Below are 68,358 nucleotides of genomic sequence, written 5' to 3' on the forward strand. Positions count from 1 at the left end.
TTATTCATCTCCCATGTATATAATATATTTTATACCATCTATTGCATTTTGCCTATGCCGCTCTGTCATTGCTCATCCATATACTTATATGTATATATTCTTATTCCATTCCTTTACTTAGATTTGTGTGTATTAGGTAGTTATTGTGGAATTGTTAGATGACATGATAGATATTGCTGCATTGTCGGAACGTACAAGCATTTCGCTACACTCGCAATAACATCTGCTAACCATGTGTATGTGACCAATAACATTTGATTTAAGGCGAAGGTTCACAGGACAACGATCATAAGCACACAACCAAGACAACACAGGACTGGCTTCGAGACAAGTCTCTGAATGTCCTTGAGTAGGCCAGCCAGAGCCCGGTCGAACATCTATAGAGAGACCTGAAAATAGCTGTGCAGCGACACTCCCCATCCAACCTGACAGAGATTGAGAGGATCTGCAGAGAAGAATGGGAGAAACTCCCCAAACACATGTGTGCCAAGCTTGTAGCGTCATACCCAAGAAGACTCAAGGCTGTAATTGCTGCCAAGGTGCTTCAACACAGTATTGAGTAAAGGGTCTGAATACTTATTTAAATGTGAAATCAGTTTTCTAATTTTTATAAATTGTGTGTAGATTGAAGAGGGGAAAAACCGATGTATTCCATTTTAGAATAAGGCTGTAATGTAACAAAATATGGAAAAAGTCAAGGGGTCTGAATACTTTCTGAATGCAATGCATGCAGTCACGCAAACAAACACACACACACACACACACACACACACACACACACACACACAGACCAATTTAGATTTTCTTTTTACTAATTGGTCTTTCGACCAATCAGATCAGCTCTGAAAAAAATCTGATGTGAAAAGATCTCATGTGATTGGTCAAAAGACCAATTAGTGGAGAAAAAAAAACAAAAACATTTGGCTGCCTGTGTAAATGCAGACATTCATGCTACACACACATCACAACTGTTGCTAACAGACTCTTGATTGCTAAATACTGCACAATTTAAACACTTTAAACAATCCCCCCTTCCCAAAACACGTGTAAATATTGGACTATAAATTATGCCTTAATGTATTATTCTTATGCTAAGATGTTTATTCTCCTGAGCCATTTACTTTATGTTTGTATTCTTAGTTTGTATTATTTCTTATTGTTGTATTGTCAAGAAGGAATCTGCAAGTATGCATTTCGTTTGGACGGTGCATACCATGTGTCCTGTACATACGACTAATAAAACTTGAAACATGTCCGCGCAGACTACAAAATGTGTGTGTTTGTCATGAGGCTCCTAAACTGTGTCCATCCATACACACATAATAGTCTTGTGTAGCTTCCTATAAAAGCTCCTTTACTATACAACTAACTGTACGAGTTAGGCTTGATAAACTTGAAATATAAACCTGAACATCATTGCCCTCTTCAGGGCACCAAAAGGCAACAAACCTCGTAAATACTCCTTTACTGTATGATACACTCTGGTATGAATTTGAGGTTACTTAAAATGCCCTTAAAATGCCCTCTTCACCTAGGAAACAAAGACCTGAAATTGTTTTATTTAGGCCTATTTCCAACGTCTGCCAAACACAACTCCTGATGAAAAAGGAACGATAAGAGAAAGCAAGGGAAAGAGAGAAAAACAGATGGAAAAAGAGAGAATAGAGAATTGGTAACAATCCTTGCATGGAGTTCTTAATGTGGTTGTCTCATTTCAATTCTGGAAAATGTACTGATCTCCTTAATCGCACCATTCATAAATCAATGACATAGTTCACACGGTCAGATTACTAAATAGGTAAATCAATGTGCAGTAATCCAGTACTCTCAGAAATAAATGCAACATAGAGATGTTTATTGAAACATCAACAGCCATTACTTGCTTAAAAAAAGAAATGTGGATGGAATACTGTGTAACAATCCGTAGTGCACTACTATTCAGTGATTTTAATTTTTTTAATTGACCAAAAACAAAATATATACCAGAAACTGGACCTAGACGCATTGCTGTGTAGAGTTTATCTTTATTTGCTCTGGAATATATCAATAGGTGCTATCCAATAGCTCTAGAGATGGATTGTTGAGCAAGTTACATTCCATTTTCTTTTAATGCTTTTCATTGTCAGCAAAGACCCCTGCAAGCACTTTCATGTCCCAATCCGGACAAGTCATTAATATCACTTGTAAATAGTGAACCTGTAGTATGGCCAAATAGTATTTTTGGACAAACCAAACATGTAGAAAGTACTCATATTGTATATCGTCACTTTAACTGGGGGGATGGGTGCTATATGGATTCATAACTTATTGACACATTGACCTGCAACAGCTTTTCAAAACAAAGTATTGGTTGGAAAAGAGTGTGGAAAGCAGTCATCAAGGCAAACTATGGCTACTTTGAAGAATCTCAAATATAAAATATATTTTGGTTACTACATGATTTCATAGGTCTTATTTCATAGTTTTGATGTCTTCACTCTTATTCTACATTGTAGAAAATCAAAATAAAGAAAAACCCTGGAATGTGGTGTCCAAACTTTTGACAGATACTATAGAAAGTCTGGCATTCTCTGATTTTATGTAGCATCAAAAGATACCATGTTTGTATGCGACTTTATTAAGATATTTTTTTTTGACTGTTTGCAAACTGACATGTGGAACAGGCCAGATATATATATATATATCTACACACATACATACATACATGCACTAATATATATATATACACACATGTATGTATGTATGTATGTATGTATATATATATATATATACATATATATATATACATACATTATATATATATATATATATATATATATATACATACATTATATATATATATATATATATATATATATATACACACACATCCTTGCCCACAAGGATCGTCACACCACCTTCCTGTTCAAGTGAGCACAGCACAACAAGGTGAGTCCAAAAATGTATTGTATGCTGCTGCATAAATGATGTAATATGCCAGGGAGATATGTATACTGTAGCTAAGAAAGTAATACTAAGTGTATGTTGTGTAGTAAGCTGTTAGTAGCCCATGTGCCTCGCCCTAATAATTTGGTCCCTTTCCCCCTCATAACTTAGCCTACTGTTCTGACTTGGTGGTGCACATGTAGCCTGTTTTAGAGAAATGTAATCATCAAATGTTGTAAGAGCTTTCATTGTCTGCTTAAATGTCTCCTATACTTATCCTACGGTTCTGACTTGGAGTACAGGGAGAATACTGTAAGAAAGGCCCATGTTCTGAATTCTGATGCTGTACATTTCAAAAGTGCTGAACAGATAGTTATATTGACTAAATCCGTCCTAGCTCGCTCATTAATGTCAATTGAAATTACGGATGGCCTCTTATCAGCTCGTCGACTTCTTATGCCATAGTTAGTACATCTCAATTGTCAGTAGAAAGCACATTTGTTTAAGCAAGTCAGCCATATCAGCTATGTTTTTCTGCTTTGCTGCCAGACAAGGCTCTGCTGATAACCAGGTGAAGCAATGGTAAGGATTCACTCCATGGTGCTGAAAAGAAAGCTCTGCACTCAGGACAGCTTTATGTAGGTCCTAACAGTTTGTGGGCACCATTTGTCACCGTTATAGTGCAATTAATGTATTGTTTAGTGTAGTGGCTTTGCTGGTATGCATCTAAAAACATTTTTCAGAGTTTGCCCCACCAAGATGTACCTGCAAAAATCGCCACTGATCATCACGCACAGTCTTGCTTTTATCCACAATAAGTCAGTTTGATGGAATCTGTCGCCAATTGGATGGAAACCTAGCTTGTGTCCGAAATGGCACCATATTCCCTTTATTGTGCACTACTTATTACCAGTGCACTAGGTCATATGGTGCTATTTCAGATGCAGACATTTAACTGCATGAATAGATATTGTCCATGTGATAGAAACACTTTGAAGTCATCCTGAACTAATGAATATCACTGGCCAAAACAATTCTGGTGATTGAAGACCAAGGTCAACCCAATTGACCCATACAAGAAGGAGGTGGCCATCATAGCTATGGCAGTCTTGAGGAGAGTGATCTGGAGCGTAAGAACGCCTTAAGTCACTCACGGCAACTCCACAGTCCTATCTCCGGAACTTTCTGTTCTGTACATTCAACGGCCTTGACTCTGGCCTTGGTGTTTGAAGTCAGTAAACAAGAAAGGTAAAAAAGATTCAGATTTCTTGCTATGAAACCATAGTCTCTGCTCACAAAAACAATCACTTTGCGTTATTCATCTGGCCAGGTCTTGCAAGCCCCTTGAAGACGTGAATCTTCCCAGCCCCGGTTAGCTCAAAGTTGTAGTCTATTGTGACGTAGGTAGGCTCTCCCAAATTCCTGTCTGTAACAGAAAGAGGATGTGGACTAAGATAAAGCAAGGATATGTAGCAAGAATGAGTGACAGAACCAAAATAACCTGATGGAGAAAAAAGCTGACACCGATGGAGAGGAACAGGATAGTCCTGCAATATTTGAATGGTTGGGTTTGGGCAGTTGTGATTTTTCAGTTTTTCATGTATATGTTTAACAATAGTTGATATTTGAGTGTCAAAGTCAAACAAAGACATCTTACAGATGATTGAGGAGCGGAGAGTACAACACTGCATGCAGTGTTTAGATTGCTTAGTGTTTGGGATGTATCCTTTTGTCTTACCTGCCCTGTGGGGAGGACGTTGGGCAGTGTGACAGCACCCAGTAGAAGACCGTTGACCTGACGGAGGACTGAGGGAGCTACAGGTGTACAGGCCACGTGCCATTTCCACACCCCAAAGGACACCTGCTGAGAACAGAGGGAAATCGTCAATTGCATACTCCTCGCCTCCTTCTCAAAATAAATTGGAGGAGAAGGACCTCTGGATTTCTCATCCAATGGGTATTGAGAAGGAGGCGAGGACACGGGGAGTATGCAATTAAAAATGCAATTTAACCTGTTGGGGCTAGGGGGCAGTATTTGCACGGCCGGATAAAAAACGTACCCGATTTAAACTGGTTACTACTCTTGCCCAGAAACGAGAATATGCATATAATTACTAGATTTGGATAGAAAACACTCTAAAGTTTCTAAAACTGTTTTGTGTCTGTGAGTATAACAGAACTCATATGGCAGGCTAAAACCTGAGAAGATTCCATACAGGAAGTGCCCTGTCTGACAATTTGTTATCCTTCTGTTGCATCTCTATCGAAAATACAGCATCTCTGCTGTAACGTGACATTTTCTAATGCTTCCATTGGCTCTCAGAAGGCGCCAGAAAGTGGAATGACGTGTCTCCTGTCTCTGGGCGAAGAACAGCAGGGGAATTTGTGAGTGGTCAGGCTGGGAACAGTGATACTGGAGATGCGCGTTCATGAGAATTCTCAATTTTTTTCTTTCAGCCTTTGAATGAATACAACGTCGCCCGGTTAGAATATTATCGCTATTTTACAAGAAAAATAGCATAAAAATTGATTTTAAACAGCGTTTGACATGTTTCGAAGTACGGTTATGGAATATTTTGATTTTTTTTGTCACGAAATGCGCTCGCGCGTCACCCTTCGGATAGTGACTTGAACGCACGAACAAAAAATGGAGCTATTTGGATATAACTATGGATTATTTGGAACCAAAACAACATTTGTTGTTGAAGTAGAAGTCCTGGGAGTGCATTCTGACGAAGAACAGCAAAGGTAATCCAATTTTTCTTATAGTAAATCTGAGTTTGGTGAGGGCCAAACTTGGTGGGTGTCAAATTAGCTAGCCGTGACGGCCGGGCTATGTACTCAGAATATTGCAAAATGTGCTTTCGCCGAAAAGCTAATTTAAAATCTGACACCGCGATTGCATAAAGGAGTTCTGTATCTATAATTCTTAAAATAATTGTTATGTATTTTGTGAACGTTAATCATGAGTAATTTAGTAAATTCACCGGAAGTTTGCGGTGGGTATGCTAGTTCTGAACATCACATACTAATGTAAAAAGCTGGTTTTTGATATAAATATGAACTTGATTGAACAAAACATGCATGTATTGTATAACATAATGTCCTAGGAGTGTCATCTGATGAAGATCATCAAAGGTTAGTGCTGCATTTAGCTGTGGTTTTGGTTTTTGTGACATATATGCTTGCTTTGAAAATGGCTGTGTGATTATTTTTGCCAGGGTACTCTCCTGACATAATCTAATGTTTTGCTTTTGCTGTAAAGCCTTTTTGAAATCGGACAATGTGGTTAGATTAACGAGTCTTGTCTTTAAAATTGTGTAAAATAGTCATATGTTTGAGAAATTGAAGTTATAGCATTTTTGAGGTATTTGTATTTCGCGCCACGCGATTCCACTGGCTGTTGACTAGGTGCAAGCGTCCCACCTAGCCCAGGGAAGTTAATAGATTACCCTCACCTTAGAGTTTTGTTATCCCTCCATCCAGCCATCCATTCGAAGAGTTATTTATCCATGATGGGGAGATGCCGAACTTTATTACTGTTCTCGGCTAGATAGATGACAGTTGTCCACACAGAACAGTGACAGACTAACATGTCAGAGGCGGCTGGTGGGAGAAGTTATAGGAGGACGGGCTCATTGTAATGGCTGGAATGGAATAAATCAATTCCATTCCAGCCATTACAATGAGCCAGTTCTATGGCTCCTCCCACCAGCTTCCTCTTTAACATGTGTATGGGTAATGGGCATAGACCTATATATACTTACCAAATCCCACACAGGGACAGGCAGGGGTTTGAGAGAGCAGAACTGGGCCTCCCCTGCCTGATACCTTCTCATTCAGACTGCCCCACCAGACTGGCATTGGCAGCGTAGAGCACGAGCTGGTGCCACCTCACAGTGCGTCACACCCACCGCCACTACTACTGAATGGAGAACCTGCATCGAGAGGACAAGGGAGTGACATAGTGGAATTAGTATATTCTAAAAGGTAAAAATATTACAGATTTGAATCCTATGCTTATCATACACAGACATTAATAAAAACTGATTTGAAACGAGCAGGACGGCAGAACACGGCACTTATCAATGACATCAGCGCTAGAGTGAGGCTACATTCTTCTCTAAAAGTTTGCATTATTTCTTACCTGGTAGGGGGTGAAGCCGTGCAGGGGTCTGACGGAGCCTGGTTCAGGGGACTGCAGCTGGCTGAAGTAGCCCAGCAGAGGAGACAGAGGGGCGAACTCAGAGAAGTAGGGCAAGAAAAGGCTTATACATCAGCTTAATGAACAAGTGATTCTGGCAAGTGCAGAGTGGGTTTGTCTTTTCTCCAAATAAAATGACAAGTATCTTCCTTCAGCAGAAAAATGTATATCCATATCCATGGCAACCAAGAAAGCGGTTGTCTTGTTGGGACTTACATTTCGCCCGGGCGCCCCACTCCTTCAAACTCTGAGTGAATACTGAATAGAGTGTAACTCCACTGGAGAGGATGGGATCCAGAGTTGTCGTCCCCCAGGGCTGACAGGGCAGGAGGGTGTGTCTGCCAGCATGTGATGACCTCAGGAACTCAGGGGCTGCACCACGTGAGAGACAGAGCAGAGGCAAATGATGTCCACCAGCAACTGAAAGCCAAAACCTGAAGAGGCAGACACATGTCAACAGGTCAGTATGAAGAATTCAACAACAAAAAAGTATTAATTACCATGAATTATTACTATGTATTATTTATTTGTTGACATGTGTGCTTACTTTCCCCCCCTTTTGAGGATTGGGTGAAACATGAACATGGTAGCTTGGGACAAATGTAGCTGTTTTTTCCCCATGTTGCCAAGAATACTGCGTTACTGACCTTTGACCCAGCCCATTGTGTTGATGACTATGGGCATCTCTCTGTTATATAAGCGCCACAGAGACTTGAGACTCCAGATAGCGGTTCAGGTCCGTTTCACAGGACAACTGGCCATAGAATCAAATCAAACTTTATTTGTCATGCGCCGAATACAACAAGTGTAGAGCTTACCGTGAAATGCTTACTTACAAGCCCTTAACCAACAGTGCAGTTCAAGAGTTAAGAAAATATTTACCTCCTGGTTGGCAGGAAGTTTGGCTCCAGTGATGTACTAGGCCGTACGCACTACCCTCTGTAGCGCCTTACGGTTTGATGCCGAGCAGATTCCATACCAGGTGGTGATGCAACCGGTCAGGATGCTCTCGATGGTGCAGCTGTAGAACCTTTTGAGGATCTGGGGACCCATGCCAAATCTTTTCAGTCTCCTGAGGGGGAAAAGGTTTTGTCGTGCCTTCTACACGACTGTCTTGGTATGTTTGGACCATGATAGTTCGTTGGTGATGAGGACACGAAGGAAATTGAAACTCTCGACCCGCTCCACTACAGCCCATGTTAATGGGGGCCTATTCGGCCCGCCTTTTCCTGTAGTCAACGATCAGCTCCTTTGTCTTGCTCACATTGAGGGAGAGGTTGTTGTCCTGGCACCACACTGCCAGTTCTCTGACCTCCTCCCTATTGGCTGGCTCATCGTTGTCGGTGATCAGGCCTACCACTGTTGTGTCGTCAGCAAACTTAATGATGGTGTTGGAATCGTGTTTGGCCATGCAGTCGTGGGTGAACAGGGAGTAAGGGAGGGGACTAAGTACACACCCCTGAAGGGCCCCAGTGTTAAGGATCAGCGTTGCAGACGTGTTGTTGCCTACCCTTACCACCTGGGGGCGGCCCGTCAGGAAGTCCAGGATCCAGTTGCAGAGGGAGGTGTTTAGTCCCAGAGTCCATAGTTTAGTGATGAGCTTTGAGGGCACAATGGTGTTGAACGCTGAGCTGTAGTCAATGAACAGCAATCTCACATCGGTGTTCCTTTTGTCCAGATGGGAAAGGGCAGTGTGGAGTGCGATTGAGATTGCATCATCTGTGGATCTGTTGGGGCGGTATGCGAATTGGAGTGGGTTTAGGGTGTCCAGGAGGGTGCTGTTGATGTGAGCCATGACCAGCCTTTCAAAGCACTTCATGGCTACCGACCTGAGTGCTACGGGGCGGTAATCATTTAGACAGGTTACCTTCGCTTCCTTGGGCACAGGAACTATGGTGGTCTGCTTGAAACATGTAGGTATTACAGACTTGGTCAGGGAGAGGTTGAAAATGTCAGTGAAGATACTTGACAGTTGGTCCGCGCATGCTTTGAGTACACATCCTGGTAATCCATCTGGCCCAGCGGCTTTGTGAATCTTGACCTGTTTAAAGCTTTTGTTCATATATCGGCTACCGAGAGCGTTATCACACAGTCATCCAGTACAGCTGGTGCTCTCGTGCATGCTTCAGTGTTTTTTGCCTCGAAGCGAGAATAAAAAGGCATTTAGCTCGTCTGGTAGGCTCACTTCACTGGGTAGCTCGTGTCTGGGTTTCCCTTTGTAGTACGTAATAGTTTTCAAGCCCTGCAACATCCGACGAGCGTCAGAGCCAGTGTAGTACGATTCAATCTTAACCTGTATTGACGCTTTGCTTGTTTGATGGTTCGTCGGAGTGCATAGCGGGATTTCTTATAAGCGTCCGGATTAGTCTCCCGCTGGTTGAAAGCGGCAACTCTAGCCTTTAGCTCGATGCGGACATTGCCTGTAATCCATGGCTTCTGGTTGGGATATGTACGTACGGTCACTGTGGGGACAACGTCGTCAATGCACTTACTGATGAAGCCGATGACTGAGGTGGTGTACTCCTCAATGCCATTGGATGAATACAGGAACATATTCCAGTCTGTGCTAGCAAAACAGTCCTGTAGCGTACCATCCATGTCATCTGACCACTTCCATATTAAGCGAGTCACTGGTACTTCCTGCTTTAGTTTTTGCTTGTAAGCAGGAATCAGGAGGATAGAATTATGGTCAGATTTTCCAAATAGAGGGCGGGGGAGAGCTTTGTATGCATCTCTGTGTGTGGAGTAAAGGTGGTCTAAGATTTCTTTCCCTCTGGTTGCACTGGTAAAAATGTGGTAAAACTGATTTAAGTTTGCCTGCATTAACGTCCCTAGCCACTAGGAGCGCCGCTTCTAGGTGAGCATTTTCTTCTTTGTTTATGGCCTTATAGAGTTGGTTGAGAGCGGTCTTAGTGCCAGCTTCGTTCTGTGGTGGTAAAGAGACGGCTACAAATAATATAGAGAACTCTCTTGGTAGATAGTGTGGTCTACAACTTATCATAAGGTACTCTACCTCAGGCGAGCAAGACTTCTTTAACATTAGACATCGCGCACCAGCTGTTATTTCCAAATAGACACACACCCCCAACCCTCGTCTTACCAGACGTAGCTTCTCTGTTCTGCCGGTGCATGGAAAATACCGCCAAGTCTATATTATCATCGTTCAGCCACGTCTCGGTAAAACATAAGATATTACAGTTTTTAATGTCCTGTTGGTAGTGTTGGATTCGAGGTAAACTTTGAACATTGTTATACGCATAAGCATAGTATATAAAGGAGTGGAAGGGACTGGTTTTTATGTCAGAAGTTGATGGTTCTCTGTAGAAAGACAGAGTGGCTGTGGAATGTGCTGGGTGGACGGGAGGGAGTCACGGGAGTGCGATAGGTGATACTGGTGGAGAGCTTTGGATTAGACCTCAGGGGGGGTTGAGGTCAGGTCAGGTCATTTTAAGGGAGACAGAACGGTTTATTACTTTATCACTTCCGTCTTCCTGTCGAATCATAAGATGTAAGGATTGGAGAGGAAGAGTGCGTAAAGTGGAGTATATATACACTTGTAATGGTGGAACCATGTCTTTGTCTGAATACAGCTGTCGACCCTTTGAGAAGAATTAAACTTGGTTAAGCTTCTCTAGTGTCTGAGTTATTTACTCTGAAAAATTAGAATAGTAGGATAATCTTAATCGTAGGTCATCAATTTTATTTTCCAATGATTGCACGTTAGCAAGAAGAATGGATGGCAGTGGGAGTTTACTCGCTCGCCTACGGATTCTCAGAAGGCTGCCCGATCCGCGGCCCCTTTTCCTGTGTCTTTTCCTCAAGAAAATTAAAATTACGGGGATCTGGGCCTGTTCCAGTGAAAGCAGTATATCCTTCTCGTTGGACTCGTTAAAGGAAAAAGTTTCTTCCAGTCCACCATGAGTAATCGTGGTTCTGATGTCCAGAAGTTATTTCCGGTTATAAGAGACAGTAGCAGCAACATTATGTACAAAATAAGTTTAAAAAGTAGTTACACAAAAAAAAATAGCACAATTGGTTGGGAGAATGTAAAACATCAGCCATGTTTTTCGGCACCATCTTCTTAGAAGATCATGTGCTCTGGGGCCCATTGGTGTGTGAAGGGGGGACCTAGAAACCACAAGACAGACAGACAGACAGACAGACAGACAGACAGACAGACAGACAGACAGACAGACAGACAGACAGACAGACAGACAGACAAGGGTTCATCAGGGTTAGTTAAGACCCCAAACATTTATAGGACTGATGAAAATATTGCCGAAATGCAGGTAGTTCAAGTGTACTTGCCATTTGAGTAATGAATGCATTGGAAATTGTATTTACTGCACTAAAATGTATTGCACATGTGATTGTGATGGAAGGCAGTACATACCCAGCAGTGGCTCTCTGACAGTAGACAGGGAGAGACAACCTGAGGGAGTGAACTCTGTCTGGCCCAGGTCACACTCCAGGTGTTCTATACTTGCAGTGCTGCGCGCTCGCGCACACACACACACACACACACACACACACACACACACACACACACACACACACACACACACACACACACACACACACACACACACACACACACACACACACACACACACACACACACACACACACACGGTTATTGCTATGGGCATTGTATCACTGCAGAACCTTTCAACCAAACAAACAAATTAACAAACACTACTCACTGGTTTAGTAAGGTACTGATGAGGTGACGGTTGAAGGTGGACTTTCCAACATTCTTAGCACCACATACTAGAATAACTGGAAAGCCATCCAGCTCCTCTGTAGATGGAAAATAACAACAATCAATAGGTCATCTAGTTAAAACATCTCAGTATCCCTCACGTGGAATAAAACGTTGTGGCGAAATCTTGTACGGAGCCTTCACCGTGCACTGCCACTTTAAGAGTGCATCAGCAGTCAGGACGGAGGAACTAAAGATAGCTCTTCCGGCTCTGTGTGGGGGCTCTCAGTTGGCGCGACAGTTTTGAAGGTGTGTGCAACTCCTTGCGAAAGTCGTATTTGTTTTCAGTATTTGTTTTCAGTGTGCTTAGTTTGTAAAGTGTTGAAGTCAATCGCCGGTGTTACTGCTCATGATCGTGTTTGTCATGTTTTGGGATCGCTCCTGTCATTGATCGCATGGATAAGTAACAACTAGGGTTGCAAAGGGTTGGAAACTTTCCGGTAAATTTGCAGATTTTTTATGGACATTTTCCATGGGAAGATAAGCCCTGGAATTTTGGGAATTTTGCTTAAAAAAAAGTTAGCTTATAACAGTGAACCTTTTTTGTGGGATACACAAGGCAATTCTAGGTCTTGTGGCATATTATTTTGGTTAAACTATCCCCAATTCAATGGAATTGCAACCCTCTGCATGCACAACGCATTCTTCAGTCACATGTGCAGTGCACTCTTCCATTACACGTACAGCTGATTCTCAAGATCTTGCACACTAATGAGATGCTATTGAGCCCACACTACTACACTGTTTGAGCCAAGGACTACATGCTTTCTGGTAGGTTTTGATTACAATACTGGGTGGGGTAAATATGTTATATGACATACCATGATTTTTTGTTAACAAGTAAATAGTAGCCTACAGCAAAGTGTGCTAAATCATTTCTAACTTGTTAACAATTTCTGCTAGTTAGTTTTTGCTACTATGTGGGTTTTAGCTTGTTTGAGCCTGCTAACTGAGTGTTAATTCACCTATTTCCATACATATTTCATTTTAAAACATTTATCTTACAAAGGAGTTGTTTAATGTAACTGCTTAACTATATCTCTGTACATGGAATTGTATTTGGTTTTTTTTACTCATTTTTTCCCTAATCTTTACTGGAAAATGCCCATGAGCACTATCTGATGTGTGGAGACATTTCACTGCAGCTAATGTTGAAGGAAAAGCTGTGTACATTTGCAAATACTATGCCAAATCATATGTGAAGAACGCCACAAAGATGCAGAACCATCTGGCCAAGTGCATAAAGTTTCCTCAGCGCTCACAGCAAGCAACCTCTGACAAAAGTCCCTCTACTTCTATTCCAGGTGAAAATGATGAATCAGACACCTTATTGATAGCAACATATCATGGTCCTCCTGGAATCAGAAGTAGTTTTTTTTAGTCAATAGAGGAACGTAGTCAGAAATGCTGATGAATGTGTTGCTCGAGCTGTGTATGCAGCTGGTTCACCTCTGAAGCTCACAGGCAATGTGTATTGGAAGAGATTTCTGAATGTTCTTTGCCCAGCATACACCCCTCCAACCAGACATGCTTTTTCTTCTCATTTGCTAGATGCAGAGTTCAAGTGAAGGTCAAGCAAATCATAGAGAAAGCAGACTGTATTGCAATCATCTCTGATGGGTGGTCGAATGTTCGTGGGCAAGGAATAATTAACTACATCATCTCCAGCCCTCAACCAGTACTCTCAAAAATCTTTATCTTTACCCCTCTCTAACAATACAGCTACAATGAAACATGCTTGTCTATAGAAAAGGACTGAAGGGGACCTGTGTGTCATGTTAAGATAGCAGGGCTGTGTGCGTGTTTACCTGCACAAGCGTTAACCACGCTGCTGAGAGCCTCCCTGCAGGTCTGTGACATCAACATGCCTCCGGCTGTTTTCCTCAGTGAGGTCATGCAAAAAAACAATGTCACCTTTATTTAACCAGGTAGGCCAGTTGAGGACAAGTTCTCATTTACAACCGCGACCTGGCCAAGATAAAGCAAAGCAGTGTGACAAAAACAACACAGAGTTACACATAAACAAACTTAGTCAATAACACAATATATATATATATTTTAAATCTATGTCCAGTGTGTGCAAATGTAGAAGAGTAGGGAGGTAAGGCAATAAATGGGCCATAGAAGCGAAATAATTACAATTTAGCATTAACACTAGAGTGATAAATTTGCAAGTAGAGATACTAGGGTGCAAAAGAGCAAGAGGGTAAATAATAATATGGGGATGAGGTAGTTGGGTGTGCTATTTACAGATTGGCTGTGTACAGGTATAGTGATCGGTAAGCTGCTGTGACAGCTGATGCTTAAAGTTAGAGAGGGAGATATAGGACTCGAGCTTCAGTGATTTTTGCAATTCGTTCCAGTCATTAGCAGCAGAGAACTGGCAATATACCTGCTGGAGCGCGTGCTACGGGTGGGTGTTGCTATGGTGACCAGCGAGCTCAGATAAGGCAGGGCTTTACCTAGCAAAGACTTATAGACGACCTGGAGCCAGTGGGTTTGGTGACGAATATGTAGTGAGGGCCAGCCAACGAGAGCATACAGGTCGCAGTGGTGGGTAGTATATGGGGCTTTGGTGACAAAACGGATGGCACTGTGATAGACTACATACAGTTTGCTGAGAAGAGTGTTGGAGGCTATTTTGTAAATGATGCCAGAGAGCAGTGTGTCCAGCAAGTCTGAACTGTCTCAGATGTCTGTCTATCAATCAAATGTATTGATAAAGCCATTTTGACATCAGCAGTTGTCACAGTAACTATACAAAGAAGAGGCCTGTACAATAAAAGTATATATGAAAAGGCTGTAGAGATAGATGTGACTGTCAGTGTCCAAACAGCTGAGTCCAAACAGCTCGTTGAGGTCTGGGAAACTAGTGAGGAACCGCGTCAGAGGAGTATCCAAGGGCACCAGCAGGATCACACTGGAGTCTGAATCTACTTCACTAAACATTTACATTACATTTACGTCATTTAGCAGACGCTCTTATCCAGAGCGACTTACAAATTGGTGCATTCACCTTATATCAGCCTCTTACGTGTCTCTAAACAGAACACAAAATATAAAGAGTAGCATTTGAACTCTAAACAAAACAATTTACTGCTTCAAAGGTGATCTAACTAGGCCTAGAACTGTAAACAATCACTAAAAGAAGTCAGCCGAGTAAAGTATTATGCAAATAATTTCAAGGGTGGATGGTGTCATTCAAATTCTCTCCTTACCTGAGAGGTACTTGCGGACGATGGCTTTGGCCACTAGACGGCCTGCTTTCTTGGTCTTGTTGGGGTTAGGGGAGTCCCCCAGTGTTGTGATGGTGAGGGGGCAATGTGAGGAGGGGGACAACCGCGGGTAGGACTGCTGACCCTCCTCAATGGTGAAACCATACACCTCCTGCCAACTGTACAAACATGATAGAAGGCACTTCCCCCTAAAACACAGGGTCTGCAGGAGAAAGACATCAAGATGATTTATAGAACTTTAATCCCACAGCATGGCCAAATTAATAATACCATATATAACAAACACAACACTGATGGTAATAGTGGGGGGGATCAGAGCAAGTAGCTTATAAGTGCCTTCTATCATGTTTGTACAGTTGGCAGGAGGTGTATGGTTTCACCATTGAGGAGGGTAAATTACGTAAATGTAATGTAAATGTTTAGTGAAGTAGATTCAGAGTGTAGTTGCCACTGAAAAGTCAAAAGTGTAGCCTAAAAGCCTGCACATGTACCTGATTCTGTTGCATGACCAGCACTGTACGATTATGGACGTGGTCTTGCTCTGCACAGTGAACGAAAGCCGCTCCTCTATCCAGCCAGGTGCTGCTTTGGCTGAGACAGAACTCTCCTGGCCCTCCATACTCTCTCCACCACCATTCTGATGTAGAACAGACTTGGCAAAGGAGCTCCAGTCTTGGGACTCATCTGACTTACTGCCCTGCTCTGATCCACCTGCTCCCCTGTTGGTAAGGGGGTGAGTGGGGGTCCTCCCTTTGTCTGCCAGAACCTTGACCTGTGAAGCACACAGCCTTGGCCTTCTTCTTTAGTCTCTCCAGGTTATGCTGGTCCTTTCTAAGGTTAGATGCCTGGTGCTGTAGCTTGGCCATGGCAGTGCTTGGACTTAGGTTTGAAGAGTCTGAGTTGGGGGATTCTGTTGGGCTTGAACCACTTGTCCTTACAGTGTTGCCTCATGGACATCTGCTTGGCCTCGATTGAGCTTTGTGCACTTTTATGGTTCCTTATGGCTTTCCTTTTGAAGTATGATGAATATGGGGAACTCTGAAGAGAAGAGTACAAAATGAACACAGCAAGTTATGCAATGAGCCAGCATATAGCTAGCTATTTGTACACACTACTAGGCTACATAGTTAGCAAGCTAACATTGATTGTTGTTAGCTGACGTTTGCTAGTTAACGTTACTGTAAATAAAACGTGAGTAGGATAAGTTAACTTAGCGCACTAGCTACTGTCAGTAACATAAATTGGGTTTCTTAGTTAAGTTGAATGAACACAGATGCTGCCCAATACTGCAGTTGAATAAATCTCTGGCTAGCTAGCCAACTAACGTCACGGGTATCTGAGGCAGCTAGATGTTAGCTTAGCTACCTAGCCAGCAAATGTTATTGTGATGGATATCTTTTTTTAAATGTAACCTTTGTTTAACTAGTCAGTAAGAACAAATGCTTATTTACAATGACGGCCTTGTTCATGGGAAGAATGACTGATTTTTAACCTTGTCAGCTCGGGGATTCAATCCAGCAACCTTTCAGTCACTGGTTGCTGGCCCAACGCTCTAGGCTACCCGCCGCCCCAAATCAGTACTAGGCTACCATATGTATATGTATATATATATATTATTATTATTATGAACACAAATACAAAAAACGGAAATATACAAACAATAGTAAACCTAACAGACAGTGGTATTACATATTGTAGCGACCCGCACAGACAGTTGTGGGTTAGGTGTTAGGCTATTAGTGGGTTGTGTCGTACTTACCAGTGTTCGCGGGGTCATGCCAATCAACCTGCTATCTGCCAATCACGGGAATGCCTGGAATGTTCAGATACCGGGCAGCCTGGTGGTTGGCGGAGTGGCGTGAAGGGGGGTTGGGCAGGGGGATGGAGCATTGGAAGTTAAGACCGGGTTTTAGCCATCGTTCTCTCTCTTACGTCTGGGCTTCACAAGAGAAGGTCATGGTTCGTTTGTAGGGTACCTTTCATTTATTTGGCGTGGGCTACGGCCAAACAGTAGCCTGTGTTAAGTTGTGTTAATAAACCGTTCATTCGTTAACTCCATCCTCTGTCTGGACAATTGTTCCTTCATGATCTAGTCAGGTCATTACACTGGTGTCAGAAGTAAAAACGTGTATAAAAGTTAGCCAGCTAGCTGACTTCGGTGGCTAGCTAACATTGGTGAGAACGGGGTTGAAAATGCTTCAAGGGAATCCAAAAGTGAAGGTGGAGGTAGGGGACGATTATGGCCAAGGAGGTGCGTGTGCATGGACGTCGGAGGATCTGGATGAGGAGATCGCCAGGGCGTCGGATCCCAGAGGCCGCTTGAGGGAGGGCGTTAGAGTGATGGCGGCTGAAGCGGGCATGAGTGCTTCGTCTAACGTGTTTCGCGCGGATTCTGGTGGGCGGACCGAAGGGGTGACGTCGACGCGGCGGGACGAGGAATCTGGGGCTCAGGATGTAAACAAACATGGCGGCGCCCAGCCCCCGGCTGCGTCCGTATCCGTTAAGACCCCAAAGTATTCCGGTAAGGCGGATTGGGAAGCTTTTCATGCTCAGTTTGAACTGTTAGCTCATTTTAGGGGGTGGTCGAATGAAGATAGGGCACTGCAGTTGGCTTTATGCCTGACGGATGATGCTCTGGCCTGTTTGATATTGATTAGCCCCGAGGACAGACGCGATTATGGTGCCTTAGTGGGAGCACTGAGGAGGCGCTATGGACAGTGTGTACAGCCCGGGCTGCTGCGCTCCGAACTGAGTAATAGACGCAGGCAACCTGGAGAGCCTCTACGGGTGCTAGCTAATGACATTGAGAGCCTCTCTCGGCGGGCATATGCTCACATGCCCCCCTACGTGCAGAGCGAGCTAGCACGGGACCAGTTCATACAGGCGCTTTCTCCTACGGAGCTGCGCATACAGACCCAGCTGGCTCATCCTGAGTCATTGCAGATAGCCTTGGAGATGGCTTTGGAGAGGGAGCTGGTGTGGGCTGGGGCTTCAGCTGGGTCTTTGGTGGGGGCGCAGGGAGGCAGACCCTATGGGAGAGCTGGGGGGCAGAGCAGCCCAGAGCCGGAAAAGCCTGCATGCGTGGCTGATATGACAGAACTCATTAGTGCTGTGTCGCTACAGGTGGAACGAAACACACGCCGTGGTCCCCGGGTCTGCTGGGGTTGTGGCCAGACAGGCCATCTGCGCCGAGATTGCCCCAAGTCCCCCGGAGCTCAGGGAAACGGCTCGGGGTCCGCATTGACCGGGTAGTGCGGACCCCTGGCTTTCTATCCCAACCACCACCATCTTCTTCAGGAGGAGCCCACCGGCCCAGACAGGGAAGCAAGGCTCTACTTCCCCCAGAAGCAGACGTGGGCAAGAGGACGGAGCCTGTTGTCGTGGTGGGCCGGACCTGTGTTGGGGACTTTTGTCATGTCCCTGTCACTGTGGAGGGGGTGCCCTGCTCTGCCCTGGTGGACACTGGGTCCACAGTAACCCTGGTGAGGCCAGATATTGTACCAGGTTGGATTCAGTGTGAGCCCACAACTGTGCAGCTCCGCACAGTTACAGGTGAGCTGGCACCCATGAAAGGGAAGGGAATAATGACTCTTGACAGTAGGGGGCAGGACTGTGCGTCATCCCGTGTGGGTGGCGGCTGTGCAGGACCCTTGTATCCTGGGGTTGGACTTTCTTAGGAGCACTGGCTGCCAGTTAGACCTAAATGGGGGCACACTGAGCTTCCAGGGAGGGCCTGCAGTCATCATGGCCCCCCCTAATATCACATACACTCAACCCAACAAACCCTTTACTCCAACAGTTAAAGCAGCAGAGACTCATGGCTGCCCCCCCTCCCCAACATCTGTGTGTGACTTTTCCCCAGCCCCCCTGTCACCTACGGCTGTGTGTTACATTCCCCCAGCTACCCCCACGACACAGCCCTCCCTGAGCCCGGGCCGCACCCCCCCAGCCCAGCTACCCCAGATGGGAGAGGAGAGGACACTGTCTGCAGTGAGGGAGATATGGGGGAGGAACTGTGTTGGTCTTGACCCTGAGCAGCAGGAATGGTTGTGGCAGTTGCTGTTTGAATTCAGAGAGAGCTTTGCGCTGAGTGAGGAAGAGGTGGGTCAGACTCATCTGGTGCAGCATGAGATCGACACAGGTGATGCTCGACCCATCAAGATGCGTCCCCGCCGTATCCCGCTGGCACGCCAGGAGGCGGCAGACAAGGCTGTGTTGGAGATGCAGCGGGCAGACTTCATCGAGCCCTCAGACAGCCCCTGGGCGGCGCCGGTTGTCATGGTTCCTAAGAAGGGGGGCAAGCTGAGGTTCTGTGCGGACTACAGGCGGCTGAATGAGGTAACCAGGAAGGACTCATACCCCATACCACGTATCGATGAGTCGCTGGACCTGGTTAGGGGGTCCTCCTGGTTCTCCTCACTAGACCTCCGCAGTGGCTACTGGCAGGTGCCCCTCTCCCCAGAGGCCAGAGCCAAAACTGCGTTCTCCACTAACAGAGGACACTGGCAGTTCAAGGTCCTGTGCTTCGGCCTGTGCAACGCTCCAGCTACTTTTGAGCGTTTGATGGACAGGGTGCTGGATGGCATCCCCCGACAGCAGTGTCTGGTATACCTCGATGACATCCTGGCCCATGGCAGCTCCTTCCAGTCAGCTCTGGTGGCGCTACGGAGTGTGCTGGAGCGGGTGGCTGCCGCAGGTCTGAAGCTCCACCCCGAGAAGTGCCACTTCATGAGGAGAGAGGTGTCCTTCCTGGGCCACCGAGTGGGGAAGGAGGGGATCAGCACCATGGAGGACAAGGTGGGGGCTGTCCGAGACTGGCCCACCCCCACCGACCAGCGTCAGCTGAAGAGCTTCCTGGGCCTGGCCTCGTACTACAGGAGGTTTGTACGGGGCTTCTCAAGCGTCGCTGCTCCCCTGAACCGCCTGCTGCCGAAGGACAAGGCCTTCACTTGGACAGGGGAGTGTGAGGAGGCCTTCAACACCCTCAAATGTGCACTGATCGAGGCCCCTGTGCTCGCCCCCCCTGACCTCACCTTGCCCTTTATCTTGGACACAGACGCGAGCAATGTGGGCATGGGTGGGGTGCTGGCCCAGGTGGGGCCAGAGGGGGAGAGAGTGGTGGCGTACTTCAGCAGAACATTTAACAAACATGAGCGCCGCTACTGTGTCACCCGGCGGGAGCTCTTGGCTGTTGTGGCTTCCATCAAACACTTCAAGTACTACCTGGGTGGCCTGCCATTTACTGTGAGGACTGACCACTCTGCTCTCCAGTGGCTCATGTCGTTCAGAGAACCAGAGGGGCAGGTGGCACGCTGGTTGGAGGAGCTTCAGCCGTATGACTTCACAGTGGTGCACAGGGCAGGGGCACGCCACTCCAACGCCGACGCCATGTCCCGTCGGCCCTGTACTGCAGATGGCTGCCGCCACTGTGAACAGAGAGAGGGACGGGAGAGAGCGCTGAGTGCAGAGGAGGGGGTCTGTGCCACAGTGTGTCGGGTGAGCGGCCCTGTCTGCTGTGAGCTGCAGACTGTCGACGTGGCTGAATGGGGGCAGCAGCAGGGACGGGACACAGACCTACAGCCAGTGCTACAGTGGGTAGAGGCACAGGTGAGGCCACCATGGGAAGAGGTGACAGCGCTCTCACTCGCGACCAAAGGGTTGTGGTCAAAGTTTGAGAGACTGCGGCTGGCTGATGGCGTGCTACAGCGGGCATGGAAGGAGTCAGCTACGGGAGAGGAGAGGTGGCAGGTGGTGGTCCCAAAAGCATTGCGGGAGGCTGTGCTCCAGAGTACTCATGGGGGGGTGGGGACTGGACACTTTGGGGTCACAAAAACACTCCGCCGCCTCCGTCAGGGCTTTTACTGGGGGCAGCACAAGAGGGACGTGGAGGACTTTTGCCGCCGCTGTGACAACTGCACAGCGAGAAAGGGCCCCCCAGGCCGCTCTCATGCTCAGCTCCAACAGTTCCCAGTGGGGGCTCCCATGGAGAGGGTGGGAGTGGATGTAGTTGGGCCGTTCCCCACCACAGACAGTGGAAACCGCTGGGTGCTCACGGCTATGGACTATTTCACAAAATGGCCTGAGGCCTATGCTCTGCCTGACCAGGAGGCAGAGACCATCGTCGACGCCCTGACAGCGGGGATGTTCAGCAGGTTTGGAGCTGCGGAGTCCATCCACAGCGACCAAGGCAGAAACTTTGAGTCCCGTGTGTTCGCCACCATGTGTGAGAGGCTGGGTATGGACAAGACCCGCACTACTCCTCTCCATCCTCAAAGTGATGGCCTTGTGGAGCGCTTCAACAAAACGCTTGGACAGCAGCTGGCCATCGTCTCTGCCAAACACCAGCGTGACTGGGACAAGCACCTGCCTATGGTCCTCATGGCATGCCGTTCCGCTGTCCAAGACTCCACCTCCTGCACGCCTGCCCTCCTCATGCTGGGGAGAGAGATCCGCACCCCTGCGGAGATGGCGTTTGGTCGTCCCCTGGATAGCCCTCATGTTCCCCCGGGGCCGGAGTATGCCCGGAGACTCCAGGACCGCCTGGAGACAGCCCACAACTTCGCCAGAGAGCAGCTGGTGAATGCAGGTGTGAGGCAGAAGAGGAACTATGACGTGCACACCCGAGGAAGAAACTTTGTGGCTGGGGAGCTGGTCTGGGTCTACAGCCCCCTAAGGAAAAAAGGCAGATGCCCCAAGTTGGACAGTCACTGGGTGGGGCCCTGCAGCATCCTGGAGAGGGTAGGGGAGGTTGTGTACCGGGTGCAGCTTCCTTCCAGGGGGAGAAAGGTGGCACTGCACCGGGACATGTTAGCCCCATACAGAGGGGCCGCTTCTCCCCAAACCCCAGGGACCCCCACAATTCCCCTCTCTGGCAAGGACATTCTCCAGGCACCCACCCCCAGGTGCCGTCGACAAGGCTCCAGACGGCCCACTCCCCCTGTCTCCCTCCCTGTGTCACCGCGTGGTTCCCCGGTGCCATGGACTGTATTCCCCGTTCCCGCTTCCTTGTCTCCCATATCCCTTCCTTCATCCCCTGGGTCCCAGAGGGGCAGCCCCCTGCCACGGATGGAGCCCCCTGTTTCACATCTGGACACTCTGCGACCATCACGGCCACGCAGGCAAAGGAGACCTCCGGGTCGCTTCAGAGACTTTGTTTGTTCCCTCGGGGACGAGGGACTTTGTGGTGGGGGGGCTGTGTAGCGACCCGCACAGACAGTTGTGGGTTAGGTGTTAGGCTATTAGTGGGTTGTGTCGTACTTACCAGTGTTCGCGGGGTCATGCCAATCAACCTGCTATCTGCCAATCACGGGAATGCCTGGAATGTTCAGATACCGGGCAGCCTGGTGGTTGGCGGAGTGGCGTGAAGGGGGGTTGGGCAGGGGGATGGAGCATTGGAAGTTAAGACCGGGTTTTAGCCATTGTTCTCTCTCTTACGTCTGGGCTTCACAAGAGAAGGTCATGGTTCGTTTGTAGGGTACCTTTCATTTATTTGGCGTGGGCTATGGCCAAACAGTAGCCTGTGTTAAGTTGTGTTAATAAACCGTTCATTCGTTAACTCCATCCTCTGTCTGGACAATTGTTCCTTCATGATCTAGTCAGGTCATTACAATATCAAGATTCATTTTCAATTTGTTAAACACTTTTATGGTGAGTATTGCGTTTTTGTTTTTACATTTACTGATCATTTCAAAAATAATATTTCAATTATATCTTTAATAATGTGAATAGGAGTTTGTTCTCTGCCCACTTCATTTTATGGATAAGGAATCTTCCATGAAAGAAAAACAAATTAACAATGAAAGTTAAATCAGGGTCCATATCATTTGGATCAAAATAAAACAATATCATATTCTCTCAGATTAACATTAATAGTCATTTCTTTTAAAATAAAATCTTCTAACTCACTCCAAAATCTTCTGACAAGAAGTACTAGGCTACCTGTTTACACGCTGATCAGCAAAAGTTGCATACCAAGCAGTACCTCTCCATTGATTCTCAGAAAGAACCTATAGCTAACAAATGCAAATCAGGTTGACACATTGCTTTATTGTTAACTAACGTAACGGTTCCACCATGTGAAGCAGCCAGTCGCCATCTGATTAAAGTTACATGATTTGGCTAACCGGCATCCCACCATAAACACCGGCGGCTACTGTTATGGGTGTAAGATGGCACAGTGATGCCATCTGTTGGTAAATGTTAATTACTGCAACTCCAGTGTTTTACCTGTGTGCTTGAAATACCCGGATGTATTGCAATATACTGAACAAGACTGGTTACTCGCATCCATGCCTCTGTCTCGTCATTTAACGTTCAAACAGCTACAGCGTTCGCTTCCAATTTAACTGCAAAACGACCTTGCTATCTACCTCATATTAGTTAAGATACTTAAAATAGGGATCATTTGTGACAATAACCAGCAACGCAATCTGGAGACAAAATATTTATTGTAGCTCAGACTACTAAACGGTCAAAACAAAAATGTCGAGTCTTCGCTCGTTACCACAGCCACAAAGTCATAATTATGGCGAAACCCAGCCTATTTCTCTTTTTGAAATATAATCATAACCTTAACCACACTGCTAACAGTATGCCTAACCGTACCCGTACGAAGACCAAAAAGCTATTTTTTGTTTTCATACATTTTTACGGCCATTTTGACTTTGTTACTGTGGTAACTAGGGATATTGCTCAAATATAATGAACCTTCAAGGAGTTCACGCATGCTCAGCTGTTCACGTAGGGTGCGTTCGTATATTCGCTCTGGCTATTTATTCCAATTTCAGAGCAACTGATTAATTTACGAACGCTCAACACCCGTAGAATATGGCCGGTGTCAGTAAACGTCGGCAAAAAAAAACGTAATTAAATGGTTGCTAGGAGCACAGTTACAGACACCAACGCTCTGGATAACATGAAAACAACCTAACCATCTCTGCTAGGGCGAGTAAAGTAAAATGGTCAGAGTTAAGTGTTCTTTAATTTGTGTCTGGAAGTAGCTAGCTTGGGTGCTTGACTGCTGTTGTGTGGTCAGAACGCTCGAATCAACTCTACTCCTCAGCCAGAGCGTTCAGTGTAGCTCCGAGAGCGAAACGCTCTGAATTTACGAAAGGACAATCTGACAACGCTCTGAATTTACGAACACCCAGCGCGCACTCTGAGTGCACTCCAGATTGAATTTACGAACACACCCGTAGCTAGCCGCTAGTGGAGTAGACAGACAGCTGACCATGCATCCACAAAACTGAACATAAACTCGAGAATTATCCAGTCAAACCCAAACTAATGCAATTCTATAGCTATACGATCGTATGATTTAAACGTGATGTTTACATACTAAGTTACACACTATTTCATTTCAATTTCACAGCACGACGCTAGCCTAAACGTCACATCCGGTCCTTACCGCCTGGCCAGGACAAAAACAAAAGCAATTCATGTTCCTGAGACGTTAGTCAAAATAACTTTTTATAAATTATATTATATTCACTGCACCATTCCGACAACTGATAGCAGTGATACGAATGTCAGCATCCTGCAAAGGTGAGGGTGACTCGCATCTCTGTTTCTGCTGGACAGATGAGTTTAGGGAGCGTCTGTATAATGTCTGAAACGTCAAGGTGCGTAGCTAGCTAGGGGTATAGGCCTAACGTTAGCTAATAATGTCTAAGTATTGCATTTGTCTGTGTCTAATCTTAAACAAATTCTATTTATTTTACTATTCAATTATTATCTCATATGTTGGTATATTTGAAACTGCTCAACCCCTTGTGCCATAAAATGAATATCTAGCTAATAATGCACTTCATCTGAAGTCTGGACTAATTTATACATTGTGAATTGCTGATGATGCTATTGCATTTTCAAGAATGCTAATAGCCAAATGATATTAATATAAATTACAGACAGTAATCTCTTTTCTATCAGTTTTTGTGAATTTTCATCTGTTTTATGACCCTTTCAGCTGCATAACACTGAATCCAGTGTCCCTTGCGAGCAGCAATCTATTGTCAAGGGTGAGAAATGCATACAAAGGTGAGTAGCAACCATGCCCAACGGATTTTGTCCTTTCTGAATGAGCAGAGGAGTCTCAGCTCGTTCTGTGATGCCAAACTGACTGTAGGAGGAGGTGGGAGGGTGTACAATGCCCATCGCAATATCCTGGCCTGTTTCAGTGGGCGGTTCCAGGAGTCCGAGCCAACCACCACCATGGTTAAGGAGGTCTCCCTCCCAGAGGAGTTCCCCACTGATGGCCTGGAACTGCTTCTAGACTTTATCTATACAGGGGAGTTAAACCTTGACTCTCTGAATCTGGAGAATGTGCGACAGGCTGCAGACAGCCTATGTGTACCAGATGCGCTCGCACTTTGTCAGCAGTTTGCCACAGAAGGGACAGTTTCTCCAGAAGGACTGCAGTCTGCATGTCTTCTGAGCCATCATTTTCAGCCAATCTCAGCTGTAACTTATGTGGAAACCAAGGCCACCCTAAAAAGAGGGAGGCCCCCTAAAAAAAGAGGGAGGCCCAAAAAATCCGAAACCCCTAGTAGCGGCTCAAGTAAGAAGGATCGTCTGGAACCTACCGCCACTACAACTGCCATCACAACTCGCTCTGGGAGTAGGGTGAAGGCCTCCAGAAGACCGCTTGGAGAGGGCCCCGGGGTGCATCTCCTGCCCCATGGGGGGACCACTAGCAGGGGGACTCCACCACTAGCTATTAGCCTAAAGGATAGGAGTGATGGGGCTGAGGAGGAGGGACAAAGCCTCCCTCAGCCTACAGATCCATCAGAGGTAGGCTACAATATGTTACCTTATCCTAAAGTGTTAATGTAAGATTGAGTGTGGAGGGAATGTGCCTACAGATTTGTAGGTTTTATACTAGAACTATACAGTTGGCCTATACCTTACTACAAGCACTTAGGCTATAGCTACAATATGATGCATCAAATATTGTCTCCCAGTTGCAGGTGGATGGGCCAGAAGATGTGATGAATGACCGTAAAGATGATGATGATGATGATGATGATTCATTGTATTTGATTATTTGACAGGTAACAGATGTGTTCGGCAGCCTTGTACCAGATTTGAGCAACAAAGCTAATTCTCATCTGCAGCCTCTTGATGAAGAAGACTATGATGATGATGATGGCGGTGGTGGTGATTTGGTGGAGGGAGTAGCTGAGGACACTGATGAAGAGTATGTGCCCCATGCCCTGCCGCCTACCTCCTCCACCCCCAAAGGCAGACGTAAAGGACCAACCAAAGCTGTCAATAAAGAGAACGGTGAACAGGCAGCCAAGGGGTCTACAAAGGGCTCTGTTCAGTGCCCCACCTGCAATAAGACCTTCCTCAGCAAGTATTATCTCAAAGTACACAACAGGTATATACATAACTGCTATCATATTGTATTGACGTTGCCAATCACCATGTCTATATTAAACCACCTTTGTCTTTACAGGTTTGTCCTATTTAGATAACTTATATTTTGCAAGCGAGACCTGAATAATGAAAAATACCGGTATTATTGAATGACTAGTGTAAATAGTGTGTGTTTTCTGTTCTTATTGTGTTCCTCAGGTGTCATACAGGTGAGAAGCCCTTTCCATGCTCTAAGTGTGGGAGGAGGTACTACAGGAAGGAGAATCTGATGGACCACCAGGCCAGAAACTGCAACTGTGGTGAAAAAATAAAAGCGGTGAGTGACCAGCAGGACCAAGGCCATGTTTACTAGGCATCAATAGGAAGGAAACTGAGCATAAAGGGGAGGGACTACCTTCACATGTCCAATAAGTAAGTAGCCTTGCACAAGCCTTGGCTAATGCGAGCTGGAAAGGCTTATATGGCAGGAGCCGATCTCCTGTTTGTGTAGCGTGAGGCAGCTTGATGTACAAGTACACCTCCTGGACCGGACGCTAGTCTATCGCAGGGCCTTACCCCCAATTTCCTTAATGCTAAGTGCCAAGCAGAGACTCATCAGGTCCCATACAGTCTTTGGTATGACTCGGCCAGGGATTGAACTCCCAACTTTCCAATCTCAGGATGGACATTCTAACCCCAAGGCCACTGACTTGTCCAATAAGAAATACCATAAATGATACAGTGCTTTAGGTTTTCCCTCATGTACTGTATGTGTGTATTCTTGTTTTTACTACAGGTACACAACTGCCTTCAATGCCACATGTCATTTGACAGATTGGGGGATCTACGTCTGCACACGGTCTCTCATACAGGGGAAATGCCCAATAAGGTCCAGTACCTACCACAAACCTTTTTTATTTAGCTAGACAAGTCAGTTAAGAACAAATTCTTATTTACAATGATGGCCTACCGGGGAACAGTGGGTTAACTGCCTTGTTTAGGGGCAGAATGACATTTTTACTTTGTCAGCTTGGGGATTCGATCCAGCAACCTTTCAGTTACTGGCCCAACGTTCTAACCACTAGGCTATTCGCCGCCCCGATACACAGTACTGTGAACGTCATTAATTGACATTGTAAGACTTATCTCTCTGGTGTGTTTTGTATCAAACTCATATTGACTCATCGCTTGATCTTGTATCTATTTCAGTGTACGTCATGCTCGGAACAGTTCATGCATAAAAAAGATTTAAGAAGTCACGAAATCAAAATCCACGGTGCACCCAAACCACATGCAGTAAGTCTCTCTCTCCTTTGTGTTAATTGGTCTGCTTTTTCACGTATTCAATCCTTTATTCCTTCTGCATTATTGTCAAGATTTATGACTGCTTGCTTGCTAATCACCTTCTAACCTGTAATACTTTTTCCCACAGTGCTCTCTGTGCAGCAAAGCATACCTGTCTAAAACAGAGCTGCGTCTGCATGAGGCGTCCAAGCATCGCGGCGAGAAGCTTTTTGTGTGTGAGGAGTGTGACCATCGAGCCTCCAGCCGACACGGCCTGCAGATGCATATCAAAGCCATTCACAGGTGGGGCTGAGACTGGCCATGGTAGTGGAAGAGGGGTTTGTTACCATGGGGGAGCTAGACTGTTTCTCAGCCTTACTGTCGTGTGACGTGTTAAATAATGTGACGTCCCTGTTTGTCTTAATTTTTCAGAAACGAGCGCCCATTTGTGTGTGAGTACTGCAACCGTGCGTTCACCCAGAAGGCTAACCTTAACATGCACTTGCGGGTTCACACTGGAGAGAAGCCCCATCAGTGCCACCTCTGTGGGAAGACCTTCCGGACACAAGGTAACAACTTCCTCCTGCCTGCCATCCTCTCACTAGGCCCTGTAGATGGCAGAGCAGGACAAACCCATTTCTAACAACAAACATAGCTGCTCAGATCATATGTTATGATTTCGTCTCATAGTAATCGTTTAGATACACACTGGTTCTGTCTCACAGACTAACACAAACTCTCACATTAACATCCAGTGTGCTTTCACACTGTCTATTCCAATGCTCAACATTGTGCTTGTGCCAATGTGTGATTCATTGTGTGATTTCAGCCAGTCTTGACAAGCACCACCGCACCCACACGGGAGAGCGACCTTACAGCTGTGAGTTCTGTAACCAGCGCTTCACAGAGAAGGGACCAATGCTCCGCCATGTTGCCAGCAAGCACCAGGAGGACCGCCCTCACTGTTGCAAGATATGTGGCAAGACCTTCAAGGGTGAGAATGGCCACATGAGATCGTGGCACCACAGTTAAAATATTTCTTTCCTGTCATGTTGAGTTTACAAAAAGCTTTGTAGTACTAAGATCTTTGCCTAAAACAGGCTTAAGATTATTTATTTTATATTTTATTTAGCCTTTATTTAACTAGGCAAATCAGTTAAGAACAAATTCTTATTTACAATGACGGCCTACCCCGGCCAAACCCTAACCCGGACGACGCTGGGCCTATGGGACTCCCAATCACAGCCGGTTGTGATACAGCCTGGAATCGAACCAGGGTCTGTAGTGACGCCTCTAGCACTGAGATGCAGTGCCTTACACCGCTGTGCCACTCGGGAGCCATTATCATAGTGCTACAAAATGTTTGGGAATCTCACACCTAATCAGTAGATTGCTTCCAGAAGTGATTCCATCCCGACTTCAGTTGAACAAGACAAGTTTGCCATATGTTTTCTTATTGTCTTGTTTACTCCGCTATCCGCCAGCCGTCGAGCAGCTCCACGTCCATGTGCGTCGCCATCAGGGCATGAGGAAGTTTGAGTGCGAAAAGTGTGGCTACAAGTTTACCAGACAGGTAGGCCATGCATTTCCAGTGTGCTAGCTTGGTTCTTCAAATTTCATGCATGCCTACTGCTCACCCAGCCACTGAGGGGATCATTACATTTGTATTCAATTGATATTAACGCTTTAGTCTCCTCTTTTTCTCCAGGCTCACTTACGGCGTCATGTTCAGGTCCACACCCGTACAGAGAACTACAATCCACGGGAGAGAAAGCTACGGAACCTTATAGTAAAGGACGTGGGGTTGCAGGATGAGACTAGCCCCTCACAGATACCACCCACTGAGGAGACACCCGAGGGGCCAGCGCCTGTCTCTGGACCCAGTGTCCCAGTCTCTGTTCCTGTCTCTGGACCTATACCTGGACCTGGAACTGTACTAGGAGCCAGTGACATCCTCAGGGTGGTGATCCAGCCCCTTACGGAGGAGGTGGTGTCCAGCCAAGGGCAGATGGAGGTGGGTTTTAACCAGGACCAAGTGGGCTTTACCCAGGTTGGGTTGGCACAGGGACATGGACAGGTGGATGTGATGTCCATCAGCCAGGGTTTGGGTGTGGTGGGGCATAGCTTCAATGTGACAGATGTGATGGAGCAGACTCTCCTGGTCGCAGATTACCCCATCCCTGAGACCACGGTGGAGCTGGAGGACATACAGGAGGATCATCCTGATAAGAGCAAGGCCTGAGGACTAAGAGCAAGGCCTGAGGACTAAGAGCAAGGCCTGAGGACTAAGAGCAAGGCCTGAGGACTAAGAGCAAGGCCTGAGGACTAAGAGCAAGGCCTGAGGACAGGACATACTGGTTAGTATCTCACACTGCTAGACATTCTCATTGGAGAAGCCTAGAGCAACTTGAGTACTGCAAGACTTCAAGAACTCCCACAGTGTGGCTACTCGCTCTGCTCTGCAGTCGAAGCATTCATTTAATTTCAGTCATTATTGTAACCATGTTTTCTGTCTAAATTACTGTACAGAAGAACTGGTTCCCACTCAGCCCAGTAGATGAACACCTCAAGACATTCCCCTACTCTGTGGACATCATATTCATTTTGCCTGTGCATTGGGTCTGACAATGTAATATAAGTTGGCTTAGGTTTTATGAAGTTTGTTGTGTTTACACAATTTGATGAGATAAGTCAATAGGTCAGGTTGTGAGAAGTGAATGTAAATCAATGGGATTGTCTTGCATCATCAAGTCAAACGGTAAATGGAATAAAGTGGCAGTCCTGCCTGCAGTTTTATTGTAATCACACTGTAAGGATGACCTCACTACAGTATACAAACAACGCAAATATGTAAAACTATGTTTGGACAACACAAACAACTTGTATGAAAACTAAGAAAACACACAACTGAATGGCATTACAGTAAGTAAACAATACTAAAATTAACTTTAGTCAAACACGTTGCACAAATAAATTGAGAATGTGTTACCACCTCCAGTCATGTCACCGGTAACTATCTTCATATGTACCTCTGCCTCCTGTTGCACTAGAAAAAACACACTAACATTATATGAACTAACACTACAAATACATTTTCATAAATAAAACTACACCATTCTAATAAAATATTAAAGCATCTATAATAAAAGAAATGCACCTTGAAAGAAAATATGACCAGTACTTCATGCAGGCTAGATTGGTAGTTGCGACAATTAGGTGTAAACAGTCAGTCTGGATAAGGGAGAGCAAAATGGTGATCAGCATTTGATAATCTATCATATCAATAGAACAGGGACACATCTATTTAATCTATCACTTTGATGTGGTTTTAGCAACCCAGTCCCATTTGCAACACATGCTCTGATTCCATCCAAAGGTTCCATAGTTGTACAGCTCTGGACAAATCTCCAGATTAATTTCTCAATGGTTATTAAAGCTGGTTAGTGCTAGAAAACATTGTGGTGGTTGTGTTCACTTTTGGAATGTATGGGGTCATGCCACTGATTATGAGCGATAATGTTGGCTCTCACGCTAAGCAACCGGAAAGTGGAAAACAACTCCGTAGTTAGTTGATTATGGAAGTAAAAAAAAAAAGATATACAGTTGAAGTCGGAAGTTTACATACACTTAGGTTGGAGTCAATTAAACTTGTTTTTCAACCACTCCACAGATTTCTTGTTAACAAACTATAGTTTTGGCAAGTCGGTTAGGACCTCTACTTTGTGCATGACACAAGTAATTTTTCCAACAATTGTTTACAGACAGATTATTTCACTTATAATTCACTGTATCACAATTCCAGTGAGTCAGAAGTTTACATACACTAAGTTGACTGACTTTAAACAGCTTGGAAAATTCCAGAAAATGATGTCATGGCTTTAGAAGCTTCTGATAGGCTAATTGACATAATTTGAGTCAATCGGAGGTGTACCTGTGGATGTATTTCAAGGCCTACCTTCAAACTCAGTGCCTCTTTGCTTGACATCATGGGAAAATCAAAAGAAATCAGCCAATACCTCAGAAAACAAATTGTAGACCTCCACAAGTCTGGTTCATCCTTGGGAGCAATTCCCAAATGCCTGAAGGTACCACGTTCATCTGTACAAACAATAGTACGCAAGTATAAACACCATGGGACCACGCAGCCGTCATACCACTCAGGAAGGAGACGCATTCTGTCTCCTAGAGATGAACATACTTTGGTGCGAAAAGTGCTAATCAATCCCAGAACAACAGCAAAGGACCTTGTGAAGATGCTGGAGGAAACAGGAACAAAAGTATCTATATCCACAGTAAAAACGAGTCCTATATAGACATAACCTGAAAGGCCGCTCAGCAAGGAAGAAACCACTGCTCCAAACCCACCATAAAATAGCCAGACTACTGTTTTCAACTGCACATCGGGACAAAGATTGTACTTTTGGAGAAATGTCCTCTGGTCTGATGAAACAAAAATGGAACTGTTTGACCATAATGACCATCGTTATGTTTGGAGGAAAAAGGAGGATACTTGCAAGCCGAAGAACACCATCCCAACCGTGAAACACGAGGGTGGCAGCATCATGTTGTGCGGGTGCTTTGATGCAGGAGGGACTGGTGCACTTCACAAAATAGATGGCATCATGAGGCAGGAAAATTATGTGGATATATTGAAGCAACATCTCAAGACATCAGTCAGGAAGTTCAAGCTTGGTCGCAAATGGGTCTTCCAAATGAACAATGACCCCAAGCAGACTTCCAAAGTTGTGGCAAAATGGCTTAAGGACAACAAAGTCAAGATATTGGAGTGGCCATCACAAAGCCCTGACCTCAATCCCATAGAAAATTTGTGGGCAGAATTGAAAAAGCGTGTGCGAGCAAGAAGGCCTACAAACTTGACTCAGTTACACAATTTCTGTCAGTCGGAATGGGCCAAAATTCACCCAACTTATTATAGGAAGCTTGTGGAAGGCTACGTTTGACCCAAGTTAAACAATTTAAAGGCAATGCTACCAAATACTAATTGAGTGTATGTAAACTTCTGACCCACTGGGAATGTGATGAAAGAAATAAAAGCTGAAATAAATCATTCTCCCTACTATTATTCTGACATTTCACATTCTTAAAATAAAGTGGTGATCCTAACTGACCTAAAACAGGGATTTTTTACAAGGATTAAATGTCAGGAATTGTGAAAAACTGAGTTTAAATGTATTTGACTAAGGTATATGTAAACTTCAGACTTCAACTGTATAACCATAATCTAGATAATACACTACTGCCTGTTGTAGATGTCCATGTATGGGTAGATTGTGCTTTCCCCAACATGAGACCTTCATACCCAGCCAGTCTATTAGTCCAGTCAATAATATGCCCATTGATCATGATCAATGACAGTGTGGTAGGCAAGTGAATTACATGGGGATCACAAAATTGCACACATGTTCAGTCACATAAGCACAATGTAATGTAATTACAGTCCTATAGTGATCACATCCATGCAGGATCATTTGATCACTCTGTCTTTCCACCTTTTGTTCTGTGGCATCATAATGAGATGAATGTTTTCACAGTAAACCTAAAATGGCTGAAACAGTGGTCAGTATGATATTCCCTGACCCATTAGTCCATGGAGTGTGTTACACTGGGTTGACGTCGTGGTTCTGGTTGAGGTTGTGGTTGTGCATGGCCTGGTTGCGTTGGTGTCGGTGCAGGTGAATGGAGTTAGCCTCGGGCAGGTCGATGGGTTCAAAAGCGTTGGATACGGCGGGCATGAGCTGGCGGAAGATGCTGACACTGCCATGCCAGAAGGTGGGCTGGGGAAGGCGGCCTGCGGGTGTCCAGGTATGGGTGGAGGGGTCGTAGGCCTCCACCATGTCAGACAGCTCAAATGTGTTGTCATAGCCACCAGACACGAAGAGACGACCACCCAGGACTGCCACACTGCCTCCTACATGGACCTGAAGAAGGAAACAGTACATATTTTGATATAAATACTATTGTAAAGGCAGAGGGAAAAATGTGGCAGGCCATAACATTAGCACCTCCTGTGTGTCACATACCTGTGTCATGGGGCTGATCTTGTCCCATTCATTCTTCTGAGGGTTATAGATGTCGACCTCTGCCGAATCATCCCTAGAAAGCAAGAATCCAGAGTGAGAAATGTCACGCCTAGCCTGTGGCTCAGTTTGTAGAGCATGGCGCTTGCAATGCCAGGGTCGTGGAATCAATTCACACGGGACAATTATGAAACAAACTGAGACAGCCTATATGGAGGAGGTCAGAGACCTGGCAGTGTGACAAAGGAGCTGATCGTGGACTATAGGAACAGGAGGGCCGAACAGGCCACCATTATCATCGACGGGGCTGTAGTAGAGTGTGTCGAGAGTTTCAAGTTCCTTCGTGTCCACTTCACCAACAAACTATCATGGTCCAAACACACCAAGACAGTTGTGAAGAAAGCACGACAACACCTTTTCCCCCTCAGACTGAAAAGATTTGGCATGGGTCCCCAGATCCGCAAAGTTATACTGCTGCACCATCGAGAGCATCACTTCCTGGTATGGTATGGTAGTGCATACGGCCCAATACATTACTGGGGCCAAGCTTCCTGCCATCCAGGACCTATATACTCGGCGGTGTCAGAGGAATGCCCAAAGAATTGTCAGACTCCAGTCACCCAAGTCAGACTATTCTCTCTCCTACTGCACCGCAAGCGGTACAAGAGCGCCAAGTCCAGGTCCAAAAGGCTCCTTAACAGCTTCTACCCCCAGCTATAAGACTGCTTAACAAGTATTCAAATGTCCACCCGGACTAATTACATTGACACCCCCACCCTCCCTTGTTTTTACACTGCTGCTACTCGCTGTTTATTATCTATGCATAGTCACTTTACCCCAACCTACATGTACAAACTACCTCGACTAACCTGCACCCCCGCACATTCTCAGTATCCCCTGTATATAGCCCCGTTATTGTTAAGTAATTTTATTGTTACTTTTTCTTTTTTTACTTTATTTAGTAAATATTTTCTTAACTCTTTCTTGTACTGCATTGTTGGTTATGGGTTTGTAAGTAAGCATTTCACGGTAAGGTTGTATTCGGCACATGTAACAAATAACATTTGATTTGATGCATTCAATCAGTGTTGTAGTACTGGAGACCAGTCTCGAGACCACATATTAAATGTCTTGGTCTTGATACATTTTTACTCGGTCTCAGACAATGAGGACTTGTAATTTATTCCTGAGACCAGCCAAGACCAGTGGAGGAAAAAACTCATTATCAGCCCGTTCAGTCAGCACATGAGTCCGCTTTGCCAGGCCAGATATCCACACTCCTTTCATGACACATTTTTATATTTTATAGACTATTAAAACCTGGGCTTTCTACTTCACTCGTAACATTATTGTCCTTTACTTTTGTTGAAACATATCCTAAAACCTTGTCACGCTCTTTGGAATTTCCTTGCTCCCCTAGAAGAGGAGACGGGGAAATTATTTGAGAGTTGTGCACTCGCCTAGGGTAGGCCGGGGGAAATTGTAACATTTAGAATTTGTATCTGTTATTTCGAGACCATGGTTAGTGATAATTTCTAGTGGCTCTCTATTTGCCCTTAGAATCAAATTTTCAACATTCTGAATGGCTAAAGAATCCATATGTTCTTCTGAAATATTGACACAGAAATACTGTACATTTTGAGCTCTTATTACTGTGGTCTTAAATTGGAATCGAATTGTTCTGGTCCCGGTCTTGACTGTGTCTCGCCCCCGTCCTGGTCTTGACTCTGTCTTGTCTTGACTCGGACTCGATTTGCCCCGGTCTTGGTCTTGATTCGGTCTCGCAAGGTGGTCTCGAACACATTGCACTAAATACTGTAAGTCGCTCTGGATAAGTGTCTGCTAAATGACTAAATGTAAAACCAGCTGTCCTTAACATTAGGACAGAAGGATTGACCTCTATGTACTTCCACATTATTTAGCAAGTTTCTATCTCATCCAACCTTTTATAAAGTTGATCCCATTTAGATTTAAAATAATTTTCAAATACTTTTTCACTGTCCCACATTCCTGTCCATATTCTCCTCACCTGACAAAATAGATGAGCCCATTGAGAGTGACCGTCTTGGGAGCGAAAGACCACGGTGGCAGCTCGCCACAGTTGACCAGGGTCCAGCGGTTGGTGTCCACATCGTAACACTGTATGGCCATGTTGTCCTCCCCTGTTGTGGTCATGGAGCCGATGGCGTAAAGACGCCCCCTACAGGTGGTGGTGGAGCAGTTGTCCATGGAGTGCAGCATGGGGGGCAGGGCCTCCCAGCAGTCCAGCGAGTGGTCGTAGCGCTCCGTGCTGTCTGGCGCCACCACATACAGCTGACCTCTGAGGACACAGGAACTGTGGTACTCCCGGGCTTTGAGCATTGGCGACACCTCGGTCCACTCGTTAACGCTGGAGTTGTAGCGCCAAACGCCGTCATAGAGACGAGAACCGTCAGATCCTCCTAGGGTGCAAAGGACAGGAGAGAGGTGTGTTTGAGATGGAAGAGATCCACAAAAGACATGCTGTTCTTCACATGTGGTCAGGTTACAGCTAAAGTGGTGCTAATTGAAAACCCATGCATCACCCTTGGGTGTTCTACCACAGAGGAAATCACCAATAGGTCAACCAGACATTTATGTGGAAGAATATTTGCCACATTTTATATGCTGAATAAATTGGCAACTGAATAATGTATCTTAATTTCAATACTTCTTTCAGTTTCCTCGACATGTGTTGTACTCATTCTATGTCTGTTTAGCAGCTGTAGCTTCACCTTGTAGGTTTAATGACAATAAGGACGTTGAATCAACTGCATCTTTCATAACACTAGCCCATTTCCATCCATGTGCTCTGTGCTGCAGTCAACTGCTGTAAGGTATGAGAGCACTGCTAATGATTTATGAACCCCATCACTGTCCTGCCAGAATTACAGGCAGCGTGTGAGGGCCTGATATGTTTTCTCAATGGAAACACTCTTTTCCTGATCCTGAAAGACATTCGCTGATGATGATGGCCTCTTTGAGAGACCTAGTTTCAAGTACTATTTAAAAGAGGTGATCATTGCTTGATTGAGCTAGCCTGGCTTAATTAATGAACCAATAGGATCGTCCTAAAATGGTCAAAACTGACCATCTCTAGGCGCGTTCAAATACACACTCAAAGTATATGAAATATTTCAAATAGTATTTGAACCCAGGTCTGTGTCTCAGTGAGCCCACCAACCACTGCTGCAGTCTTGGCAGGACACCATGTTCCTCTCACCTAGCTAGCTCACCTCAACGCTCCTCCCTCTCATATAGCCAGAGTGGCTGGCTGTGGTTTATTTCAACTCGTACTGCCTGCCTGCTATTTCATAAGATTCACTGACTGGAAAGCTGAGCATTCTGGTAACAGTGACTAAGACATCACACAGCAACAGTAACCACTTATGTAAACTGCTGTCCGTTGGATATAAACACATCACACTGGTGTAGATTGTGTTTTAAACATATAGCCTAACCTACAGTATAAAGAAAGATTATATGCTGCTATATCCAGTGAAATTCAATACATTTTATACCTTTTCACATTTATAAACTACCAATTACCCTTCATTAATCCAATATAAAATATACCTTGATAGTTATGTGTTACCAAACAACATAAATAGTGTGTATAATGAGCATTGTCAACCTACCTGTGACATACATATCATTGCCCAGGGCGGCCATACTGTAGCCCCCTCCCAGGTGGTCGGGGAACTCAGCGAGGTAGCGCCACTGTCCAGTCTGAGGGTTATAACAGTCCACAGTGACCAGCTCGTCACAGTCCTGGTCACAGCCGCCCACCACCACCAGGATCTCAGCCAGGCCGGTGGAGGGCCGCGGCCGCATGCGTTGGCAGGGTCTGTCATGCCGGTCGTACTCACAAGACTGGAAGCTCCGGGCCTCGCTCACCATCCTCAGGCAGGAGGGGGAGAGGTAAACCAGGGGGTCGCTTTCCACGTGGGCGAGTAGATAGAACCGACGTACAAAGGGTAGTCTGACCTGCTCCAGCAGCGTGGGCCAGTAGTGGAGCCGCCTCTGTAAGTCTGCTTTGACCCAGCGCACCGCGATCTGATAGGCTGTCTCCTCCTTGTCCACACATAACGCATCGTCCGACACGAACTCCAGCAGCCGCTTCCAGGGCAACCGCTCAAAGTCCTTGCCTTTGGCTAGGTCCACAATGTTCTTGAGGACGAAGCGGCGGGCGCTGACGGCCAAATCACGGCAGGCGTAGGCCTCTGCAAAGTCCTGGATCTCCAGGCAGTTGGAGACGTCTAATCTCTGCTCCAAGAAGGCACAGCAAGCCTCTTTAACGGAGGGGAACTGGAACAGGTCAGCTGTCTTCAGCAGGAGGTCTACATTATCCTGGGTGACTGTGACTCGGCCTGTATAACAGAAGTCCACCAGCAGGCCCAGTAGCTCAGCAGACACCTCGTGAAGGACCACGCGGTCCATGGCGCTCTCTCTCAGCGTCCCGGCGAACATGGCCCTGAAGTAGGTGCTGGCTGCGGCCAACACAGTCCGGTGGCAGTGGAACTCGCGGCCCTCGGCGCAGAGCGTGACATCAAAGAACTTGCGCTCTGCGCGGAGTTCGTGGATCCCCCGGAGCAGGTTGAAGGCGTGGGCCGTGTCGAAGAAGGGCAATGTGGATGGCTGTGTCTGCATGACTGGCTTCTCAGACATCACTTCTCTCTCCATCACTCCTCCCTCCATCTCTTTTGTCTGGATCTCTCAAACAGGTTGTACTTAGAAGACAGGGTTCATCTGAAAACAGAAACACCATTATCATTTCTGTTACAATCACTTCTAAATGGGTTCAGGTTCACTGATTCACAAACACTGTACCACACAATCTAAATATGAAGCCTACAAACCAAAATAACAACTAAATGAGCAACACTGTGTAGGTATTCAACAGAGTTAAGAATTAGCAGGTTCAGCTACTTACAGAAACCTCTGGTATTTTCAATACAAATAACAACCAGCTGAATTACAGTAAAGCCAATGGTGAGGATCCCCTAACTGAAGAGCCCTACTGGGCGTACTAGGTGGTAAAACAACACAATAAACAAACAGTAGCCTGCCTTCTAGAAAGTAAGACTGTACATTGCACAGCTCCAGTGACTATGAGCAGCTCCCTGTCCGTATTTAAGAAAGAGCTTGCCTGTGCTGTGGGTCTAAATATACTTTGACAGGCAGTGTCCATTTCCATTGGATGGAGGGGGGTGGTACACCCCACATCAACTCCCCCCTCTTCTCATATACCTGTCTGCCTACCGTACGTCCTCCTATCCGCCCCCATGAGGTAGTCGTCAAACTAGAGCCTGCCAGGCTGCCTCTGGCCTGCTCACAGTCAACCTCAGACTGAAACACTGCACTCATAATACCCACAAATCAGCTTCCTAAAAACAACTGACAAACTAAATCAACCATCTGTTTTAATCAGGCCACACACAAGAAATACCTCTACTTGATGAAGAGAAAGTCTTAGTTATTTGAAAACTGGTTAAACACTATAAATCACTGCGTCATGTCACAATATAATGAGAGCTCCCTGGTTTCTCACTGAAAAGTTATTACCAGCTGCTGTAATAAGGCCATACACAGAGAATTACCCCCATCTTGACGAGCAGAGAGTCTCACAGTCACTAAATGTTACAATGTGTTAGGAGCTGATTTAAAAACTGTCAGCATGTGTCATGACTCTTGCAAGGCTAATTTAAAGAGAACTCCTGGGTTTCTCACTAAAAGCCATTTATTTTCAAAGGCTGCCATAGACTTGAATTAGCTGATTTTGATCAGTGTTATTCTACAGGTTATGACATTGGGGCGCTTCAACAACAACCAGTCATCTGAAGGGCAAGTAAAAACTTTGGGATTGCTACATGCAGGGCTTGACTTTGACTGAAATAGGTGCTGGTACTCGTGTTGGTTGCCGGTACTGTTTATATTTAGGTGAAGGAGTTCCACAATATGTTTGAGCTAATATTCTATAAGAGGAACAGGAGCTTAAGCAGTAGAACATATGTGTTCCAGTGAGCTCCTGTCCAACAAGATTCCAGGTGGGATTATGGGATACTCATGTCTTCTTAAAATACACAGGTATGTCTTTACAGAGATAAGCTTCATGAAGGGCAAGGCAGCCATCTATCTCCTGGCCTTCTACGGCAGAAAAAACAACAAGCTGACGAGCATTGAGCCTCAGCCTAGCAGACAGCTCACATTCCACACCAGGATTCAACAATGGAGTCAGCCGTTGGTCGGTAAACAGAGCCCTGTGAGCGATTAGCCAACTCCCACCAAGGACAGCGCAGGGAAAGCAGGGATCATTCTTTAATTTATTTTTTGCTTTTGAGCGGATGGTCAGGGCTCCAGAACATACACTGACGAAAAATATAAACGCAACATGCAACAATTTCAAAGATTTTACCTAGTTACAGTTCATATAAGGAAATCAGTCAATTGAAATAAATTGATTAGGCCCAAATCTATGTATTTCACATCAGCGGGAGTACAGATATGCTTCTGTTTGTCACAGATACCTTTAAAAAAAAGGTAGGGGCGTGAATCAGAAAACCGGTCAGTATTTAGTGTGACCACCATTTGCCTAATGCAGAACGGCACATTTCCTTCCCATAGAGTTGATCAGGCTATTGATTGTGGCCTGTGGAACGTTGTCCCACTCCTCTTCAATGGCTGTGTGAAGTTGCTGGATTTTGGCGGGAACTGGAACACGCTATCGTACACGTTGATCCAGACAGAGCATCCCAAACAGATGTTTTGCTAGCACAGACTGGAATATGTTCCGGGATTCCTCCGATGGCATTGAGGAGTACACCACATCAGTCATTGGCTTCATCAATAAGTGCATCGATGACGTCGTCCCCACAGTGACCGTACATACATACCCAATCCAGAAGCCATGGATTACAGGCAACATCCACACTGAGCTAAAGGCTAGAGCTGCCGCTTTCAAGGAGCAGGACTCTAACCCAGAAGCTTATAAGAAATCCCGCAATGCTCTCCGACGAACCATCAAACAGGCAAAGTGTCAATACAGGACTAAGATTTAATCGTACTACACCAGCTCTGACGCTCGTCGGATGTGGAAGGGCTTGCAAACCATTATAGACTACAAAGGGAAGCACAGCCGAGAGCTGCCCAGTGACACGAGCCTACCAAATGAGCTAAACTACTTCTATGCTCGCTTCGAGGCATATAACACTGAAACATGCATGAGAGCACCAGCTGTTCCGGAAGACTGTGTGATCATGCTCTCCGCAGCCGATGTGAGTAAGACCTTTAAACAGGGCAACATTCACAAGGCAACAGGGCCAGACGGATTACCAGGACGTGTACTGCGAGCATGCGCTGACGAACTGGCAAGTTTCTTCACTGACATTTTCAACCTCTCCCTGTCCGAGACTGTAATACCAACATGTTTTTAGCAGACCACCATAGTCCCTGTGCCCAAGAACACTAAGGTAACATGCCTAAATGACTACTGACCCGTAGCACTCACGTCTGTAGCCATGACGTGCTTTGAAAGGCTGGTCATGGCTCACATCAACGCCATTATCCCAGAAACCCTAGACCCACTCCAATTTGCATACCACACTAACAGATCCACAGATGATGCAATCTCTATTCCCCTCCACACTGCCCTTTCCCGCCTGGACAAAAGGAACACCTATGTGAGAATGCTATTCAACGTTCAACACCATAGTGCCCTCAAAGCTCATCAATAAGCTAAGGACCCTGGGACTAAACACCTCCCTCTGCAACTGGATCCTGGACTTCCTAACGGGTCACCCCCAGGTGGTAAGGGTAGGTAACAACACATCCGTCACGCTGATCCTCAACACAGGGGCCCCTAAGGGGTGCGTGCTCAGTCCCCTCCTGTACTTCTTGTTCACTCATGATTGCACGGCCAGGCACTACTCCAACACCATCACTAAGTTTGCCGATGACACAACAGTGGTAGGCCTGAACAATGACAAGACAGCCTATAGGGAGGAGGTCAGAGACCTGGCCATGTGGTGCCAGGACAACAACCTCTCCCTCAACGTGATCAAGACAAAGGAGATGATTGTGGACTACAGGAAAAAGAGGACTGAGCACTCCCCCATTCTCATTGACGGGGCTGTAGTGGAACAGGTTGTGATCTTCAAGTTCCTTGGTGTCCCCCCCCTTTTACACCGCTGCTACTCTGTTGTTATCATCTACGCATAGTCACTTTAATAACTCTACCTGCATGTACATATTACCTCAACTAACCGGTGCCCCCGCACATTGACTCTGTACCGGTACCCCCCGTGTATAGTCTTGCTATTGTTATTTTACTGCTGCTCTTTAATTACTTGTTACTTTTATTTCTTATTCTTACTCATATTTTTTTTAACTGCATTGTTAGTTAGGGGCTCGTACAGTGGGGGAAAAAAGTATTTGATTCCCTGCTGATTTTGTACGTTTGTCCACTGATAAAGAAAGGATCAGTCTATAATTTTAATGGTAGGTTTATTTGAACAGTGAGAGACAGAATAACAACAAAAATATCGAGAAAAACGCATGTAAAAAATGTTATAAATTGATTTGCATTTTAATGAGGGAAATAAGTAGTTTCTGGACTATTTACAGCAGTCTTGGGTGGAAATGAGGAATGGCTGATGATGAGCTAAGCTTGGTAACAATGGTAATATATGAGTTGCTAGGTATAATTTCCTTCTAAATACACTATTTGACATAAATTAATGTAAGGTTGATAGTAGAGGCAAATGTCACCACGTGGTTTCTCAAGAAGATAGAAGAACAAGGCCTCACTTTCAGCCTGAAAGTCTTCTTTAGGTTATTTTTATAATATGGCTGAAGCTATAGGGTGTAAATGTAAACAAAACGTTTTTTAAGTCCTCAAATGATATGAAAAGCTCCCAGAGAAGAAGGCTAGATTGTTCTTCATGAACGTGTAGCCTACAGCCAAAATATTAATTATGTTATTAAGTGTGGTTTCAGAAAGTTCTCAAATCCAGCTATGGAATGTTTATTTGGAAGCTAAGCCTATTCTGTGTACATGGATGGAGAAAATCAAAACCAGACTGAAACGTTTTGCTTAGAACAGGTCCTTCTACTAGACTATTCCGCCAAAACAACAACATCTGTTGACCCCTGCTGATAGGACATGGTAAATACCAACTTAGCAACACCATTTATCTAATTACTCTCGGTTCAAAACCAAAACCATGGCTCCATAAAGTGCCTAGTCACCACTCAAAATGAGCTTCCACAGACACAAAGACCCATTAAAAAGAAAGAACAGTGTTTAAAAACCCATGATGCATTCTGAAAAGCCTGATGTCTAGTTTAACGCCGATGTGCAAAACCGGTGTCAAAGCTGACGTGCATACCTATATAACATACCTATATAACGTAGGTACATGACGTAATGACGCCACGTAAAATGTTGCGCTACACGCGCAACACAGCATTCCTAACCTAGCCCACAATGTCTGCAGTGGGGAGCAGTCAACAAGTCGAGCAGTCATTTGACAGAGTAAGAACATTTTAGTGAGACAACTCAAAGGCGAAATACATTAACGCCAAGATAATGGAATTCATTGCCCTTGACAATCAACCGTTCTCTATCGTGGTTGATGTTGGCTTTCGCCGACTGGTTGAGCACGGTACACACTACCAAGTGTACTATTTTTCAGATGTTGCACTACTGGAGTTACACAGGAACACAGTAATAGCGTCACTGCTATTAGCTTCACGACATACATACTATGGAACGCCGTTTGGGTCTTTGCATGCCAAAAAAGATACACATCAAATAACACTATTTGACGCATCAAATAACACTATTTATTTGTAGGAGGCAGTTAAAAATGGGCACATATTTTTTTCAAAATTCTCAATACTGCCCCCTAGCCCCAACAGCCTCCTACACCAACTCAGAAGCTAGGATATGCATATTATTACCAGATTTGGATAGAGAACACTGAATTTTCTAAAACTGTTTGAATGGTGTCTGTAAGTATAACAAAACTCATATGGCAGGCAAAAACCTTTTGTGAATTTTGTGGCTGTACTATTTTTTTTGAGTCATTGTTAATAGATAACACAGTGAGAAAGGATTCATTTCGCACTTCCTACGGCTTCCACTAGATGTCAACGATCTTTATAAAGTTGTTTGAAGCGTCTATGATGAACAGAGACCGGATGACAAGGAAGAGAAGTTGACCTCCCTGGGATGTCGTCACTTCATTATTGCCCGCACCTGCGCAATCATTTGAGTTCGTGTCAGGCGAGACATTTTTCAAAAACGTTCTTCAAGACACAGGAGAGGTCGGGTTGAAACATTACTGATGTTTCACGTTAAAAATGGCTCTAAAGATTGATGCTAAACAACGTTTGACATGTTTGAACAAACGTAAATAGATTATTTTTTGTTACTTTTACGTCGTGACTTCCCACCCCCCCTACTTTTTAGTAGCCTACCGAAGCGCTAACAACATGGAACAACTTGGAGTTATTTGGACATCAATTATGAACTTTGTCGAAAGAAACCACATTTGTTCTGGACCTGAGATTCCTGGAAGTGCCTTCTGATGGAGATAATCAAAGATAAGGGGATATTAACAATTTCATTATCGATATTAGATGATGCTAACTGTATAGCCTAGCCTATTGTTCTTAGCATTGTACCCCGTTTATTGCAAAATGTGATTTCCCAGTAAAGTTATTTTGAGATCTGGCAATGCGGTAGCATTTACGAGATGATAATATATTATTCTTTGAATGACAATATTATAATTTACCAATGTTTTCGAATAGTAATTTTGTAAATTGTAACGCTGAATTCAAGGAAGCATTTGAGGCGAAAAAAATTCTGAATTTCACCGCGACTGTAAATGCTGTTTTTGGATATAAATATGAACTTGATGGAACAAAAAATGCATGTATTGTATAACATAATGTCCTAGGAGTGTCATCTGATGGAGATTGTCAAAGGTTAGTGCATAATTTTAGCTGGTTTCTGCTTTTGGTGATGCCTGACCTTGAATTGAAAATGGATGTTTGTACTTTTTTGGCTATGTACTGTCCTAACATAATCTAACTTTATGCTTTTGCCGTAAAGCCTCTTTGAAAATCGAACAATGTGGTTAGATTAAGGAGATGTTTATCTTTTAAATGGTGTAAAATAGTTGATTGTTTGAGAAATTGAAATTATTAGATTTTTGATGTTTTGAATTTCCAGCCTTGCTAGCAATCCCATCTCAGGGTTCAATGCTACCCCCTAGCCCCAACAGGTTTTAACCTGTTAAATATGTTTTTAATTTCACACGTCAATAACACAGTTCTATTATAGAATGTTGTATGTTCTGAATTTGCACGTGCAAGCCAAGTGCCACCACTACTAGCACTGTCAAAGCTGTACAAAAAAGTCTGCACACAAGCAAACACCGGCCAGGAACGATGTGTTTACAATACCTCGTTGGTAATAAAACATTATTTGTTAAACCGCAACTTCTGGGTACCTAGCTAGCACCAATACAACCAGTCTGAAAACAATGACCAGCATAAACTGCAGTTATTTTCATTATTCTTAGCAATGATTTAGGAATCCTTGTGAGTAGGTATTAGCTAGCTAGCCACTTGTTTTTCGCCTATTGAAATTGCACTTCAGTTCAGGAAAATAAATAGCTAGCCAGCTACTTAACCCTGTTGCCCAAAGCTAAAGTTATAAGCAGCCAGCTACCTTCATCTTCATCTACTAATCTCACTGCAACTCCCCTCCAAGTCTCCGACCACTACCTTGTATCCTTTTCCCTCTCGCTCTCCTCCAACACTACTCACTCTGCCCCTACTCAGATGGTATTGCACCGTCGCAACCTTCGCTCTCTCTCTCCTCTTCCATCCTATCATCTCTTCCCTCTGCTCAATCCTTCTCCAACCAATCTCCTGATTCTGCTTCCTCAACCCTCCTCTCCTCCCTTTCTGCATCCTTTGACTCTCTATGTCCCCTATCCTCCCGGCTGGCTCGGTCCTCCCCTCCTGCTCCGTGGCTTGACGACTCATTGCGAGCTCACAGAACAGGGCTCCGGGCAGCCGAGCGGAAATGGAGGAAAACTAGCCTCCCTGCGGTCCTGGCATCTTTTCTCTCCCTCCTCTCTACATTTGACATTTTCTTCCTCTGTTTCTGCTGCTAAAGCCACTTTCTACCACTCTAAATTCCAAGCATCTGCCTCTAACCCTAGGAAGCTCTTTGCCACCTTCTCCTCCCTCCTGAATCCTCCTCCCCCTCCCCCCCTCCTCCCTCTCTGCGGATGACTTTGTCAACCATTTTGAAAAGAAGGTTGACGACATTCGATCCTCGTTTGTTAAGTCAAACGACACCGCTGGTCCTGCTCACATTGCCCTACCCTATGCTTTGACCTCTTTCTCCCCTCTCTCTCCAGATGAAATCTTGCGACTTGTGACGGCCGGCCGCCCAACAACCTGCCCGCTTGACCCTATCCCCTCCTCTCTTCTCCAGACCATTTCCGGAGACCTTCTCCCCTACCTCGCTCATCAACTCATCCTTGACCGCTGGCTACGTCCCTTCCGTCTTCAAGAGAGCGAGAGTTGCACCCCTTCTCAAAAAACCTACACTCGATCCCTCTGATATCAACAACTACAGACCAGTATCCCTTCTTTCTATTCTCTCCAAAACTCTTGAGCGTGCTGTCCTTGGCCAGCTCTCTTGCTATCTCTCTCAGAATGACCTTCTTGATCCAAATCAGTCTGGTTTCAAGACTGGTCATTCAACTGAGACTGCTCTTCTCTGTGTGATGGAGGCTCTCCTCACTGCTAAAGCTAACTCTCTCTCCTCTACTCTCATCCTTCTAGACCTATCTGCTGCCTTTGATACTGTGAACCATCAGATCCTCCTCTCCACCCTCTCCGATTTGGGCATCTCCGGCGCGGCTCACTCTTGGATTGCGTCCTACCTGACAGGTCGCTCCTACCAGGTGGCGTGGCGAGAATCCGTCTCCGCACCACGTGCTCTCCCCACTGGTGTCCCCCAGGGCTCAGTTCCAGGCCCTCTCCTATTCTCGCTGTACACCAAGTCACTTGGCTCTGTCATATCCTCACATGGTCTCTCCTATCATTGCTACGCAGACGACACACAATTCATCTTCTCCTTTCCCCCTTCTGATAACCAGGTGGCAAATCGCATCTCTGCATGTCTGGCAGACATATCAGTGTGGATTACGGATCACCACCTCAAGCTGAACCTCGGCAAGACGGAGCTGCTCTTCCTCCCGGGGAAGGCCTGCCCGTTCCATGATCTCACAATCACGGTTGACAACTCCATTGTGTCCTTCTCCCAGAGTGCTAAGAGCCTTGGCGTGACCCTGGACAACACCCTGTCGTTCTCCGCTAACATCAAGGCAGTGACCCGATCCTGTAGGTTCATGCTCTACAACATTCGCAGAGTACGACCCTGCCTTACACAGGAAGCGGCGCAGGTCCTAATCCAGGCACTTGTCATCTCCCGTCTTGATTACTGCAACGCGCTGCTGGCGGGGCTCCCTGCCTGTGCCATTAAACCCCTACAACTCATCCAGAATGCCGCAGCCCGTCTGGTGTTCAACCTTCCCAAGTTCTCTCACATCACCCCGCTCCTCCGCACACTCCACTGGCTTCCAGTTGAAGCTCGCATCTGCTACAAGACCATGGTGCTTGCCTACGGAGCTGTGAGGGGAACGGCACCTCCGTACCTTCAGGCTCTGATCAGTCCCTACACCCAAAGAAGGGCACTGCGTTCATCCACCTCTGGCCTGCTCGCCTCCCTACCTCTGCGGAAGCACAGTTCCCGCTCAGCCCAGTCAAAACTGTTCGCTGCTCTGGCACCCCAATGGTGGAACAAGCTCCCTCACGACGCCAGGACAGCGGAGTCAATCACCACCTTCCGGAGACACCTGAAACCCCACCTCTTTAAGGAATACCTGGGATAGGATAAAGTAATCCTTCTAACCCCCCCCCCCCAAAAAAAAGATATAGATGTACCGGACCGGGTTTTGTGTTGTGAAGTTAGCCACAATAAGGAGTAGGCACAATAGTGGAATTTGCGGTTTGCCTTCAAAATAAAAGTACCTATTTGAAAGTGATGCAGAAGGTTACATTTGGTGGAATCATGCCATATTTAGACTAGATAATGTTAAACAAGGTTGGAATGTGAAGCAATGAAATGGGGTATCAGTCTACTCGGTGATGCCCACAGAACACAACTGTGAAGAGTTTATGCAAATATTAGCCATGTAGCTCTTATCACGAGATTGTGACTGTGAAATCCCCTCCCCAGTCAGCCTATTGTGTGTACTGACATTCATATTGCACTGTACAATTTTACCTAAGGATTGGGGATCAATGAAATGGGGTATCAGTCTACTCAATACCCAAAATAGTTTTTCCCAATGTCCTCCTCAGAGCTATCAGACTCCAAAAAATCCACGCAGCATTGTTTTTCCTCTGGAATAGTGTTCAATACACATAGGTTGACAATAAATGTGGCTCAATTCACAGTTGTTTCAGATTCCTGCAATAAGAGCTACGACGCTAATGTTCTCTGGGTGTCACTGAGTAGACTGATACCCCATGTCATTGATCCCCAATCCATTGGTAAGGCTGTACAGTGAAATAAGTATGCCCCCAATGCAATTCTAAAGTATATCCACTGGGATTTCAACAGATTTTTGTCAATGAACAAATTGTCTTTTGTTAATTTTATATAACAACATTCCAACCTCGTTTAGCATGATCTATTCAATTATGGCATAATTCTACTATTTGTATTAAGTTGCATCACTGTCAATTACATACTCTTATTTTGAAGGCTAACTGCAAAGTCCATTATTGTGGCTAATCCTTATTGTGGCTAGCTTCACATAGATGGGTCCGACCATCATTAATCAAGTAAGAACTGTCTTATAAATAAGGCTTATTTTAGATGATGACACCTAGCTATATAGTTAGCTCGCTAACTATAGCTACTGAAACAGATTATGTCATTTTGCTATGTTTTTGGGGAAGAACATTGTTTGCATCCATGAGTTAACTATAGCTTTTTTATGACCAGCACTGTAGATGTGCTAGACAACTTTATCAGCATCATAGCATACGTATCGATGAATCGTTGTGACATACGAAAATACGAGTGATTGTGTAATCAATGTGTAATAACTACATAAAATGTATGAACGCATTAAATTATTATGTGACGTGCAGTCATATTCAGGTCCTGATTGGTCAACAAGCTTATTTGACACGTCAAATAGTGTTATTTGACACTGTATCTTTTTTGACATGCAAAGACCCAAACAGCGTTCCATAGAAATCCTGGTTGAGAATGAAACGACTGAACAAATGAACAACGAAACAGCACAGCAAGTAAGTGAAAGAAATAGGTTTTGATTATGTTTTACTGGTAATGGGGACATACGTAAATGCCAGAGGTGTGGACTCGAGTCACATGACTTGGACTCGAGTCAGACTCGAGTCACAAATATGATGACTTACAACTCGACTTTGACTTTAACACCAATGACTCGTGACTTGACTTGGACTTGACCCCTATGACTCGACCTGACTTGATACCCTCCCCAAGTCCAAATATTAAAAATAATGCTATTAAAAAAAAGTGTGCAGCACATCAACTCTTCATTTAACAGATTACAGTTTGAATCAGACAGCAGCCAATCAAATTGTGCCAACTGAGAAAAAGTTGTGCGTGGCAGTGCAGAAGAACGTCAGTGGGTGAATTCAGATGGAGTCCTTGGAAAGATGATCCCCAAAATTATTATTTTAGGATATCAAGACGACGCTGTATCAACACAAAACGGATTGCAACTTGCAAAACATGCAGGAAGAAAATTATAGACGGAGGTGCACAATTTCCAACTTTGTTTGACATTTGAAGCTGCACAAAGAATGGTAAGTCGTGGTTAATATAGCCGACAGCTATATATTTTGTATTACTTTACTAGTGTATCATGTAGGCTAACATAACGTTAAATCAATGAGCCTCCACACAGTCAGTCAGTGCGGGAATGTGATCATTGCACCCAAGATTGAGCTACAATTGGCTAGGCAGTTGGTACCCTAAATCCTGCCTCATGTTACTGCTGTTCCTAAAACCATTGACATACGTTAGCCTACTGTAAGCACACAGAGAGAGAGAGTGTGTGTGTGTTAAGGTTGGGCGATTATGTACAAGCCTACATCGCCTGATTGCGCCCCATAGCGATCGTCAATCACTATTGGGGGGGGGGTCTTTCTCATGAATGCTTTTATAAATATCTATATATTTATTACTTTCCAAATAAACATATTTCCATGGAAATACATGGGTATGTATTTCCATGGAAATATTTTTATTTGGAAATTAATAAATATATAGATATTTTTAAAAGCATTCATGATTTACGTAAATGTAATATACTAACTATTACTCTTGTTAAAAATATGAAATGGTATTACAGTTGGTATAGAGCACATTATGACTTGTTTAGGACTCGAGACTCAAAGTTTAGGACTTGAGACTTGACTTGATACTTGACGGTCTTGACTTGAGACTTGACTCAGACTTGCCTGTCTTGACTTGGGACTTGAGTGCCAAGACTTGTGACTTATAAAACAATGACTTGGTCCCACCTCTGGTAAATGCCAACAAAATAACTTTTTGGTCAGTGTGGTGTGTGTGTGTAAACTTTATTTAACTAGGCAAGTCAGTTAAGAACAAATTCTTATTTACAATGACGGTCTACCCCGGCCAAACCTGGACGACGCTGGGCCAATTGTGCGCCGCCCTATGGGACTCCTAATCACGGCCTGGTGTGATACAGCCTGGATTCGAACCAGGGACTAGTGACGCCTCTTGCACTGAGATGCAGTGCCTTAGACCGCTGCATCCATGTGTGTGTTAACTATTTAACTGTACTATAATGCTTAAAAGGCCACTAAAATGTTAAATATTGGATATCGGTATCGGCCAAAAATGTCATATCGGTGCATCACTATCTCTTTTGCCAACTCTTATGGTCGGCAGATAGTCTGGTGGTTAGAGCGTTGGACTTGTAACTGAAAGGTTGCAAAAATCTGAGGTTCTGCCCCTGAACAAGGCAGTTAACCCCACTGTTCCTAGGCTGTCATTGAAAATAAGAATTTGTTCTTAACTGACATGCCTAGTTAAATAATGGTTAAAAAATAAATGAAAATATGATTAGGCAAGACATCACAAATCTGGGACCAGGCTAATATTGCACCTGGTAGGCAAATGTCCATGACAACACAGCTGCTACAGGGCCTGCATACCAGGGGCCATGAGAACCAACTGAGTGGAGTGAGCTTAAGCTCCGGGTTCTCCATAGCTGATCCCCATGCAGCCTGGTTTGGCCATAAAAAGGCAGGCTAGTCAACCACTGGTCACATTCCATCTGGAGAGAAGAGTTTGATCCCTGCATGTGGATCTACTTAGATAAGAGTAACACCGTTGGAGGTGGAGGACAAAGCCTGGTATGCTGACAGATGGGCACATTGTCTTTGCTCACACCAACGTATAACTTGAATGTACTTTTCCATAACGCCGATGGATAAGAATAACGTCCACAGTTAGGGACATATATCTACAACTACCTGCAACAAACATACTGCTTTCATTTCATTGTTTACGTTCTTGTCCACCAACCCAAATCCACAGTAAAACATAGTTGTGCCCATGAGCACTGTAATCGCTTGAATTTATGATAATGAAAAAAATCCACATAGCTACATTATCGTAAATACCATTAATCTATTTTTTGTGTCTGTCAGTACAGTAGGTCTATTCTTCTTTAGATTCGTTTAATTATCAACAAGGAAAACTATTATGTATTGACGGGTGTGTCTAAGTAGATACACGAGCAGCAATATCTGGTAGAAACAAAGAGACTAACATGCAGAACTCAGTTATTATTTTATATCAGACATGCCTACTGTCCAATCACAACTGTATATATCCTGTATCCTGTATATATCCTTTCCACCGACGAAAAATCTTCGCAGACATAAAACATATCACTTATTAGGTAAATATACTTACGAAATATAACGTATTCTAGTCAACGAACGGGTTATAGTTTTAAACGCTTAAAAGTTGTTCACATTTCGTATCTGAAAATAAACGTTGATGTTGCTTCTCTTCTCCAGTCATCTGCGTCATGATTCCGCGTCGTGTGAAGAATCGGTATAGCCTCTAAATGCTCCTCATTGGATACAGTAGTTGACACAGTGTGACGTTCACAACTTTCAACGTGGTCTCAGATAATTTCGTATTATTCTGTAAGTAAATCGGGTATATTTTTTTAACTAGCCAAGTCGGATAAGAACAAATTCTTATTTACAATGACGGCCTACGCCGAGCAAACCCGACGACCTGGGCTAATTGTGCACTGCTCTATGGGACTCCCAATCACGGCCAGATGTGATACAGCCTGGATTCGAACCAGGTTCCATAGTGAAGCCTCTTGCACTGAGATGCGGTGCCTTAGACCGCTGTGGCACTCCGATATACTCCAATTAACATGATATGTTACATTTCATATGGTATGTGTTAATTTGTGGATGTCCATCATCCATTTCGTATGGTATTGTAATGAAACAGCAGGGAGAAGGTCTCGAACCCTCGACCTTCTAGCCCAAAGTCCAGCGCGCTATTGACTGTGCAGCAAAAACATGCTCAAGTGGCAGAGTCGATATCCGCGCTTATAAACCCAGGGTCGTTACTGTACTCCCTCCTTTTAAAGAGTGCATCCTCGACTTGCGACTCAACGTCTTGTAGGAATGCGCTCACCGGCCAAGCACACACACTGTCGTGGATGCAAGGTCCGATCACTTCTGACACCAATGTAATGAAACAGGCAGGGAGCAGGTCTCGAACTCTCGACCTTCTAGCCCGAAGTCCAGCGCGCTATCGACTGTGCCGCAAAAGCATGCTCAAGAGTCGATATCTGCGCTTATAAACCCAGGGTCATTACACTATGTTATGAATTTGGATTACAATTTGTATGATATGTTCTGAATTTGCTAAATGTACAATATGTTCAAAATTTGCAAAACGTATGATATGTTACAAAATCCAATTTGTTGTGGCTAGCGTTAGCTAGGTGGTTAGGTGTCTAATGCTAACGCTAGCTAGCGGGCTAATGTTAGCTTTAGGGGTTAATGTTAAGGAAAGGATTAGCTAAAATGGTTAGGACTGGGGTTAGGAGAAGGGTTAGCTAACATGCTAAATAGTTGCAAAACAGTTAAAAAGTAGTACGTAGTTACAAATGAGCTAAAATGCTAAAGTTATCCGTGATGAGATTTGAACACGCGACCTTTTGGTTGCTAGACCATTATGCACCCACTCAACCCAACCAACCCCCTTCTTTCATTTTTGCCTTAATTAACCTTCTATATAATGAGGACACTAATTTGAGTGTCCTAGATTTACATTTAATTTGTTATGTCTAGTTTATGAGACCAGTCTACAATTTGTTACAATGTAGTTACAATGTAGCAAGAACTTGTTATTTGAAACCACTGGGAATTGGAAAAATATCTGTCTAAACAGTATGTTCTTGAACATTTTACCATATGTTTCCTTGACAATTATTTTTTATATAGTGTTGTGTCTTCATGCTGTTGCTTTATTCCGCATCATGAAATTGTGGGCTATTTGTTATTATTGACAAAATCTGTTGCTTATTAAACGCTATTGCACTCATTAATTGTCAACATTTACTTAGGCTTTTGTAACGTTGATATTTTATTTTATCGGAGTGCTCTCCTTCACTCTGGCAAAGTAATGGTATCGTGACAATAAACAGATAGCCCTATTTGTCAGCCTGCTGCCATCCCGTGTTGCTCTATTCCAGGGTTTCCCAAACTCGGTCCTGGGGCCCCACCTGGGTGGATGTTTTTTGGGGGGCATAGCACTACACAGCTGATTCAAATAACCAACTCATCATCAAGCTTTGATTAAAGTGTGTATATTTTATCTGTCTAGGGATGTTTCAACTTACTTTACTAGGGACACACTGACACGGGGTTATGTCACTATGGGATTATAGTGTATACAGGAACACTGAGGACCAGGAAGGGTAACGTTAGCACCATTGTCACAGGTGAGAGGAGAGAGAGAATACTTGTCTTACTGTCTCACTATAATGCTTATGGAATGCATAATCCAGTGACGGAGTTGACGACAGATACTCAAAACAGACATTTGCCTCTAAAAATAAAAGTTCAACACAAACATTTGTAAAATATGTAAAGTGATTAATTTCCAAATCCCCAATAAGAACATAACCATTCTATCAGATATTTCAGTACTCTGACGAAGCTGATGTTTTGCGGAGTAGACAAAAATAGCATTTTAAAAAAAATGTCAAGTGTTATAGGCCTCCTGAGTGGCGCAGCAGTCTAAGGCACTGCATTGCAGTGCTAGAGGCATCACTACAGACCCTGGTTTGTTCCTAGGCTGTGTCACAGCCGGCCGTGATCGGCACTAGCGGTTCTGGGGGGTGCCCCTGTGACAACAATTTTGGACCCCCTTGTGGCTCCCCTAAATGTGGAGTATGAAATAATTTTTACATAACTAATTTTTGCTATCATTCTATTTTTACATCCGTTATTAGACAGTGGCAACGATGATGATTATGAACATGGTCTTTTGCCTGCTAATGCCTGCAATGCAGTGAAGAAAACGATATGACAACAATAACGTCTAATGTAACTGGCCCCTCTAACAGTACAACTGACCACAGCTTGGCCCCCCCAGTGGAAATGGTCTAGAACCGCCACTGGTGATCGGGAGTCCCATAGGGCGGCGCAGCGTTGTCCAGGTTAGGGGAGGGTTTGGCCGGGGGGATAGGCCATCATTGTAAATAAGAATTTGTTTCCAAGTTAGATAAAGGTTAAATATATTTTACACAGTAGCAATTTTAGTTTTTCGTCAGTTGCTTTATGACTCTAAAACCTAATAAAATGCAACATATTTGAACCAAAGTTCACATTCTATCAGGCAGATGGAGCTGACAGTTGTGACCATGGTGATTTCAATATTGTTTGTTTAAATCTGTCAAAAGTAGAGAACTTTACAGACCATGAGTGGTCTTGTTGCACTACATGTAGTGAGGACATGAATAAGGGGTCCTGATGGTATAGCTGACCCTGCTCATTCCTGATTAATATAGGATTTTAGACAAATCTGAGAGAGTTGGCCAAATCTCTGGCCAAATCTTTTAGGAATCACAGTTTTGAGAGAAATATTATTTAAAGTCACAGAGGGCTGTTACAAGAAACTATATAAGATCGTTTTTTTCATTTAATATTTGTTATCTATTATTATTATTATTATTATATGTTAGAATTTTAAATACTTTTTTCGAAAGTTTGAAATTGGGATCATTTCCTCCAGACAAGGGCATTTCCAGGCATAGAGCCGACATGGAAATGAATAATATTGAAACTACAGTATTTCGACAAATGTTTCCTTATAAAATCCCCCCCGCACACATTGTGTAATGAATGCCTGGACTGCAACTAAACCAGGCCTCATTATCATGGCTTTCTCCCAGCCAGGGCCCAGCTTGGAAATAAATATTTACTCAGATAAAAGCTCTGCTTGAAGGCATATCCAACCCTATCTTGATTTAGGTTGAATTTCTTTGCATATATGCGGGCTTGTCCACTTCCCAATTTTAATCTTAATTCTGATGCATGAGCTGTCTATTTTTTACTGTAGCTAGTGGTATGGTGTATGATTTGTCTTTTGATTAGTCTTGATGTATGATGGTTGATGCAAAGGCCTAATAGTTTTTAGTGGACAGAACGATATCAGTACAGCAATTTGTATTACCATATCCTCAATTAGGATCACATCACAATTTAATGAATGGTTAATGTTTTGATACTGATAGACACCGTTGATAGTCAATCAAAAGCTAATCCTCTTTGTAAACATCTCAGGAATCAGGAAATATAGCGTGTATAGGCCTCACTAGTCACTCAGTTTGATTTTTTAAGCATATGAAGGACAACAATATGATATTCATGACCTCTATGCTTAATTTACAGAACTGATTAAAATTCAGAGCATTCTTTGTACCACTACCACTCAATCATAAGTGAGCAAAAATAGTATAATGAGCGAAGAAAATGCATTCTTTAATCTAGAAAAAGGCTTAATTAGTTGCTACATCCATTTTTGGACTTATAAATTAATGATACATACCCATTGATTCTTAAAGAATATAACTTATAAATAAATGCCTCTTGAGCTTAGTTCAACTGCTGTACCCCATCAGAACCTAACATATAACCTTGTTTTACTCCAATGTTTGTAAATAAGACTGTATAGCCTCAAAACATGCTTAAAACTATACCTTTTGGTGTTATGGATGGTCAGTCCTTGCATCCATATCTCTGTCTATGAATTTGAGAGTGGTTACAATTCTCCAGGCCCATCCTTTCGCTTTAAAAAAAACAGCCGGGGAGGACCTTTTGTTATTGTTTAAATGAAGGATTCTAGCTTTAAATTACCCATTGCAGTGCAATTATAACTAGCCTCTCCATGAACTTCCTCTGGCCTCACTTGAGGGTTCCTCAGGTCGTGTTGGCCAGGGAAATGCTGACCACAATACAGGCTCTACTTATAGAAGAAACATTGATTGCACTATCACTGCAGTTCCCAATCAATGACTTATGATACATCAAGATACTGACAAGAGATTGTAGTTTTTGTTTATTGCTGTTCTTCAAATTGTAAGATTCCTAATTAAAATCCTGGTTTAGATTTGTCTTTGGGAAAATATTTTACAAATCCTATTTGTTCAAGCATGTGTGTAATTCTTATCTGTGAGACTTACCTCATTATCTGCCTATTATGCTAACCCTTTGCATCATCCAAAATACTGAATTTTAGAGATTTGGACTGACAAACACTGTCCAGGGGATATAGTAAATTAATAAACAAAATGTAATAATAGTAGATGTGATGAATTTTCTAAATGTTACCTTTCGGACACTAGATGGAGATATTCTTCACTTTGTGGTTTTTAACACCTTTGTCTCTCTTGACTGGTCAGGTTTGAATCAGGAGCTGTAAGATAAGTATTTATTTCCAGCAGAAAATATTTAAGGCTGTGTTCAGTGAACTAAAATAATTCCCAAGTAGAATATATTATTTTCTTTTCCAATGGCTCACAATTTATTGTAGCAGTTGTTTCGTGTCCAAAACTCACATGCCCTAAAATTACATCTTTACATTTTTCTTTCAAACGTATGGCTCATAAGTGTATTGCCAATTATATAGATTTGATCTGTAAAGTGATGTATTTCTCTTAGTATGCATTAGTCACATTCTACATAGAGTAGATTATAATAATTTATTCCGACAGCAGGATATTACCCGAGGTAAAAAGCCCATCATTAAGACCTTTGACTGATGTCCTCCTCACTAATCACCAGACACTCTGCGATATGTCTCTGCTTGATGGAAATGTACCAGAATACCTGACAAGGATCAAAGAGCATTTAATGAAAAAAGATTAGTCCCTATTTAGTTAAAATTCAGTAAAATGTCAGAAAAAGATGGAGTACCACGGCTAAGGGCTGTTCTTAGTCACGATGCAATGTGGAGTGCCTGGATACAGCCCTTAGCAGTGGTATATTGGCCATATATCACAAACACCGAGGTGCCTTTATGCTATAATAAACTGGTTAACATCGTAATTAGAGCAGTAAAAATAAAGATTTTGTCATACCTGCAGTATACCGTCTGATATACCACGTCTGTCAGCCAATCAGCATTCAGGGCTCGAACCACCTACTTTATAAACATCTGTAAACCACACATTACTCTGCAAGTAGTGGGATGGTCCAGCAGGACTGATTAATGTAAGGCTTGTTAGACGTCCGTCGTCATGACAACTTTACACTGAGTCCAGCACACTCGATGTGTAAATTATTGATATGACGGTTCAAGTGCGGCTTTGAATATCAATAAACACCTCAGGAGGGGAGCGGAGAGGGGAGGTGGGGAGGGGAGAGGAGAGGAACTAGAGAAGACACAGTATGGGGTAGGGACAGGGGACAGACAATCATAGCCTGCTTAGCTAGTAGTATACACAGAATGTGGCCATACATGTTTCATCTGAGCACACTTTAATTATAGACAATAATAATCATCTTCTTAATTATATTCCCTGCTAATTGTTTTATAGTATTGCTCTTCCATGGGGTGGAAGCTTTAGGGCATTTAATAATAACACACCTTGACTTTCCTTTACCAGGCAGACAAAAAGGGGTGAATTCCTCTGAATTTCCACAGAAATGCTTATTATGTATGATCCCAAGTGTGGTGCATTTTTATGGCCTCCTACTGGAATTTAAGTGGTTAATTTTTGCGTGCATAAGCCTCATCCAGGAAGAACGTATTTCTATGAGCTACCATTCCAAGTAGAGCATCAATGGATCATTTTCACTATTCATGAAACACCCAAACAATGCCTTGTTCAATTGGTCATGTTAAACTTTTACTGTAGTGGGCTAAATCAGGGTCACATAGGAGTGATTCTTGGTAGTTTAAGTTTATTTTACAGGGACAGTGCATATTAATCAACGTCTTAAACAGATTTGACTTTGAAGCAATAGTATACACATCACACACATGGTTATGGGCTTTAAAAAAGAAGACACCTGAACCATGTCAGATATAGTTTACATTTATTCAATTTTGAGTTTGCATCCCAATAATACACTTTATAAACATCACAGAAGACTGAAATATAACAAAACTGTTTGACATAGAAACACTTATTTGTATTTATTTTTTTATCTTCATGAATTAGGAAATTAGGAAAAATATGAATAACATGTCACCCATGAGGTTAAAGAGGGCACTTTTGGTAATTGACTGCAGGAAAGTGCTACACCTGCCATCATAGATGCACATAGTGTCTTAGTTCAATATAGAAGAGGAATAAGCAGTGTGTGGATTTCCACCACAACGCTATGGCAGCCTCTGTAAACACATTGACAATCTGTGTAAAAGGTTAGATTGAATGTACACAGGGGGGAAGATTGAACAGATGATTGTGTTGTCTTTGACATTGTAACACTTAACATCATAGGCCTACCAGTGGTTCCTTCTTTTGTCCTTACAGTGTCATCTAAGCAAACCTGTTATTAGGATAACATTCAAATTTGAATAAATACATCATTCTCTTCAAGAGAAGTCGTTGGTGTTGGCTGCAACATTGGGCCAGTAACCGAATACCGGAGACTACAAGGTAGTGTTGCTGTGCCCTTGAGAAAGCCACTTAACCCTAATTTGTCACATCCTGACCAGTAAAGGGGTTATTTGTTCTTATTAGTTTGGTCAGGACGTGGCAGGGGGTATTTGTTTTATGTGGTTCAGGGTGTGTTTGAGTATGTGTTCATGTAGAGGGGTATTTGATTTATTAGTCCGGGGTTTTTTGGTTAGTTCTATGTGCTAGGGTATTGTATTTCTATGTTTAGGTATGGGGATTGGGGCCTTCAATTGGAGGCAGCTGTCTATCGTTGCCTCTGATTGAAGGTCCTATATTTAGGAGTGTGTTTGTTTTGGGAATTGTGGGAGATTGTTTCTTGTTTTGCTGTGTGCCTGACGAGACTGTCTAGTTCGTTTGTTTTTTGTATACATTGTTTGTGTTTTTCCTTCTTCACAAATAAAAAGAAGATGAGTATACATTTTCCCGCTGCGTTTTTGTCTACACCCTGCGACATTTATGACATAATTGCTCCAGGAGCGCTGTAGGATGATGACCCTGGCCGTGACCCCACTCCCTGCGGGTGTCTGAGGGGGAGTTTTGATATGCCAAAAAATAAATGATAAAACATTTCCATTACTCACTTGTTTGTAACGGGACAAATATAAGCACCCCACAAAATATTATTATTATTATTATTAATAAGGCACTTTAATAATAAGGCATACTTTACAATAGTCCTAATGTCTTCAATTACCATAGTTGCCATGTATGTATAAGAGGATAGCCTTGTGTGTATGTGCATTGTCTTAGCGCAAAGATTTCGCTTGTAACCGTCGATTGAGGGACAAGCATTGCGTCGGAGTGACACCACCTCACCTGAGTTAGACGATGACTGTATGTGCTGTTGAACTTTAGGGTCAGGTGGGCAACCTGCGTGCTCAATTGGTTGTTTGTTGATCCGTGCTGCCTTAGCCCATACTGCTAGCTTGCTGTCAAGCATGTCACAAACGATGTCTTTCATTTAGAGGGCAAAGCCACTGCTTTTGTTTCCCGTTGCCTCATTGGATGACAATCATAAGCCAAAGATCTGTACCTTTGTGGACTATTGCTGACTGTCAGCCCTTGGTTTTAAAGTCATTATAAACCTTTTTATTCCTAAAGGCAATAGACTGTATATGTTTAAATTCAAACTAGACACATCCACATGGGATGGAAATTATTTATCTCAGTACAACCATTCAACACTTGCCTGAACAATCTAGTCTAATGTTGTCTCTCATGAAAAAGGACACAAGTTTGCTAAATTATCATGATAAATCCTATCTTATGTCAGATGTTCTGGACTCTGATGGTGCACACAAGTTGTTGTGCATTTCATGACACTACTAATATTACCTCTGTAATATCAAATTACACCTCTGTGATATCATATTATACCACTAATATTACTGAGTCCTACTGCACGGAAGTAAAGAATAGATGGAATTAGTGAAACATAGAGTACCAGTCAAAAGTTCGGACACACCTACTTATTCAAGGGTTTTTCTATATTTTTACTATTTTCTACATTGTAGAAGACATCAAATCTATGGAATAACACATATGGAATCATGTAGTAACCAAGTGTTTTACAAATCTCAAAATATATTTTATATTTGAGATTCTTCAAAGTAGCCACCCTTTGCCTTGATGTCCGGACTTCTGGCAATCTCTATGGGGGTGCCACAGTGTTCAATTCTTGGGCCAACTCTCTTCTCTGTATACATCAATGATGTCGCTCTTGCTGCTGGTGAGTCTTTGATCCACCTCTACGCAGATGACACCATTCTGTATACCTCTGGCCCTTCTTTGGACACTGTGTTAACAACCCTCCAGACGAGCTTCAATGCCATACAACTCTCCTTCCGTGGCCTCCAACTGCTCTTAAATACAAGTAAAACTAAATGCATGCTCTTCAACCGATCGCTGCCTGCACCTGCCCGCCCGTCCAGCATCACTACTCTGGACGGTTCTGACTTAGAATATGTGGACAACTACAAATACCTAGGTGTCTGGTTAGAACTGTAAACTGTCCTTCCAGACTCACATTAAGCATCTCCAATCCAAAGTTAAATCTAGAATTGGCTTCCTATTTCGCAACAAAGCATCCTTCACTCATGCTGCCAAACTTACCCTCGTAAAACTGACCATCCTACCGATCCTCGACTTCGGCAATGTCATTTACAAAATAGCCTCCAATACCCTACTCAATAAATTGGATGCAGTCTATCCCAGTGCCATCCGTTTTGTCACCAAAGCCCCATATACTACCGACCACTGCGACCTGTACGCTCTCGTTGGCTGGCCCTCGCTTCATACTCGTCGCCAAACCCACTGGCTCCAGGTCATCTACTAGACCCTGCTAGGTAAAGTCCCCCCTTATCTCACCTCGCTGGTCACCATAGCAGCACCAACCTGTAGCACGGTCTCCAGCAGGTATATCTCACTGGTCACCCCCAAAGCCAATTCCTCCTTCGGCCACCTCTCCTTCCAGTTCTCTGCTGCCAATGACTGGAACGAACTACAAAAATCTCTGAAACTGGAAACACTTATCTCCCTCACTAGCTTTAAGCACCAGCTGTCAGAGCAGCTCACAGATTACTGCACCTATACATAGCCCATCTAAAATTTAGCCCAAACAACTACCTTTTCAACCTACTGTATTTATTTATTTTGCTCCTTTGCACCCCATTATTTCTATTTCTACTTTGCACTTTCTTCCACTGCAAATCTACCATTCCAGCGGTTTACTTGCTATATTGTATGTACTTCGCCACCATGGCCTTTTTTATTTATTGCCTCCCTTATCTCACTTCATTTGCTCACATTGTATATAGACTTATTTTTATACTGTATTATTGACTGTATGTTTGTTTTACTCCATGTGTAACTCTGTGTTGTTCTATGTGTCATACTGCTTTGCTTTGTCTTAGCCAGGTCGCAATTGTAAATGAGAACTTGTTCTCAACTTGCCTACCTGGTTAAATAAAGGTGAAAAAAAATGACAGCTTTGTCACACCCTGATCTGTTTCACCTGTCCTTGTGATTGTCTCCACCCCCCTCCAGGTGTCACCCATCTTCCCCATTATCCCCTGTGTATTTATACCTGTGTTCTCTGTTTGTCCGTTGCCAGTTCGTCTTGTTAGTCAAGTCAACCAGCGTTTTTGTTATCAGCTCCTGCTTTTCCCAGTATCTCTTTTTCTCGCCCTCCTGGTTTTGACCCTTGCCTGTCCTGACTCTGAGCACGCCTGCCTGACCACTTTGCCTGACCCTGAGCCTGCCTGCCGACCTGTACTTTTGCCCCACCTCTGGATTGTTGACCTCTGCCTACCCTGACACTGAGCCTGCCTGCCGACCTGTACCTTTGCCCCACCTCTGGTTTACTGACCCCTGCCTGCCTTGACGTGTCTTTTGCCTGCCCCTGTTGGAATATTAAACCATTGTCAATTTGACGTGTCTGCATCTGGGTCTTACCTTGATTCCTGATAGTACGAACTGGCCATGACTGACCCAGCAGACCCGGGCCAGCAGCGCAACATCTCCACCTAGGGAGCCTCATCGGTAGGCACGAGGAATTGCTTCTTGGCCTTGGGAAGGGGGTTCAAATGTTGGCTGAACGCCATGGCGTTGGACAGTTTGCTGGAGCAATTCCACGGATTGTCTGGGAGGCCGCCTACCACGGTGGTAACCCCTCAGATCCTCAGCGACTCAGCTGCTAGCAGTGCCATCTCATCGGTCACTCCACCTTCTCGGGAGCCCAGCTTACCTCCTCCAGAACTCTTCAATGGAGAGCCGAGCACCTGACGGGCGTTCCTAGCTGTGTTCCCTCGTCTTCAAGCTTCAGGCCTCTGCCTTCCCCTCGGATTGCTCCAAGATAGCCTAGCTCATCACGCTGATGTCCGGGAGGGCTCTCACCTGGGCTACTGCCGTGTGGGAACAACAGCCGGCCATATGCAAGGGGTTCGTGGGAGAAGTGAGGAAGGTTTTCAATGCCCCGTTCTCCAGGCGAGGGGCTTCCCGGAAGCTAATCCAGCTTCAGCAAGACTCCCGCAGTGTAGCTGATTATGCAGTGGATTTCCTCACATTTGCAGCAGAGAGTGCATGCAATCAAGAGGCACTGTTTGATATTTTCCTGCACGACGTCTCGGAGGAGGTCAAGGACAAGCTTGCAGCCCATGAGTTACCTATGGAGCTCGATTCCCTCATCGCTTTAACCATCCGTATCGATGGGCGATTACAGGAACGACAGAGGGAGAGGAAATTGGATTTCGCTCGCACGCCCAGGGATCCCGGAAGTCCCTGATAGTCCCGTTGCTGAGAGACCCGAGGCTTCCCGACCTTCCCCGAGAGTCGCCAAAAGACGGCTGAATCACCGCTTCCCGAGCCTATGCAACTAGGTAGGGCTGGGCTATCGCCAGTGGAACAGCAATACAGGATCAACACAAAGTGTTGTCTGCATTGCTGGACTCTTGGTCATTTTGTGTCCTCTTGTCCTCTAGACAGATCAGGCTCACTGGTAGGAGCGAGCCAACCAGGATCTTGAGACCATTCTGCGCTGCCTGGTCTCCACCATCCCCACCTCCTGGAGCCAGCAGCTGGTGTGGGTCGAGTACGCCCGCAACACCTTTCCCTGCTTCTATCCGTTTTAGTGTTCCCTGGGGTATTAGCCCCCGCTCTACCCCAAGCAGGAGGACGAGGTTGGCGTACCTTCTGCCCAGATGTTTGTCCGCCGCTGTCATCGTACCTGGAGGAGAGGGTCAGCCCTCCTCAAGACCACCTCCAGGTATTGACGACAAGCAGATCGTCATCGGACCCCGGCTCCCCGGTATCGTCTCGGGCAGAAGGTATGGCTATCCATCCGGAATCGGCCCCCCCGGGAGGAATCCTGCAAACTCTACCCCCGGTTTATCAGCCCATTTCCCATCTCCAACATTATTAGCCCCTCTGCTATTCATCTTCTGTTGCCCCGTACCCTTCGTATACATCCCAGCTTTCATGTGTCCAGAGTCAAACCTATGTCTCACAGCCCTTTGTCTCCTGATTCCAAGGGGTTCAAGTACCTTGTTGACTGGGAGGGTCTCGCCAGGGACATCCTGGACACAGGCCTCATCGCGGATTTTCAACATCGACACTCCGGTCAACCAGTTATGCACCCAGGTAGGACGCCAGGTGGTGCCCCTAGAGGAGGGGGTACTATCACACCCTGACCTGTTTCACCTGTTCTTGTGATTGTTTCCACCCCCTCCAGGTGTCATCCATCTTCCCCATTATCCCCTGTGTATTTATTCCTGTGTTCTCTGTTTGTCCGTTGCCAGTTCGTCTTGTTTGTCAAGTCAACCAGCATTTTGTTATCAGCGCCTGCTTTTCCCAGTCTCTCTTTTTCTCGCCATCCTGGATTTGACCCTTACCTGTACCTTTGCCCCACCTCTGGTTTACTGACCACTGCCTGCCTTGACCTGTCTATTGCCTGCCCCTGTTAGAATATTAAACCATTGTCAATTCGATGTATCTGCATCTGGGTCTTACCTTGATTCCTGATACTGCTTTATTATCATGATGAATCATATCTTAAGTCACATTTTTTGGACTCTGATAGTGCTCACATCAAATCAAAATATATTTTATATTTTAGCTCCTTTAGAGTAGCCACCCTTTGCTTTGACAGATTTGCACACTCTTGGCATTCTCTCAACCACCTTCACCTGGAATGCTTTTCCAACAGTCTTGAAGGAGTTCCCACATATGCTGAGCACTTTTTGGTTGCTTTTCCTTCACTCTGTGGTCCAACTCATCCCAAACCATCTCAATTGGGTTGAGGTCGTGGGATTGTGGAGGCCAGGTCATTTGATGCAGCACTCATTCACTCTCTTTCTTGGTCAAATAGCCCTTACACAGCCTGGAGGTGTGTTTTTAATTTATTTTATAAAAAAAAAATTCACCTTTATTTAACCAGGTAGGTCAGTTGAGAACAAGTTCTCATTTACAACTGCGACCTGGCCAAGATAAACCAAAGCGGTGTGACAAAAACAACAACACGGAGTTACATATGGGATAAACAAACGTACAGTCAATAACACAATAGAAAAATCTGTAAACAGTGTGTGCAAATGAAGTAAGGAGGTAAGGCAATAATTAGGCCAATGGTGGTGAAGTAATTACAATTTAGCAATTTACACTGGAGTGATATATGTAGAGATGAGGATGTGCAAGTAGAAATAATGGTGTGCAAAAGAGCAGAAAAACAAAAACAAATATGGGAATGAGGTAGGTAGTTGGTTGGATGGGCTATTTACAGATGGGCTGTGTACAGCTGCAACAATCGGTAAGCTGCTCTGACAGCTGACGCTTAAAGTTAGTGAGGGAGATATAAGTCTCCAACTTCAGTGATTTTTGCAATTCGTTCCAGTCATTGGCAGCAGAGAACTGGAAGGAAAGGCAGCCAAAGCAGGTGTTGGTTTTGGGGATGACCAGTGAAATATACCTGCTGGAGCACGTGATATGGGTGGGTGTTCTATGGTGACCAGTGAGCTGAGATAAGGTGGAGCTATACCTAGCAAAGACTTATAGATGACCTGGGGGTTTGGCGATGAATATGTAGCGAGGACCAGCCAACAAGAGCATACAGGTCGCAGTGGGGGGTAGTATATGGGGCTTTGGTGACAAAACGGATGGCACTGTGATAGACTGCATCCAATTTGCTGAGTAGACATTTGGAGGCTAAATTGTAAATGACATCGCTGAAGTCAAGAATCGGTAGGATACTCAGTTTTACGAGGGTAAGTTTAGCAGCATGAGCGAAGGAGGCTTGTTGCGAAATAGGAAGCCGATTCTAGATTTAACTTTGGATTGGAGATGCTTAATGTGAGTCTGGAAGGAGAGTTTAGAGTCTAGCCAGACACCTAGGTATTTAAAGTTGTCAACATATTCAGAACCGTCCAGAGTAGTGATGCTAGTCGGGCGGGCGGGTGCGGGCAGCGATCAGTTGAAGAGCATGCATTTCGTTTTACTAGCATTTAAGAGCAGTTGGAGGCCACGGAAGGAGTGTTGTATGGCATTGAAGCTCGTTTGGAGGTTTGTTAACACAGTGTCCAAAGAAGGGCCAGATGTATACAGAATGGTGTCGTCTGCGTAGAGGTGGATCAAAGGATCACCCGCAGCAAAAGCAACATCATTGATATATACAGAGAAAAGAGTCGGCCCGAGAATTGAACCCTGTGGCACCCCCATAGAGACTGCCAGAGGTCCAGACACCAGGCCCTCCGATTTGACACACTGAACTCTATCTGAGGAGTAGTTAGTGAAGCAGGCGAGTCAGTCATTAGAGAAACCAAGGCTGTTGAGTCTGCTGATAAGAATACGGTGATTGACAGAGTCGAAAGCCTTGGACAGGTCGATGAAGATGGCTGCACAGTACTGTCTTTTATCGATGGCGGTTATGATATCGTTTAGTACCTTGAGCGTGGCTGAGGTGCACCTGTGACCAGCTCGGAAACCAAATTGCATAGCGGAGAAGGTACGGTGGGATTCAAAATGGTCGGTGATCTGTTTGTTCACTTGGCTTTAAAATACTTTAGAAAGGCAGGGCAGGATGGATATAGGTCTGTAACAGTTTGGGTCTTGGATCATTGTCCTGTTGAAAAACAAATGATAGTCCCACTAAGCGCAAACCAGATGGGATGGCGTATCGCTGCAGAATGCTGTGATAGCCATGTTAAGTGTGCCTTGAACTCTAAATAAATCACGGACAGTGTCACCAGCAGAGCACCATCACACCTCCTTCTCTATGCTTCATGGTGGGAACCACACATGCGGATTCACCTACTCTGCATCTCACAAAGACATGGCGGTTGGAAAAATCTCAAATTTGGACTCATCAGACCAAAGGACCGGTCTGATGTTCATTGTTCATGATTCTTGGCCCAAGCAAGTCTCTTCTTCTTATTGGTGTCCTTTAGTAGTGGTTTCTTTGCAGCTATTTGACCATGAAGGCCTGATTCACGCAGTCTCTGAACAATTGATGTTGAGATGTGTCTGTTACTTGAACTCTGTGATGCATTTATTTGGGCTGCAATTTCTGAGGCTGGTAACTCTAATGAACTTATCCTCTGCAGCAGAGGTAACTCTGGGTCTTACTTTCCTGTGGCGGTCCTCATGAGAGCCAGTTTCATCATAGCGATTGATGTTTTTTGCGACTGCATTTGAGGAAACCTTCAAAGTTCTTGACATTTTCCGTATTGACTGTGCTTCATGTCCAAATAGGACTATCTTCTGTATACCAACCCTACCTTGTCACAACACAACTGACTGGCTCAAACGCATTAAGAAGGAAAGAAATTTCACAAATTAACTTTTAACAAGGCACCCCTGTTAATTGAAATGCATTCCAGGCAAAGCTCTCAAATATAAAATATATTTGATTTGTTTAACACTTGGTTACTACATGATTCCATATGTGTTATTTCATAGTTTTGATGTCTTCACTATTATTCTACAATGTAGAGAATAGTAAAATAATAATAATAATAAACTTGAATGTGTAGGTGTGTCCACACTTTTGACTGGTACCCTATATATTTTTTACATTATCTCCCGTCCCAATCCCTTTATTCTGAAACCTCACCAAAATCTTTTCTCTTGTTTTAAAGACACATTTATCATAATAGCCATCATCTATACATGGGGATTAAAGAGTAACTGCTGCTCCCGTCGCGCCTCCCACCCACTACAGAGACTCAACAGACATCCATCACTTACATTATCTCCTCTCCCACAACACTGCACAATTAATCATCCATGTCACATAATTAATGCAACTGTAGTGGATGGCCCAGGGTAACCTAGCTCAGAGTGACACATCCTACAACATAGTGAAGGGAGGTCAACCACTATAGTGACTATACCCTTAAGTGGAATTTAGTGTAGTGACTGTGACTTTAAAGGGGCAATCTGAAGTTGCTACATCCATGTTTAGACATTTAAATTAAAGTTATTTACCCATTGATTCGTGAAGAATATAACTTATAAGCCCCATAAGCTTAGGTCATACCCCATCAGAAGTCCAAATGTAAGCTTGTTTTACTCCTTTGTTTGTAAACAATGTACATGTAATCAAAGACTGTATAACCTCAAAACATGGTTAAATCTCTAATATTGATATCATGAATGGTCAGGCCTTGTATCCATAGCTCTGTCCATGAGT

At 44.3% G+C, this 68,358-nt stretch overlaps 2 protein-coding genes across 9 annotated transcripts; one reads left to right on the forward strand and one right to left on the reverse strand.

The window, feature by feature from the left end:
* The first annotated feature begins 12,634 nt into the window (after positions 1 to 12,634).
* Positions 12,635 to 30,764, forward strand: LOC115165605 (telomere zinc finger-associated protein). Of its 7 annotated transcripts, none has more exons than XM_029718822.1 (12): positions 24,289 to 24,670; positions 25,092 to 25,915; positions 26,176 to 26,504; positions 26,702 to 26,819; positions 27,279 to 27,371; positions 27,692 to 27,778; positions 27,915 to 28,069; positions 28,199 to 28,335; positions 28,596 to 28,760; positions 29,251 to 29,339; positions 29,475 to 30,004; positions 30,045 to 30,764. In XM_029718822.1, exons 2-12 carry the CDS (start codon positions 25,151 to 25,153, stop codon positions 30,046 to 30,048), a joined length of 2,472 nt encoding a protein of 823 aa, XP_029574682.1. In that variant the 5' UTR covers positions 24,289 to 24,670; positions 25,092 to 25,150; the 3' UTR covers positions 30,049 to 30,764. The 7 variants fall into 7 exon arrangements, 6 of the variants coding, with proteins under 6 accessions (XP_029574681.1, XP_029574682.1, XP_029574683.1 ...); XR_003870204.1 differs by having other exon boundaries at positions 24,290 to 24,670; positions 29,475 to 30,062; positions 30,103 to 30,764; XM_029718823.1 differs by having other exon boundaries at positions 24,290 to 24,670; positions 29,475 to 30,042; positions 30,103 to 30,764.
* A 2,168-nt stretch (positions 30,765 to 32,932) lies between these two features.
* Positions 32,933 to 52,198, reverse strand: LOC115165608 (kelch-like protein 21). 2 transcript variants are annotated; one of them, XM_029718825.1, is made up of 5 exons: positions 51,926 to 52,198; positions 37,461 to 38,571; positions 35,834 to 36,245; positions 33,808 to 33,880; positions 32,933 to 33,705 (listed from the first exon to the last, which is right to left on the reverse strand). In XM_029718825.1, the coding sequence occupies exons 2-5, from the start codon at positions 38,518 to 38,520 to the stop codon at positions 33,385 to 33,387; spliced, it is 1,866 nt and encodes a 621-aa protein (XP_029574685.1). In that variant the 5' UTR covers positions 38,521 to 38,571; positions 51,926 to 52,198; the 3' UTR covers positions 32,933 to 33,384. The 2 variants fall into 2 exon arrangements, with proteins under 2 accessions (XP_029574685.1, XP_029574686.1); XM_029718826.1 differs by lacking the exon at positions 51,926 to 52,198 and adding an exon at positions 38,756 to 38,932.
* Between the last annotated feature and the right edge of the window lie 16,160 nt (positions 52,199 to 68,358).

This window comes from Salmo trutta, chromosome 28 (assembly GCF_901001165.1).
Source record: "Salmo trutta chromosome 28, fSalTru1.1, whole genome shotgun sequence".
NCBI lineage: Eukaryota > Metazoa > Chordata > Actinopteri > Salmoniformes > Salmonidae > Salmo > Salmo trutta.

Coding starts and splice junctions, on each gene's coding strand:
- LOC115165605 (XM_029718821.1), top strand. CDS start 25,151: ATGCATACAAAGGTGAGTAGCAACCATGCCCAACGGATTTTGTCCTTT. Junction 25,916..26,175: donor AGCCTACAGATCCATCAGAG/GTAGGCTACAAT, acceptor ATTATTTGACAG/GTAACAGATGTGTTCGGCAG. Junction 28,336..28,595: donor GAAGACCTTCCGGACACAAG/GTAACAACTTCC, acceptor GTGTGATTTCAG/CCAGTCTTGACAAGCACCAC.
- LOC115165608 (XM_029718825.1), bottom strand. CDS start 38,520: ATGGAGGGAGGAGTGATGGAGAGAGAAGTGATGTCTGAGAAGCCAGTC. Junction 36,246..37,460: donor CAATGATATGTATGTCACAG/GTAGGTTGACAA, acceptor TTTGCACCCTAG/GAGGATCTGACGGTTCTCGT. Junction 33,881..35,833: donor GGGCTCATCTATTTTGTCAG/GTGAGGAGAATA, acceptor CTTGCTTTCTAG/GGATGATTCGGCAGAGGTCG.